At 52.1% G+C, this 72,089-nt stretch overlaps 2 protein-coding genes across 3 annotated transcripts in view; one reads left to right on the top strand and one right to left on the bottom strand.

Moving 5' to 3' along the window:
* Window positions 1-24,114: 24,114 nt before the first annotated feature.
* Window positions 24,115-41,428, bottom strand: LOC144732914 (protein Wnt-5b-like). Of its 2 annotated transcripts, XM_078614580.1 has the most exons (7): window positions 41,221-41,428; window positions 34,894-35,136; window positions 34,811-34,860; window positions 26,471-26,587; window positions 24,869-24,925; window positions 24,622-24,817; window positions 24,115-24,212 (listed from the first exon to the last, which is right to left on the bottom strand). In XM_078614580.1, exons 1-7 carry the CDS (start codon window positions 41,426-41,428, stop codon window positions 24,115-24,117), a joined length of 969 nt encoding a protein of 322 aa, XP_078470706.1. The 2 variants fall into 2 exon arrangements, with proteins under 2 accessions (XP_078470706.1, XP_078470705.1); XM_078614579.1 differs by having other exon boundaries at window positions 24,622-24,925.
* Window positions 41,429-69,118: 27,690 nt separating this feature from the next.
* The window catches only part of LOC144732913 (F-box/LRR-repeat protein 14-like), an 8,506-nt gene continuing 5,535 nt past the window's right edge, over window positions 69,119-72,089 (top strand). Inside the window, exon 1 of the mRNA XM_078614578.1 lies at window positions 69,119-69,759. Within this exon, the coding sequence (XP_078470704.1) occupies window positions 69,538-69,759 (222 nt within the window). The 5' untranslated portion in view covers window positions 69,119-69,537. The remainder of the gene's footprint in view (window positions 69,760-72,089) is intronic.

Here is a 72,089-nt window from a genome sequence, read left to right as displayed (position 1 = left end):
TTAAAGTATATCAACTTTTGCTCTAGCATTTTTAAAAAGTATATCAACTTTTGCTCTTGCATTTTTTAAAAGTATATCAACTTTTGCTCTAGCATTTTTTAAAAGTATATCAACTTTTGCTCTAGCATTTTTTAAAAGTATATCAACTTTTGCTCTAGCATTTTTTAAAAGTATATCAACTGTCTCTCATAATCCGCAGAATTCTGTAATCTGCTGCTGATCACACTGCGGCGTGGCGCACCTGTTAACAGACTTCCACCCGCAGGGGGAAAAAACAGATTCAGAGGCAAAAAATTACGGGGTCTTGAACAAAACAAAATGTTACGCCGTGAATGTATTAAATATAATTGGGCGCCTCCGGGGAGACGCAGGTACAGCGCGGTGGCTGACGGAAGCAGCAGACTCTGCCCTCAACTCGGGGCGAGTCGCTCGCTCGGCCGGGTGCGTTATCCCCTCGACACGGCGAACGCAAACCGCACGCAAAGCCACGGGCATGGGTCTCCCTGCCGCTGCTGCTGCTTCATCAGCGAACAGCGATTTAGTTTGAGCAGAAAATGCCTCGGCGAGCACGCCAAGGTGGATTATAGAAAGGGCCGACGACGCTCAAAGCTCGGCTTATTAAAAACGTTGCCTGCTGCTACAGCGGGTGACTCTTTTTATAGGATAGCGGCTAATATGCCCGGGTCAGAAGCAATAAAGTGAATTGCCAGAGCTCGCGGCGGGTTTATGCGTTCCGATTTTTTGTGGTTAATAATCGTTTCGAGTGGATTCTTATTTTTTTTTTGCCGTGCCCGTTTGAGCGCGACTCTCGTACGGCGGAAGTGGAGCGGATGACGTACACGGATGACGTACACCGAGCCGAGAGAGGCGTTTGACGGCGCGTCGATTCATATCGTATACCTGTGCGAGAATCAACTGTGTATTTGAGTTGTGTATGCTCTACGTAGTGGGTATACGCAGAGCCTTCCCTCGGGTACGCGGCGATTACGGGAGCGACTGCCCCGGGCCCCGCGCTTTTGGGGGGCCCCGTGCTTCGACGTCACGGTGTCAGATGTAGTTTGAAGGTGTCGGGGAGCCCACGCGGTGCGGGATGTCCAACGGGGCTCATTTGGCACGCTGCCACCGGGTCCTCCAGAACCGTCTGGGCAGCCACCCCTGTCTGGAGTACGACTTCATCACCTAGTCAACTCACAACTCCTCCGTGACTCGATGAATTATCATAATTCTCAGTGACGATTTGATTCCATAACCAATTAAGTTTTTGTTTTTGTGCTGCGTGTAAAACAACAAAAAGCGGCTACGGGTTTTTTTTTATTTCACCCGCATACAATACATCATCATGATCGGCCTCGATATATCCGCTGCTGGATGAAGGCCTCCCCCCAAGCCCTCGCCCACTCTCACCAGGCTCGCCACGCCAACGCCGGCGTCCGATCTCTCGCAGGGGCGCGCAAAATCGACGCGAGGTTTAATTTCCTCTCTGAGACACAGAGGGCCCATTAGTAATCAGGCGATCGCGTGCGTCTCCTACGCGTATAGGGTCTCATTGTACAACCCCAGCGCTGTTTCCCTGATGTTAATCACTTCACCTACACCTGCCCTGCTCCGAGAAGACCGTTCGAGCATCACTCTTGAATTCTGTGCGGTTTGCCACCGCCAAACATTGTATTTATTCCTCCCTCCCTCCCTCGGATTTGCGTTTTGCTTTGGCTTCTCGCGGAAAACAAAGCTGGAAAAAAAAATTAAAATGTTGGGGGCGAGGGGTGTGGGTGGTGTGGGTGGTGGGACGAGCTGCGAAGCGGAGGTTTGGTTTTTAACGTTCTGACCAATAATGAAATATTCAGCGTTTCAAACTTTTTTTTTGGAACTCGCAAAAGTCAGGGCACGGTACCCAAAAGGAGTCATTTCTAAACCCCTTAATAAGCACCGCACCGCAAGAATTTCTCGCTTACGGCAATGGGCGCTGAATTTCACCACACATTAAAAAACGAGCCGTTCTGCAGCCCCGAGAGCAGCCCCATATAACGTTGTAAACGTTCAGGCCGCGATCCTATCGAGAGCGAAATCCAGACGAACCGTCCCCACCACCCCCACCTGCCTGCTGTATGAGCTCAGCGGCCCCTCATTCTCCTTGTCCCCTAGTTGCGAAACGCCATGTGTTTGTGATAGAGCGAGTTAACGTCCTTAACTCTCTCGCTCTGGAATACGGCGACGTGAACGGAAGAGCAAACGCAGCGACCGCCGCCTTGCCGGGGCGTTCTAAGGGGCCGCGGAATATTTGAACAATCATCTCCGATGCCCTCCGCCGCCGCGGTCTACGTGCGCGCGCGTGCGTGCGCGTGAGTAAGCGCGCGTACATGCGCGTGAGTAAGCTCGCGCGTGCGCGTGCAAGACGCGAGTGCACTGAGCCATTGCCGCGTCTCGAATAGCGCCTCTGAATGCCGGCTCAGCACTCGTGAGCGTCCGTGTCGCGCACATTTAATAATCGGATGATTCATCCATACCCCCCCCCCCACCTCTCGACTCTCTTCAGTGTTTGTTGTTGTCGTCGTCGTCGTTCGCGTTCCATTGTATTCGAGGCTTCCGCAGCCGCGTGGTTGAACTTCAGAGACCGACTTCGTTTGACTTCGTTCGGGTCTTGACGCTTTTATGAACCGGTCATGCCAGAATACAGCGGCCATACTTCGACGAAACAAAATTAATAAGCAGAGAACATCCCTCCATCCTCTGCCTGCCCCTCCGCATGAAACAATAACACACACGTCCCATCAGTCGCACGGCCCTCTGGCGATGATCGTCCACGTGATGATTGTGTTGCTCGCGTTCTGTACAACAAAGCGCGTGCCTATTTTGGGTTGTTCCGGTACCGGTGATGTCATCAGGCGTGACAGACCGGACCAGGGACGCGCGTGGAATCTTCGATAAAATAAAATAAAAACATCTGTGCTAATTCTCACACAGAAATTATAATAACAACAATAATAATACTTATAATACGTGTGCTAATTTATTTATTTTACCCAGGAAAACCTTAAATGAGTCTCAAGACGCTTTTTCTCAAGAGGATCTTGCTGTATTTGGGATGTTTGGCGAATTCCATGACTGTTTGGTGGTGGAACACCAGAGTCATTTTATAGCCCGTTGTCAATCTACTGTTGGATGAAGGCAAAGCGGCCGTCATAGGGGTCGTTTGACCATACTTCACCACACGGGTCAGTGTGGATTTGGTGAAAGTGGGCGCCCTCAAACCAACTCGGATGTCCGTGGCGTTGAACTTCTTTCGCAACCAACTGTGGTCATTAATCGGAGGGTGCGGGAGAAGGACGACCCCAACACACGCAAACACGCGCAGCACTCAGCCGTTGGCTAGGGAATAAAATAAAATTCAGGGTCTGCGAGTTCACAGGGCAGTGTGCTAACCACTGCGCCACCGCTCCTCCTTTTGCCACCACAGCACCTGGAGAAACCCCAAACGCATTAAACGAGGGGGTGCCATCCGGGTACTACTAATAACAACAACAACAACAGCAGCAACAGCAGCAGCAGCAACACAATTATTAGCAGTTTTGTTTTTGGCGCTCTGACATTGCCAAGGATCGGTTTGGCCCCTGTTTGAGTGGAAGCGTCACTTTTGTTCGTGCTCTCAATAGCCCTGCGAAGCATTCCCGGTCGACTGTTGTAATATCTATCTCTATATTTATATTTTCCTCTTCTTCCAGTCGGCCCATTGCACGCAAGGGGTCGGCGTAACTTGTTATACCTTGTAGGATATCAGCGTGAGGGTCGTAAAGCCATCGCACGCGGCTCTGATGGCTGCACATCAACTGAATAGGCCCTCTCTAATGGTTTGCTAAATTTATTTCGCCGGCGTTCTTATATATTTATTTTCCCCCCTTTTTTAAAAAGAATTCCTACGATGGCCGATCTTCAAAAGCCATCGCCGCCGTGAAGCGGTATCGTTTTAAAAATTATTACGAGAACAAGATGAAGTACTGCATGGAATAAAAACACACTCCCATGATTCACCGCGTTAGGATTCACATAACCCTCCCGAGTCGTGCGCTCCACAAGCTCTGAAATGTGCGTTGTCGGGTCGTGCCGCGTGCTGCTTTTGGGTGTTATGTCCGACGTTTCGCTCCCACGTGCGAGGGAAGGTTAGGTCCCTGAACGACCTCCCAGCACCTGGAGCAAAAGCGTCAAACACAGGCCGAATCAGTCGGTCGCCTTCATGAATACTGCCGCTGGGGAGATTAACTACCCTGCACAAAAATACGACGCGTTGTGGACGTCAGAGATGCATTGTGACGTCACCGGCAAGGGGAGGCCATTGTGTGTCGACATCATGGTCCGCATTTGCGAACTATTCCTGCCAATGACTGAAATGCGATGACGCATGCGTAGCTGCTAATCTACATTGAGAGTAGGCCTTCACTCAATGCAGAGTGGCAAGATGTAGTGAGCAGGGGCGTACTACAAGGATTGAGGAATGAGTGACAGCGACAGAGGGATCACTAAAGAGTTACAGGGGAGGAACGGGAAGGAGTGGGAGGGGAGGGGGAAGAGAATGGGCGATGGAGAAGATGTGAGGCTTTAAGAGAGGAACGGAAGGAGGTAAAGGAGGGAGGACTTGGCAGGACCCTCAATCCTGAAAAAAACAGTCGTTAGATTCAGCGAGGGCTTTTCCTGGATAAACAATCCTATATATGTGTTGGTTAATACACCCGCAGTAATAACCAGGGCGGCCACTTGATTCGAACCGTGAAGCTCAGTGACGGGCGGCGGACAAGCTGTTGGTGACACTGGACGAGGATGTGAAGAGAGACTTCGGGGAAGATGTCTAAAAGAACGCCGAGGTGCTGGTGGAGAGCCACTGCGACATCGGGTGGGGACATTTGCGTAGCAGCGGAACGGACACCTCTTGAGGAAGAGGCAGGGCTCGTTTCATTCGCGTCACCACAACGCCACTGCGCTAAACTTTGAACGTCCTCTCAAATGAAATGCGCACGCTGGCCTCGGTGACTTGCCCTCGTACAGGGACTCATCTACTTACGAACGAGTTAGGTTCCAGGGGTCTGTTCGTAAGTCGATTTGTTCGCAAGTCCAACTTTACTGTTGTCGATTCTAAACGCGTTGTACGACGTGTACACTTAACATGGAGAATGGCTTTACAAGTTGTATAATAATAATCTCCTGTAGATGTAGATGCCACCACCACCACATCTACAACTACCACAAGTGCAACAACACCTCCACCGCTTGACCCGGCACCAGCACCACACTTATAGCCATCATCATCATCATTAACACCAAGCCCACCACCATCATCTCCACGAAGCCCTCCAGTAACACCACCAGCAACAACATTGTCATGAGCACCATCACCACCACCGCAATGTTGACCACAGCCACCACCATCGCCATCATATTCACTGTCATCGCCACAGCCACCACGCTCACCACCAGCAGCAACTCACCGCAACCACACTCAAACCACCACCATTAACCACATGATCATCAGCACCATCACCACCACCAATCAGCACCACCACCAACTACCACCACTACAACCACCACACACATCGTACCACCACCACCACCACCATCACAATCACTATCGCCACTCCCACCCGCGCCACCACCACCATGCCCATCCCAGCAATTCCTCCGACATTCTCTCCTCGGCGGCTCCTCGCATTCCACCAATACTTGAGGCAGCGACGCTCTCCCGCGATGGGGGGGGGGATCGCCGCTGCCCTGCCTCGTGGCGAGGAGGCCGCGGTTTGGTGGTGGCGCTGGGGGGGTGGTCGGGGCAGGGGTGGGGTGTGGTGGGGTGGGGTGGGTGGGTGAGAGAGAGAGAGAGAAAGCGAGCGGAAGGGGTGTTGGGGCTGGAGGGCGGGATGAGAGAGGTAAGCAGGAATGATTATGCCGTACCACGGTGTCCCATGTTTTCTCGTCTAGACAGCCGGACTAAACATGCAATTACGCCTTTGATAGCCGCGCTGGGAGAGGCGTCCCACGACGGTTGTGACGCGACAGCGGGGCTACACATCTGGCGACGGGGGCGCGCTAATCGAGAGCCTCTTGCACCGCTAGAGGACACGCCAGGTATGCAGGCTTCGGCATGAGATTCATTTACCGATTTTTTTTTTTTACAAAAAAAAGAAATGCGTTTCGCAATTATTATTATTGCAATTGCGGTGTTGGGGAAGACGTGTCACACGCCAGATGAGACGTCCATTGACGAGCTCCCGCCAGGACTCGGCGTAGCGTTGCCACCTGTCCCGTTTCTCCCCCCCCCCCGCCCAGAATTGTCCTCTTATCGGCATGCATCATGGGGAAGCTGTACGTCTTCCACGGGACATCAGTTGTGTCATAACAACGACAGCATCAACGACAACACACCACTCCTCTTGCGGCAGTGTGAGATAGTTTTGTTCCTTCTCTTTGATTTTATTATTGGCACAAAAAAAGGCAAAGTGAAAGACAAACAGTGCGAATAAAAAAACGAGATTAAACAAAGTGTGCAGGCGAGGTTGGAAACCAAAGTAGGGGCTTGAACAATGTATACAACAATGTCATTACAAAACACATGTTTTAGAGAGAGAATGGCCTCGGGTCCACGCGCAGAGGCGGGTGGACATTATTCCCAGCGACCACGCATCGATATCCAAATCAATCACTCGATCGTCAGTCACTTTCACCTGGTTCAATCAACCCCCCCCCCTTTTGCGCCCTTCGCCGACTCGGCCAGGGTCGCCCCACCTGTCCTGGTTTGACCCGTGCCGGTCCGCGAATGCGTTCGGGCGGCAGCAGCAGCAGCAGAAGGAGCAGGATTTGATGTGTTGCCGAGAGCCGGCGCCGCTATTGCGCTGAACTTTATTCCAATATTCTGCGAGGTATCGATCGACACGGTTTGGACTGAGACTGGCACTTTTGAGGTCCCCCCCCCAAAAAAAAAGTGGTACTTATTTTAGCGCATCCAGGTGAGGATGATGGGCTGAGTTTAAAACCTCAAGCCGAATATGAGGTCACGCAAGACATTGCCATTTGCCAGCGCCGAGCCACATGGCCAGCTAATCGGGTACTAGAGGGGGAACTATTCAACTTGACGTGACCCTCACAGTGACACGTGACGCTCACCGTGTCACGTGACTCTCTCACAGTGTCACGTGACTCTCTCACAGTGTCACGTGACTCTCTCACAGTGTCACGTGACTCTCTCACAGTGACACGTGACTCTCTCACAGTGACACGTGACTCTCTCACAGTGTCACGTGACCCTCACAGTGACACGTGACAGTCAGTGCACGTGACCCTCACAGTGACACGTGACCCTCACAGTCAGTGACACTTGACCCTCACAGTCATTGACACATGACTAAGGAGGCCACAACATACAGTACTCAGACGATGCCACCGCTGATGAGTGGACATCGTGCATCGTGATGACCTGGATGTGGTCACTGTCACGCGCAGTGACCCTGCCAGGCCGGCTGACCGCGAGGCCACGGCTCTGACCCTGACCCCCCCCCCCCCCCACCAATAATCTAGCGGAGGAAACCTCTCCCCTCCTCCTGCCGAGGCGTCTCGGCGTGGGGGCAGGGAGAGGAGAGGAGACGAGGTGTGAATCTCAGAATGTGGTGATTGCTGTGGAGCCGAGAGGCAATTCTTGGCTTAGCGATAATGAATGAAGGATTTGCTTTTGTCCGACTGCAAACATAAGGAGCGTAACGACCGACTGAGTGACACCGGGCAAGGCTGTCTGGTCTCAGCTGCAGACTCGACGACCCCTTGACCCCGCCGTTCCGCTATTGTATCCAAATCGCTCCGAGCCCAACAAATGATTAAAACCGAGAGGGAGAGACAGCGAGAGAGTGAGAGAGAGAGAGAGACAGCGAGAGAGGCAAAAATGCAGAGTTAAAATAGCGCCACGTAACCCCTCCCCAACAGGTGTCAAAGCCACGGTGGATGTTCTGCTGTGGGCCCTCGTGTGCATGTGCGCGCGTGTGTGTACACGTGTGTGCGTTGGTGTGTGTGTACACGCGTGTGTGTGTGTGTACACGCGTGTGTGTGTACACGTGTGTGCGTGTGTGTGTACACGTGTGTGCGGGGAGCGGTGCTGTAGCGGTTAGCGCGCTGCGCTGCAAACCTGGCGACCCGAGTTCGATTCCTGCTCACGGCAAACACCGGTGATTATCTGAACCGGTCCTGGGCCTCTCCTAGGTCGACTCAGACTCAAATGTGTACATGGTGCAATGTGTAAACATCGCCATGAGGGAGACAAAGGCGGCGTGGTGTTGGCCAGCCACCCCCTCGTGTGCCGTGCCGGCCTTCGCAGGTGCTGCTACTCGTTAACAGCACTTGGCCCAACAGCATGCTAAGGCTATACGGGGGATCTTTGTCCTTGTGTGTGTGTGGTGCTGGCCACCCCACCCCCTCGTGTGCCGTGCCGGCCTTCGTAGGTGCTGCTACTCGTTAACAGTACTTGCCCCTGAGTGTGCAGACGCCACTTCGACCTGGAGCCAGGTCACTTCACGATGTCTTTCCTCACCCAGGGGCAACACTCCCAGCTGTGTGGGCGTGCGCCACTATAACACACACACACAAAGAGGTCCCTTCCTGAAAGGTTTATTTTATTATTGTTTGTTGTTGGTGTTGTTATTCTCTAAGCCGTCCCAACCCCCACACAGTAAAGAGGTTGTCACGTCGAGACCGGGTGGTGGTTGTCGTGCTGATGGTGATGATGATTCTATCGTTGCGCGTGATGGTTATGTTCAGGGAGCTAAAGGCCGATGTCGAGGTCTGATATTGTCTCGGCCTCGCTGTGCACTGCGTTGCCCCACTATTCGAGTAGTTAACCTCGCATTCAATAAACCTTCAGAGCCAGGGTGAACATCCAACTCCAACGTATTTAATGAATAGAACGAGGTAAAACTGATGGAAAAACACAGCACAAAATACAGCATCTGTTTATACTTGCAATATCAATACAATTAATGAACACTGCAGCATCATAACATTGTCTTAGAGAACATGAATCTCAATAATTGGTCCTGGATGGACCAGGCACCTACATTAGCACTGAATAGCTATACAACAGGATAATAAGCTACTGTGTTAAATAAGGTCACTTTGTGTAATCACCACATTGCAGCCCAAATGTACAGCGCTGCACATAACACTGAACTGTGGATGAGATACTTTTTCATCCTTGCTCTCAAGAATGCATTGAAGTTACATGGGCACAAGTCTGGCTTGACTTATCCAACTACAAATAACATTCACAATAATGCAAGTGGCAGGCTTCGTTGTTAACTAGGCCTCATATTAATAATAAAAAATATAACAGCATTATAAAGGCATTTACAGCATTATAACGGCAATCCTAACATTATAACAGCATTCCCAGTAGTATAAGAACATAAATTAACTTACAGACAATGCTTTTTAAAGTCCCACAATGAACACATGCATCGTAACTTTCTGGTCACGTGACCAAACTCAACACCATCATATCAGGAAGTTTCTGTGTAAACACACCCCCATATCTGCCGTGGGGCAGAACAGATAGCCACGGCGAGAGGGCTTCAGGAGAGAGTTTGTGATGCCTCCTCTGTTGAAGGAGTGCAGAATGCAGTGGCGTGCTGTACGGTCCATAGTACGGGTTGCATGCCCACAATCGCAAACTCCTGTGCCTTGTCTTTAATGCATCTCTATGAGTCTCTACGTCTCTCTCTCTACATCTCTATGAGTCTCTACGTCTGTGTGTGAATGCATCTCTATGGGTCTCCTCGTCTCTGTGTGTATCTGTGTGTCTCTCTGTGGGTTTACTACAGTCCACAGTTTGAGTCACACGGCCACAATGGCACAATTCTGGGATTGTCTTGACATTTCCGTTCATGGAGGTGATGTGCGCGCATCGGATTGTTGAAGATGTTCTGATGCGGTCGATGGTTACACCACCGGCGTCTTCGAGGAATGATGATGGTGACGATGCGTACCTGTCATCTGCCGCTGAGATCACATCACACTCGTTGAGGTTGAACGCGTGTACTTGTGAGCTCTGTAGCGGCACCCTCTAACCCCCGTGTGGAAGAATCGATTTGAATGAAGCTGCCGTATGAGTCGGTGTTGCTATGAGGGACTTACCCGAGAGAAAAACCGGACGAATTTTTATCCAAGGATTGACCAAAACTTAAAGACACAAAGAACGCGATTACAAGCTCCAACGAGCATTGAGGGGACGGCCCTTATCTCCTGTTTACAGCCATGAGCCGGTGGTGGAAATTCCACATTTCCATAGTGAGGGCAAGCCTGTTGATCTTGTTTGGAGATACAAATGTGCGGCATGCGCTTTTTTTGCCCTGGCATCTGCTCGTCGGCCTCCGTGCTGCTGATTAAATACTTAAACACTGCTAATTAAATACAAATTAAATACTTCCTTCCAAACTCGCGATGGTTTACACGTTATTTCGTAGACCATGCGTACCTGTTAGAATTGTATGAACTTGTTTGAATTGAGATTATTTTACAGGTCGCTATTTTTTAAAGAATTTAATGACAACGCAATGCAGCGCCTCAATGATGACCGCATCTCAAGATGCGGCGCACAACCATTTGTATAATATTTGTATGTCATGTTTTATAGAGACAAAAGAGGGCAGTCAGTAATAGGCAGCCAAAGAGATAATGAGGAATTATTAATGGCATTTGTTTAGGAATTTTCGTTGACTCAGGCCACTGTTGCAGATGAGACTACCACCCTGACCTCTTGTGTGTTCTCATCTGGGCTCAGCAACAAATAGAAACTTTAAACTCGAGAGAGATCCACGTTTTTCCACGGTTTTTCTTGAGGCGCGGCAAAGGGGACGTTTCCACGGAACATTTCCACCACCACCATCATCATTATTATTGTTATTATTCCAAACACACAGAGAGGGGCCTTGCGGTTTCGACATAATCAGTGCGTATAATTGCGTGACACTGGAAGGTCCTGATTCCAGCGGTTGAATTCAACATAAGTAAAAGGGACACTGTACGTTATAGGAGGGGGTGGGAGTGGTGGCACAGTGGTTGGCGCACTGCGCTTTGAACTTCGCTCGATTCCTGGCCACGGCTGACATGAGTACGTTACTGAGAGGTATCTAGACGAATTCCCCCGCCCCCCTCCCCAAGATCCCTCTTCACCAACCCGCACTGACCAGCACGGTGAAGTATGGTCACGACCGACACGGCGTGAGGACGCTTTCATCCAGGAGTGGATTGACAAAAGTAGCTGTAGGTTTTATGCTATCTATCAATCAGTCGAAGCTTAATTTCCATAAAGTTTGTCTTTCTTAAACCAAGGCCCCTGTTAAAAAAAAAATTACCACTCTAAAAATAAAACGTTTAAACCATGCAATTAGAATCATAATTATGTCAATCAAAAACCGTGCATGTTGTGACACCATGTTAACCTTCATCTGTAAATGTCAGGCCGACCAGGAGATGTTTAAAATTTTGTCTGCAGCGTCGGACACTCAGCTAGCCACGCTGCAGCTCAGCATCGTCTGTCCCATTTCCCGTGAGTCGCAGCGTCTCAATCAGCTGCGGGAAGCACACGAACTACTCACCGAGTGCCCAAAAGTTGTATCTTGACCAATAAATGGAATCGCTTTTTTCTCTAGCTTGCCTTGCCAACGCCAACAATCGCCTACCCATCAACCAAGACCTCCACAATGTGCCTCGCCACCACCGACTCGAGTCCCGATGTTCGCATCCCTTCTGGGATGGCGCTGCTGCTGCTGCTGTCGCCATCCTAGAATCTCACCGCCGGGATCCGGAAGAACGCCGCTGCTGGCGAACAGAGTGGGACAACCGCGGACGTCCGGAACGAACCCCTCCTCGTCCGGGACCCAAACGTCATCGCTCCTCCAGGCTTTGACATTCCTCCTCGAAGACACAGATGGAACATCAACGGCATCAGAACGTCAACGGGGGAGGTCGATGCGCACTTATCCTCCGCGGGGGGACAATTTAAGGGCAAGCCAGAGGAGTGCGCCTGTGATCGTGCAACACACAGGCGATGGGCCACATTCAGGAGTTAATCATCTACCGTAGTCCGTGCTCCTTCAACAGAGGAGGGAGAGCAAAACGACACTAACTCTCTATCAGCCCTCTTGTGGTCAGCAGACCTTTACAATTGCCACTGAGCTCCTGAACATATTTTCCGCCATGTAATTCAACACACAAACACATTAATTTCCAGACGTTTTTCACTAGATCCATAATTTAAGCCTGAAAGCCCAAGAGGGGGTTTTGACTATACAAAACGGTAATGTGTTGATGTGGAGAAGCAGGGAAAAGCGTGCCAATTGGTTAAACATCCAGAGCAGAACCCTCTTGCAAGCGAGTCTTGAGATTCCATGATCCTTGGAGGTTTTCTCAGGCCAAACAAAATAAGGTTGATTTTTTTGCGTCGGCGCTGCTTTGCGTGGCAAACGTAACCTTGCTGACGTGTTTTTTTGTTGTTGCTTTACTTTGATTTCACACACACACACGTACATACACACGTACATACACACGTACACACACACACGTACATACACACGTACTGCCACATCACAGGACAAAACAAGACCCATCGTGTAGCCTGATCAAACTGTAGGGGCAAGTGCTGCTAGCGAGCACCTATGCAGGCACACGAGGGGGTGGGTGGTCAGCACCACGCCCGGCCGCCTTTGTTTCCCTTGTGGCGATGTTTACACACCTCACCGGGTACTCATTTGAGGCTGAGTCGACTGCACATCACACACACGCACACACATACTGCACATCCTATCCTGTTGTGCCATCCCGTTCGGCCGTGGCTTTGTGAGACCTTTTGCGAGCCCAGGAGGCTACCAAATATCCCCCGACAATTCCCCACTGACTCCACCTCCCCGTGTGTCGTTAAAGGAATAAGAGAGACTCTGGCTGATTCACACACAACCCCCCCCCCCTTCCATCCCGTCCGGTGCCCTTTAAAAATAAAATAAATATCATCCCTTATAAACTCGGACCACAGAAGCAGGCTTAAAGTTCAAGTGCAATCGGATGCTTTTGAAACGATTCGCTGGGCCGTTGTTGCAACGAGACAATTATCATCTTCAAAGCTCCGTCGTGGCCGGCTGCGTGCGCCAAATTGTACAACAACAAATTGTTGTACAATTTGACGCCAGTTAAAATTTGTTAACTTAACTGCGTGTGTGTGTGGGTGCACTTGGCCTGGCACAAGCGTCGTGGTGACGTCACCGCCACTTAGTGGCGAATGGCGGTTGTTGTTGTTGTTGTGTGGGCCACAGGTGTATGTGTGTGTGTGGCCCACATGTGTGTGTGTGTGACCCACAGGTGAGTGTGTGTGTGTGTGGCCCACAGGTGTCTGTGTGTGTGTGTGTGTGACCCACAGGTGTCTGTGTGTGTGTGACCCACAGGTGTCTGTGTGTGTGTGTGTGGGTCACAGGTGTCTGTGTGTGTGTGGCCCACAGGTGTCTGTGTGTGTGTGTGTGGCCCACAGCTGTCTGGGTGTGTGTGTGTGACCCACAGGTGTCTGTGTGTGTGTGACCCACAGGTGTCTGTGTGTGTGTGTGTGACCCACAGGTGTCTGTGTGTATGTGTGTGTGTGTGACCCACATGTGTGTGTGTGTGACCCACAGGTGAGTGTGTGTGTGTGTGGCCCACAGGTGTCTGTGTGTGTGTGTGTGACCCACAGGTGTCTGTGTGTGTGTGTGTGGCCCACAGGTGTCTGTGTGTGTGTGTGGCCCACAACTGTCTGTGTGTGTGTGTGGCCCACAGGTGTCTGTGTGTGTGTGTGACCCACAGGTGTCTGTGTGTGTGTGTGTGTGTGACCCACAGGTGTCTGTGTGTGTGTGTGTGACCCACAGGTGTCTGTGTGTGTGACCCACAGGTGTCTGTGTGTGTGTGTGTGTGGCCCACAGGTGTCTGTGTGTGTGTGTGTGTGGCCCACAACTGTCTGTGTGTGTGTGTGGCCCACAGGTGTCTGTGTGTGTGTGTGACCCACAGGTGTCTGTGTGTGTGTGTGTGTGACCCACAGGTGTCTGTGTGTGTGTGACCCACAGGTGTCTGTGTGTGTGACCCACAGGTGTCTGTGTGTGTGTGACCCACAGGTGTCTGTGTGTGTGTGTGGCCCACAGGTGTCTGTGTGTGTGTGTGGCCCACAGGTGTCTGTGTGTGTGTGTGACCCACAGGTTTCTGTGTGTGTGTGTGTGTGACCCACAGGTTTCTGTGTGTGTGTGTGTGTGACCCACAGGTGTCTGTGTGTGTGACCCACAGGTGTCTGTGTGTGTGGCCGACAGGTTTCTGTGTGTGTGTGTGTGTGGGCCACAGGTGTCTGTGTGTGTGTGTGGCCCACAGGTGTCTGTGTGTGTGTGTGTGACCCACAGGTTTCTGTGTGTGTGTGTGGGCCACAGGTGTCTGTGTGTGTGTGTGTGTGGCCCACAGGTGTCTGTGTGTGTGTGGGCCACAGGTGTCTGTGTGTGTGTGTGTGGGCCACAGGTGTGTGTGAGTGTGTGTGGCCGTGTCGAGGGGCCCACAGGTGTGTGTGTCGAGAGCAAGAGCGAGGTCTGTGTGTGGGGGAGCAGTGTGGGTAACACACACACAAAACGGTGGCGTGTTTCGCAAAAGTCGGAGCGGGTGGGGGGCGGTGGTGGTGGCGGTGGTTTACTGGCGACACCTGGTTTTGGGGAATGTGACCAAAAAAAAGAAACCTGACCTAGATTTTAACAGCGCGCGGTAAAAAGAAAGCGAGCCGCGTCGTTCGAATCCACATCCACCAATAAAACGCGCAGGGCTCTGGCGCTGCGGTAGCGCCTATTTAGTTTCGCCGTACGTCGCAAACATTTCTCTCTGTGTTCCACCACCACCACCACCCCCTCCCCATCCCACGGCTCCCTACCCCCATTACATTTGACCGGATTCTTCGGATTATAAGACGCCACGCAACGTAAGACAGACGACGCACGCCCCCAAAACCCGTGCCGGTGTCCAGAACGTTGCACAGAGGTGGTCACGCACACTCGCACACGCCTCCCGGATTACAATACGCAGGCCCCCAATGTTTGCTTTATGAATGTTTGTATTGCCCGGTAAGGCCCACTGAGCTACGTAGGTTTTTTTCAGGAGCGATCTGGCCTTAATTCTTTGTAGCTCAACGAAGTGGCTTATTGTCACCGTGTGGACATTTATGGCAGCCAAATAGTCCAAACGCGTGACGTTGATTCTAAATGTGGAGGGCGAAAACCCGGAGAACCGGGAGACAAACTCACGCGACCACGGGGAGAGAGAGAGACACCGCAAACTCCAAATATACAGCAGCAGGCGTCAGGGTTGGGATCGAGCCCACGACCTCCTATAGACCAGGCGAGATAGTAAACATCTCCTAGCCACCGTGATGATGATGAGAGAGAGAGAGAGACACGCAACCTCCAAATATAGAGCAGGCGTCAGGGTCGGGCTCGAGCCCACAACCTCCTGCACTCCAGGCGAGGTAGTTAACATCTCGACAAACGTTCCGAAACTCCCTTCTCGTGAGCGTGGGGGGAGGTGCCCCACCCTGGGGCACCTCCCACCACGCCCAAATCGAGAATGCGGTAACGGCAACGAGTTGGCTAATCTCCATCTGTCCCTTCTGTATATGATGGGATCAAGTGCTGCCCCCTCGCACAGAGTCTTGGTCCTCCGTGCAGCAACAGCGTCGAGGCCCCTAAGCAGCCCCTTCCGAGCCTCTTCGCCGCAGACACATATGCAAAAAGAGCTTCATAGCTCATCGGATTTTTCGAGTATAAACACAGATTCTGATTCTGAAAAAACCATTGGACTCCCGTTTCTCCGCTCCTTCTCCATCCGTTTCCTCTCATTCCCCACTCTCTCCCTCATTCCCCACTCTCTCTCTCATTCCCCACTCTCTCTCTTTCATTCCTCACTCTCTCTCATTCCCCACTCTCTCTCTCATTCCCCACTCTCTCTCATTCCCCACTCTCTCTCTCTCATTCCCCACTCTCTCTCTCTCCCTCCTCTCGTCCCCCTCCCATCCATTTCTCTTTTTCCCCCACGAATTGTAACCTTACCCCGAACTCCGCTCTCCGTGGAGTGGTTTGCCTCTTAGCGAGTCGCTCGTCGTTTATGATTCGTTTCACTTGTAGATTGAATCCAGTCGAGAATTGTACAAAAAGCGTTGCTTTTAGGGCTACACCATCCCCAAACCTTCCATTAAAATAAAACCCAACACATCGTCTACGTATATATAATATAAACTTTTAATCCATCGCGATATCACAGCGATAAAATAGAAACTTTGACCTTCTTTGAGATAATATGCGAACACTTTAATTGACATATACAAAACCCTTGCATATATTAAACGTATAGAAAAGAAAGAATAAATCAAGGCAGGTAGTACTGTCTGCCTCGCGCAATATAAACAGTATGGTCTGCGAAAGGGGGCCGATAATACTCACAGATGCTGTAAGTGAATGCTAGTGATTATCTGTAAACGCGGCGTAAAGAAAACAACAAAAAAACCGGAGTAAATAAATACCTGCTTTTACTAAACCGTACAATGTTGATACTAACAAAAAACACCCGCAAAGTACTTCTGCATTGTGAAAATGGAACCACGCGGACGGATGGCTCCACCACAAATAGTCAGACGTGAGGATGTCGCCGGCCAAACGGGAGACGGCGCAAAGCGTCGCACATCCGACCCGACGCCGATGAAGCGTCCACGCGCAACCTCGATCTGACGCCCGGTGCGGCGCTTTGCTCGCCGCTGCTGCGCTGTCGACGCGCAGCAGCGATGGTCGCGCACGCGGCAAAGCGCCCCTCGCCTCGAGAGCGTCCGCTCGCCTCGGTAGCACGGCCGCGTGCTCGACGCAATGCATTGTTGTACAGGCGTTCACTTATGTAACCTTTTCACATTCCCACATGTGCCGAATACCTCTAACCCAGTACCTAATAGCAGTACCTATACCCAGTAACAAAACCCAGTACCTATAAACAGTACCTATACCCATTACCTATACCCCATCACCTATACCCCAGCACCTATACCCATTACCTATGCCCCAGTACCTATACCCCAGTATGTATAGCCAGTATCTGTACCTTCTTCTTCCACGCGCTTGCCTCACGCATGCCGGGTGTTCCGCTGTCCTTGCCAACCTTCTCCACGCTGCCCTGCCCTGCGCCATCTCTCCTTCCGCTCCTCGGGCGACCATGTCCGATCGGAACCACATCGCCCCACCTCTTCTTCTGACTTCCTCTTGATCTCTTTCCTTCCACTTGCATCACTTGCACCTTCTGACCCACATAATTGTCCCGTTGTCGCTCCATATGACCGAAACACGCCCACAGCCTTTCCTCTTTCATCTTCTCTGTGATTTCTACCACCTTGAGTCTTCCTCTCACTTCTTCATTTCTCACCCTGTCCTTGTTAAACCCAACATCCACCGCAACATCCTCATCTCTCTTTCTTGTGCCCGAGCACTCGGCCCCACCACCGTGGGGCCCTCTTATCGCACACCACACCGGTCATCTCTCACCATGTCAGCTATCCAGCCCTTGCTCTTGTTCTCATCTCTCACCATGTCAGCCATCCCGCCCTTGTTGTCGTTCTCATCTCTCGCCATCTCAGCTACCCAGCCCTTGCTGCTGTTCTCATCTCTCACCATGTCAGCTACCCAGCCCTTGCTGCTGTTCTCATCTCTCGCCATCTCAGCTACCCAGCCCTTGCTGCTGTTCTCATCTCTCACCATGTCAGCTACCCAGCCCTTGTTGTCGTTCTCATCTCTCGCCATCTCAGCTACCCAGCCCTTGCTGCTGTTCTCATCTCTCACCATGTCAGCTACCCAGCCCTTGCTGTTGTTCTCATCTCTCGCCATGTCAGCTACCCAGCCCTTGCTGTTGTTCTCATCTCTCGCCATGTCAGCTACCCAGCCCTTGCTGTTGTTCTCATCTCTCGCCATCTCAGCTACCCAGCCCTTGCTGTTGTTCTCATCTCTCGCCATGTCAGCTACCCAGCCCTTGCTGTTGTTCTCATCTCTCACCATGTCAGCCATCCAGCCCTTGCTGTTGTTCTCATCTCTCACCATGTCAGCTACCCAGCCCTTGCTGTTGTTCTCATCTCTCCTCCTTCTAGTGATCCTTCAGCACCCACATCGTTCTACCCAGCTACTTAAACTCGTTCGTCTTCATTCACTGGTCACTTCCAATTTGCAATACCCCTCCTGCATTATTTCCACTGACATTTGCCACCATGTACTCCGTCTTTGTCCGACTGATCCTCAACCCATTCACTTCAATCTTTTGCACCCAGATCTTCAATTCATCTTTCACTACCCTCCCTCTGAATATCTCTCATTAGTGTGTCCAGCACCAGGATGAACAGGAAGAGGCTCAGGGCGGAACCTCGCTTCACTCCCGTTGTGACTTGAAAGCTCTCCGACACCCCACTGCTGCTTCCCACGTGCACTTTCCCTCCTTCATACACACCCTGGATCAACTGGACATATACCTCCAGGAATACCTCTTCTCATACACCACCAGATGAGCTCTCTAGCCACCCTGTCGTACGCTTTCTCTAGATCAATAAACACCACGTGCAAGTCCCGTTTCTTCTCTCTGCACTTCTCCATCAACACTCTCAGAGCAAAGACTGCATCCATTGTTGACCTTCCCTGTCTGAATCCAAACCGACTCTCGTCAATATCCACCGCTTCCTCAGTCTCCTTTCTATCATCCTTTCCCAGTACCTAAACCCCAGTATCTATATCCAGCATCTATTCCCAGTACCTATACCCGGCATCTATACCCAGTATCTATACCCAGTATCTATAACTCAGTACCTAAACCCCAGTACCTATACCCAGTACCTTTACCCAGAATCTATACCCAGTACCTATACCCAGTACATATACCCTAGAATATATATATATCCAGGACTGATACCCAGTACCTGTACCCATTACCTATACCCAGTACCTGTACCCAGTACCTATACCCAGTACCTGTACCCAGTACCTATACCCAGTACCTATACCCAGTACATATACCCTAGAATATATATCCAGTACTGATACCCAGTACCTATACCCAGTATCTATACCCAGTACCTATACCCCTTTACCTGTACCCAGTACCTATACCCCATTACCTGTACCCAGTACCTATACCCAGTACCTATACCCAGTACCTATACCCAGTACCTATACACCATTACCTGTACCCAGTACCTGTACCCAGTACCTATACCCCATTACCTGTACCCAGTACCTATACCCAGTACCTATACCCAGCATCTATACCCAGTACCAATACCCCATTACCTGTACCCAGTACCTATACCCCATTACCTATACCCAGCATCTATACCCAGTACCTATACCCCATTACCTGTACCCAGTACCTATACCCAGTACCTATACCCAGTACCTAAACCCCAGTACTTATACCCAGTACCTATACCCCATTACCTGTACCCAGTACAAAGGGAGTCGGATATGCGACCTTATACTCCACGGGGGGTTTGTATTTTCATTTCCAGGTAGGCGGAGTGCCCTCAATTAGCCCCCCGGCTGTGACAAAACCTCACGTGGACCAATCACAAGGCGGCGACACGACGGAGAACTTCACGTGGTGGCCGAGGGGCGAGTTTGGCACACGAACAAAAAACAATTGCCGAATCGACGCCTTTTTACTTAAAAACCAAAGTTTCAAGTTTAGATTTTTTTTGCTTAGCCAGCTGGTGAGACAACTCCAGGATGAGCCTCATGCCTGCAGTGACCTGGGGCCGTGAATCTGCGAGTAGGGGGCGATGATCGCCGCCGCCGTTGCTGCTGCTGCTGTGTATTATTACCAAGTTACACTACACTGTGTTTAAGTGCGTGCCTATACAGGTCCCCATACGTCGATGGTGATTAACTGTGAGCAGCCAATAGCACGTATTGCGATTGTTGGACCCAAAGACGGCAGGATGTACATACATCATACACAATGTACATTATGTGTGTGGGTTAAATGTGAATAACCCAACCAATAATAGATATCCGTAGTAATTTATATGAATACTTTAACCCCCCCCCCACCCCGCTCTTCGCACCTGATTGGCTCACAAGTGACGTCATCACACCCCCTGTCTATTTAAGACCAAAACAGAAGGAGGATTTCTCCACAACTCTGGCTGTCGCCTGATGATGTTGCCCGTTGTTGTCATTACCGGCGAAACGTCACGGCACTCAAATGGCAAATGTTGTAGTGGGTTTACTCTCCAACACACCGGTGTGCCGAGCTAGTAATTAATTGGCACGTTTTGTTTACATGGCACACCTTACTGATTGGCTGTGTAGGGTGGTGGTGGGTTTACCGTCACATTTATATTTACGCGATTGAACCCAAAAAAGAACCTCTCATGGATAATATTGGTCGTGAAAGCCTGCTACTACGTGTTAAACTTTATAATCCCCAATTTAGTAACTTGCGGCGTCACTTGTCGAATTGGGACCCTGGGTAGTAGGTGCAACATACTCGGCCATGATGATTTCTGCCAAACGCACGAATCAGGCCTCACAATCCCCAATGCCGTATCGAGCGATGTGAAGTGAACGCACGGGGAGAGAGTCGTGTTCGCTGAAACTAGGCCGCTTCATTTCGCAAGCTTCACCTGTTTCAGGGTTACTCGAGTAGTGTGGATTTTTATACACAGGAGGTCGTGGGTTCGATCCCGACCCTGACGCCTGCTGCATAGTTGTAGTTTGCACGTCTCTCTCCCCGTGGTCACGTGGGTTTGTTCTCCCGGTCCTCCGGTTTTCTCTCCACGTTTAGAATCAACATCACGCGTTTAGAGTATTTGGTTGCGATGCATTCCCACGTGATGATGATGATGATGAGCCACTTCGTTGAGCTCTCGTTTGTGTTGACCAGGTCGCTTCTGAAAAAGAGCTACACAGCTCAGTGGAGCCTGACCTGGTACAATGAAATACAAATTATAAGTTTTTATACACAGTAGCGGTTACACGGCGCGTACGAGAGACCATCCATGCAAACAAGACGTCCAAAACGGGGGTGACTGTGGGTGAGTCTGTGTGCCTGAGGGGGTGACTGTGGGTACGTTTGCCTAAGAGGGTGACTGCGTGCGTGCGTGCGTCCGTGCGTAGGAGTCCAATATCCACAATGCGTGTGTGCCAAGTTGATGTTTTATACAGGATACGTCATAATAATAATGAAGATGATAATGATGAAGATAATGTTCAGCGCTTTGGGATGAATGGCTTCCGCACACCCGAGTCGGTCATAGGGGTCGTTTGTCCGCGTTTCACCACTTCTGGTCAGTGCGGTATTGGCGAGTTGAAGTCGGTCAATTCGCCTTGACCCCGGGCATCAATCTCAGGTTGCTGGATTCATAGCACGGTGTGCCAACCACTGTGCCACCGCTCCACGCCCCCATCCCTCGGCAGGATATGAATGTATTTAAACAAGAGGCAGTCAATAAGTTGTGAGAACAGGTCGTGACTTGACGCACGTACAGACCCCACGGTTAACTGTGTACAGCATGGTAACGCAATCGCGCACGTCACCGTTGTGTTTGGGACATAAATAGAGGGGGTCTTGAGAATGAAGCTTACAAATACCGTGCTTCTCACTCTCCATATTCTTGACTGCCCCTTGTACAGAGTAAGGGGTGGCAAAGTATTTTTTCTATTTTTGCTATTTACATATTTATTTGATTTTACAATGTAAGGCCCACTCAGTTGTTTATCCCTTTTTCAGAAGCGACCTGGCCACAAATGATAGCTCAACGAAGTGACCTATCAGGTGGAAATTTATAAAAGCCAAATACTCTGTACTCGTGATGTTCATTCTCAACGTGGAGGGAAAAAACGCGAGGACCCGGATCAAAATCCACGTGGCCATTGGTGGAGAGACGCGCAAACTCCAAATATACAGCAGCAGGTGTCAGGGTCGGGATCGAACACACGACCTCCTGCACACCAGGCGATGGAGATAACATCTCGCCACCGTGGCGCCCAAGGCGCTACCCTGAAATTGCCTGCTCAGACCACTGCTGGTGGAAGGGTCTCTCCGCTACTGGGAGTTCCAGAGAAACGCCTCTCAAGGGTCCTGCTCCCACGCTACCACAGCGGCCAGATGATTTGAAAGAGGTGGGGGAGTTACCCACACTGTACCCCACCGCCTACTGCTGGGTGGGGTGGGCGAGGAAGGGATTTAAGAAACCTGTCGTACACAGTATATACCGTCTCCTACATACTGTTAGTTAGCATGCATACAATTACATGTAGACACATTGTGTATTTGAAACGGCTGTTGCCATGCAGGAATTTTTTACTTTTCAAGATTAAATTCGGCTAGATAAGTTAAGAATGTGAGCGACAAAAAATGTTTGTACAACGATCCCTTCCATATTGCAATCCGCAGCTCACCGATAACTCAGTCACAACGTGCCCACGACGGATCCCGATTGAGCCCCGTGACGATGGTTTTCCCGTTTGTTCTCGAAAAGACAAAAATACTTGTAAACGTCTCCCTGCTCGAGCAGACGAGCAAGATGGCGGGGCCCGTCACCTCAATTGGTGGCCCTGAGCCAGTGGACTAAATTCAACATTTCCATGCCAGGAGGAGGTGGGGGGGGGGGGTCGCATCAGTCTCTCCACGGGACTACCCGTTTGTTGACTTCCCACAAAGCGGTACTCATTTTAATAACCCTGGAAGGATGATGATGATGATGATGATGATGTTGGGCTTCTGACGACCCCCGACCTCGGTGTTTGACCTCGCGAGTCAGTCGCTCTCCACCCGCCGCAGCGCCGTGCAAGTCCAACCGCGTTTCTCAGTCTGACGGACGAAAAAAAATATCGACAGCGGGTGACGCCTCTCCCTTGTACACAGCGGTGACTGGAACAACGTCGACCGACCGCTTGCGGCCGACCGGCTCGGCGCTCTCCCCCATGGGCGACGTCGCCAACAGCAGCTCGCAACAGAACGGCCGTCCACCACCCGCCAACGGTCGTCAGAGCAAAGCTGTCGCGTGTGTCCCCGGGCACCTGGCGAAAGCGGCGGCGTCGTCGCAAACGCCTCACCGCAAGTGAACGCCGTTCGCGCTGCCTCACAACGGGCAACGTGTTTGTCGCAACCGGGTTCCTCGATTGCGCGCCGAATATTTGCCGGCGGGTCGCTGGTAGACCGGAGCAGTAGGTGGGTAGCCACAGCCGTAGCGAGAGATATATATATACTGGATGTGGTGTGCCGGGTGGGGAAATATTTATGGGTCGCCAATCCCCGGACAGATCCGGGCTGAAATTAAGCCCCCAATGGCAGTTTCAAGTTTTTGGAATGGAGGCCCTCTCCGGAGCAGAGAGAGAGAGGGGGCGGGGGGGCGCCAGGTCATGACTGAACGACTCACAGTTGGAGAAGGCATTTCACAACGTGGTGCCTTCAGAACGCCGGGGGGCAGCCGGAGGCAGCCGACGGCTGGTGGTGGTTGATATCCTGGCCCCTTCAGATGTCGGCTTTTGGCGACACCAAAGAAGGCAAGGCAGTAGCTGCTGCCAGTTTATAGACCAATCCACTTTCTCAGTCGAGTTGCAACAACAACAAAAAACAGTGCGACAAATAATAGCGACGATAATTACAATAATAATACAGGCGACGGTAACCTGAGCTTTGCTGTTGTTCCGATAACACCCGGGGCTTCAGTTTCTTGCTGAATATCTTCGGGGTCACTAGTAGACTGGAGTAGCAGGTGGCACGTGGCTGTTAGCGGATGGATGTGGTGTGCCGGGTGTAGAAATCTTGTCCGAGTCGCTGCTAGCCCGGAGCTGTAGGTGGCACGCGATGAGTAGCAGCCAGGCTGCGGCTGAAGCCACGCGCCGGGCTCGTGGCTGACGCCGAGTGGGGGTTTGCGTGCGGGCCGGCGGCATTATTGGCGTCCGGCCCGTCGAGAGAGAAGGCGTTGGGGTTCTGGCGACGTGGAGACGCTGGGGCGGGAGGGCGCTGGGGCCACGGCGTCGCTCGGCCAAAGGGGCCGTGGGGCCGTGGGGGCCGTGAGAGCCGTGGGCGCCGTGCCGGCTACTTGCAGACGAATCGGTCGACGATCTCTGTGCACATCCTGCACTTGACGTAGCAGCACCAGTGGAACTTGCAGTGGCATCGCTCCACCACCGTGGCTGGGGAGGAGGGGAATGCAGCGGGCGTGAGTCGAAACGTCAGACATCGTGCCGGGCGAACGTGTGGTACCGACCCCCGAACGCGCGCCGGAGAGATAATTTGTTGTTGCTGTTGTCGTTATTTGTCCCCAATTTTTATCCCAATTCATGCGATCACCGTTACGTCACCAGATGAAGAATCCGTATGGGAGCGAGATAAGTTTAAGCTTCTGCAGCTAGCCGAGTGGCTTGGCTGAATCGTAGTGGCTGTGTCAGGGTCAATGAGCCAGCACCTTTTGGATCGTGGGCTCGAAGTCGAGTTTCAGCCGCACCATATTTGAACCAAAAATTCACTTTCCCTTATTCCAGAAATGTGCTTACACTCAAATGCGACAGAGTCAGCGAAGGGAAGCTGCAAGGATTTTGTCACCTTTGTAGTGGTCGTATCCTCTGCCGCAGCACATGAGCTCGCAGCCGTCGGTGCCCTCGGACGTGCGGTTGCACTGGCGCGCCACCGTGCCGGCGATGCCGCGCGTCTCGTCGTACGTGCAGTAGTCGGGGCTCGCGTCCAGGTAGACGAGGTCGTCCTGCGTGGGCGGCGTGAAGCGCCCGTTCACGGGCTCCAGCTGCGGAGACGACCGCCCGCCGCCGCCACCGGCGCCACCAGCGGCACCAGCGCCACCGCTCCCTTTGCGGCTCACCAGCCTCATGGCAGCACCTCCGTCGTACTTTTCCTGCAGGCGCCACCGCGGTCGTCGTCGTCGTTATCGTCGTCGTCATCATCGTCGTCATAGCGCGTGACAGGGGAGGAGGAGCCGAGTGGTTATTGAGTTCATCCTGGGGCCCCCGAGCTGCTTGGGACCCTGGCGTGTGTTTGCTCGGTTTGCTTGGGCCTAGCGCCACCACTAGGCTATGGTTTCAGGGGCCCTCCCGGCGAATGCGTTCCGGTGGCGATCGGCTCCATCACAGACGTGACAGTGGGCCATTGTTTTCTATTGGAAGGTGCGTGGCCAGTGTGTAGAGCGAGGCCTACTGCAGGCTGTGCACAAGCGGTGTTCAGCGACGTCATCTCCCTGGGATTATTCCTTTGACACAGATTGATGCACTGCTAGCTGCAGCGTTCCGAATGGCAATTTCTCACAACCAAGGCAAGATGCCTCGTAAAATCCTGGTGATAAGTGTCATGTGCAGCTGATGTGTCATCATTGCTCATGATGTCTCGTTCGTTAGCTACATCCAAAATGCATTCATTAAAGAATAGAAGTGCAGTTCACAAGGGGCATTAATAACTTTCATCCGGGTAATGAGTAGCACGCAATCCCTATAGATTCGTGGGTGGCTCACTATCTCTATAGATTTGTATCTATCCTATAGATAATTATCCAAGTGTAGTGTAATAGCGCCGGCTGGTGGACAGCAGCGGCAACTGTGGTGGACAGACAGCGCACACGCCGGTGAGGGCGTGCACGGGGTGTTGACAGGGCAGAGAAACTAGGGCAAGGGTCACGGAGGACCACATTCGGAGGCCCCTGGAACCTGCTAGCGAGTTCGAGAAGGGAGGCGCGGTCAGGGCGGAGCCAGGCCACGCTGGGGAGCATAAAAGGAGCTGAGAGCGGGGGGGGGGGGGGCGCTCGTGGCTGCCGGATCTAGGAGTGGACTCGTCTCGTCGTGGCTCTCGTCTCGTCGCCGTCGTCGCTGCCGTCTTCGCTAGATGTTGCGCTGCGAAGGAGAGTAGTTGGCTATCTCAGTCAGTGCCGTCAGTGTTTGACGGCTAGGGTTGTGTACAGGCGAGGCTGAGCTACAGTGGAGAGTGTGTGGACGAGACCCTGAAGTTGTTAATGAAGAAATCGTTGACACTACACAAGCAAAAAAAAACTGTGTAAAATTTGCACGATATGGAAAAAAATATCTTGTCAGACGAAGGAAGCGCATGAGGAAACTCATGGCTGTGAACCGAACCGACGGTGGATCGCTCCATCCTCGCCACCCACGACCAATCGCCCATTGTGCACCCGGCAATGTGGCCACTGGTCCAACTGCAGTCCCAAACCCAGTGAGGATGGGTCTCAGTCAGCTCGGGTTTGATTCTATTATTATAAACACACGTCCACACAGTCCGCGTAAAATCGCACGGAGTGACGAGGTTGGCGCGACAGACACTGTGGCGCATGGAATTAACCGAGGCCCCGTGGCCTCACTTCGCCTCTCACCCTCTGCAGTGTCACCGCCTGCACGCTCCCCCCCCACCCTCCCCACCCCCTCTGGGCGGCTGCGCTCACCTTGAGGCGGTCCCCGACTCGACGGAAGTCGGCGAGCTGCAGCCAGCAGGTCTTGAGCGAGCAGGAGCCCGACACGCCGTGGCACTTGCACGCGACGTCCGCTAGACTGTACACCGCCTGCAGCGCCACGCCGTGATCACCACAGCCGTCACCACCAACATCATCACCACCACCACCACCATCATTACCATCATCACCACCAAGATCATTATCACTACCACCGCCATCATCACCACTATCAGCACCAACATCACCATAATTACCACGAACACCACCATCACCACCACCATTGCTATCCCAAAGACCATTATCACTACCACTACCAACATCACCACCATCATCATCACAATCACCACCACCATCATCACTACCGCCATCATCACCACCACCATCATCATCACCACCACCATCATCACCACTTTAATTATCACCACCACCAACAGCATCATCACCATTCCCACCACAATTACCACCACCATCTTCACCACCATAATTACCACCACCATCTTCACCACCATAATTACCACCACCACCACCATCATCACTACCATCACCACCGCCAGCCCCGTTTTTCGCAGTCCTGATCCAGTGGTGGAAATTCCGCATTCCCCGTTGAGATGTTAGGAATTGTCGCCTCTACTGGCAGCAAATGTGAGCTCGTTTACATGTGTAATGCGGGCGTAAACGGCCTCGCGGATATGACGTAACGGGGGGAGGAGTTAGGTCACGTGGGGGAGAAGGGAAAGCTCTTAAGGGCGGGAACCGGAAGAGACGGGGGGAGGGTGTAAGAATGAAGACGGGAGGAGGCCACGCAGGGCAGAGAGTGGAGAGTGGCGTGATCGCCACAGGACGGGACTCGGCACCGTTGGCCAGCGGTGTCCGGGCACGGGGGAGACGGAGAGCAGCGGTGGGGCTGCAGAGAGAGCAGCCGAGAGACTGCATAAGGGCGGAGAGGCTGAGAGGAAAGCCAGCAGCGGAGCTGCATCGGGAGCCAGGAGAAAAGGCTACGTGAGCGTCGGCAGCAGAAGGGCTGCCAAGCGGAAGGTGGAGAAGGCTCTGAGCGAGGGCCGTGTGGGGCATAGTTGTAAGAACCCAAATAAAGGACAACGGAGACAGACACAGTGAAAGAGTCTTTTATTACACTGGTGTCAGAAGTGAAACGGCATGTCAAAACAGCTCAGAATAAAGAATATTCCCGCACCATCGTCTGCTACATCATCCGACGACGACGACCTTCCTCAGGCAGTGGGCCTGCCTGCGATGGAGGAGGAAATCCGAGCGGGAACGAGTACGGGTCCGGGAGTTCAGGATGTCGCCGCGTCGGTGGACCCGTCCGCGCCGGAGGACGCTGACTTACGATGGAGGCAGATGGCGGCGCAGCTGGAGACCTTGAAGACCGTACTGGCGCAACTGTGCGACCTCGTCACGCCAGCGACGGCGTCGGGGAGGCCCGGGGGTGATCGGCAGGCCGCGGCCTTGCCTGCACTGCCAGCGCCATCTGCCACGCGGCACGAAGCCGCCATCTTGCGCCCTCCGCGGCGGGGGGCCGCCATCTTTGACACGTTGCGGTGCGACGCCATCTTGAATATGCCACGCGACGAGTTGCCTGCGGAGGACGGCGCAGCAAGGAGTCGCAGCCGTCACTTCACAACTGTTAAAGAATTCTCCATCGGTGGCAACTGGAGTGATTTCGCCTGCAGATTTTTGGCGGCGGTGCGCTCCGCCAGGTGGACTGACGCAGAGGCCCTGGAAGTTCTGCCAACTCTTCTCGACGACGAGTCGGTGCGATTCTTCCGTTCCATCAAGGCCGAGAAAAAGAAGACACTGAGAGGAGTTTTTGACAAGATGGCGATTGCGTACGAGCCGCCGGATGATGTTCATCGCCGGTTCGTACAATGCCAGCGGGCACCCGAAGAGTCGCCGGTGGCATACAGGGGTGCTGTCTTGGAGTTAGCCATGGCCGCATACCCGGAGACGGAGCCTGACCTACTCGAACCCCTGATTTTGGGCAAGATGCTCGAGCTGTCCAGGGATTTGGGGATCCCTATGCCGGTGTGTTGCCATGAGAAGCTGACATCCCGGGCGGCCGCAAAGTGTCTGGATGCCCAGTTCAATCTACGCCGCTGGAAGCAAGTCACAGCGTGGACAGGGGGGCCCATCGTCGAAGGAGGTGCCGTGGGTTGGGATCCCAAGAAGGCGGTGTACGTTCCTGATGGGGGGGGCCCGCAGGAGCTGACAGCCGCCTCTGCGCAGTGGTCGGCCTGCGGTGGACCGGGGCCGCGATCTGCGCCGCCGACGCGGGAGCGTCGGGATGGGGGGACTGCGGTGCGGCGTAACGACATCGAGTGCTTCCGCTGCGGTCGTAAGGGCCATTACGCCAGGGACTGCTGGGCCCGTATCCCAGGACCGCCCCAGCAGGAGGCCTCGACAGCAGACATGCCGTGGAAGGACCCTCCTGGACAAGTCGGTGCGCACCAGACACCCGGCAAGGCTTGACACCTCATTCATCACCATTGCTGCGCGATCCGGGTGTTATTAATAACGGGAGGCCATCGACTGGGCCATGTCGCTCGGTAACGCAGTGGCGTAAATTGGCACGGCGGGTTGTCGCGGCCGCTACTGGTTCGTCCACTGTACCGGGTTCTATACAGGGGGTTGACGTGCGCATTTTAGTGGACTCCGGGGCGTCCGCGACCATTATATCTGATGTAATTTTCCATCTGTTGGGCATCCCACCAGAGGCCGTGCGTCCGGTTTACGATTCCTGCGTTGCGGCGAAAGGGGGAAGTATGGGCATTGTGGGTCAGGTGGACGCCAATATATCTATCGGGGGAGTGTCGGCCTCGGGAATTGTGTTAATCTCGAGGTCCCTTGCGGTCCCGTGTTTGTTGGGAACTGATTTTATGGCCAAAATGCCCATTCTAATTAGAGTTAATCAAAACTGTATCGAATTACCGGGGGGTCGAAAAATTACATTTCTGCCATCGCCCTGGGGGCGACCTGCTCTGGTCTGCCAGGTGCAGGTGCTGTCCGAGGTATCTGTTGACATTCCACCTGGCTCACAGATGCTTATCCCCTTGCGATATCGGAAACCTGTGCCTGGTCGGGAGGGAGCAACTGGGGTTTTGTTATCGCCGTCCGCTACCATAATGGGCGGATCGGCGCTCGTCGGGGCACAGACTATTATCCGGCCGGACCAGCAGCCATTTTTGTAGGTGCTTAATGGGAGTATGGAAAATGTGTGTGTGCCGGCTGGAACGGTTGTGGCACATGCTACTACGGCGTTTACGGCCCAGGACCATCTGGGCCGCCGGGAGATGGTTGCCGGTGTTTCGGGCCCTGCGGCCCCAGATAATCGCTGGATCGCCGAATTGTGCGGGGAAAATTCTTCCCTTTCCGGGGAACAACGTTCCACGCTTCGCGCGCTATTGTTAAGTTATTCCGATGTGTTTAGCTCCGACGATCTGGACTTGGGACGCACCTCCCTGCTTTCCCATCATATTGACACAGGGGACGCTGCTCCCATTCGGTTGAACTCGCATCGGATGAGCCCGGCGGAGCGAGATCATGTTCGAGGAGCAGTGGATGACATGTTGGCTGCGGACATAATATCTCCATCTAACAGCCCATGGGGCGCGCCTGTAGTCTTGGTTAAAAAGAAAGACGGGATATTGCGATTTTGCGTTGATTTTCAGAAATTAAATAAAGTGTCCGTGGTAGATGCGTACCCCCTGCCACGTATGGACGATTCCCTCGATGCCTTGTCGGGGGTGAAGTTCTTTTCCACGCTGGATCTCTCTTCGGGATTCTGGCAGCTTCCCCTCGATGAGTCCTCGTGGGAAAAGACTGATTTCCGTATGCCGCAGGGGTTATTTCAATTTAATTGTCTTCCGATGGGCTTGAATGCTGCCCCCGCCACATTTCAGAGGTTGATGGAACTGGTATTAACGGGGTTGCAGTGGGAGACATGTCTGATATATTTAGACGATATTATCGTCTTCAGCCGCACATTTGACCAATATTTACTGAGGTTGGAGGCGGTGTTCGCCAGGATGCGCTCCGCCAATCTGAAATTTAAACCTAAGAAATGTCACCTACTGCAACGGTCCATGCGCTATTTGGGACATATAGTCAGTGCGGACGGGGTTGCCACGGATCCGGACAAGACGGCGTGCGTCCGTGACTGGCCAACCCCGGCTACGGTGGGGGATGTGCGTCGTTTTTTGGGGTTTGCCTCATATTATCGTAGGTTTGTTCCCAATTTCGCAACGATCGCGAGGCCTCTGCACCTCCTTACGGGTAAAGGACGGAAATTTGATTGGGGACCACCGGAGGAGGCGGCGTTTAAAGGCCTGCGCGATCGGTTGGCTACGGCGCCGACGTTGGACAAACCAGATTTTGATCACCCCTTCATTCTGGATACGGACGCGAGTGACACGGGCATTGGGGCCGTGTTGTCACAGTCCAAAGGCGGTGTGGAGCGCGTGGTGGCGTACGGTAGTCGGGTTCTGTCCCCCGCCAAAACCCGCTACTGCGTCACTCGCCGGGAACTTTTGGCTATTGTCTATTTTCTCCGCCAATTTCGACCGTATCTCTACGGCCATTCGTTTATTGTGCGCACGGATCATGCGGCTTTGCAATATGCCCTGAAGGTGGACCAACCATCCGGCCAGTTGGCGCGATGGTTGGACACGCTGCAGGAGTTTTCCTTCCAAATTCAACATCGGAAGGGGGTGCGTCACGCGAATGCGGACGCGCTCTCTAGGTTGCCGCAGCGATCCCCTTGCGCGTGCGCGTCGGGGACACATAGGTGTACGCCGATCCAGCAGCCCCCTCGGCCTGTTGCGTTGGCGGTCGAGGTGCCTGAGGCTCCAGTGTGGCCGGGACCGGCCGATGGGATTTTGAACCTTCCACGGGCTGTATGGATTCGTGAACAAATGCTGGACGACTCATTGGGGACCCTGCGGAGTCGGGCTGCGAAGGGGAATGGGGGACCGGGTTCCGGAGGGATGCCGGGAACCGCTCTCCGCGACGGACTGCTGATGTGGAGGGAAGGGTTACAGGAACGCTGGCGTCTTGTTGTACCGGCGTCCTTGCGGTACGAATTGATTAGGACTCTGCATTGCGACACACTGTTACATCTGGGGGTGCAGAAGACCCTATTGACGTTGCAGCGAGATTACTTTTGGCACGGCATGACGACGGATGTCGTCGGGCACGTTCGTGCGTGTCCCGAATGTGCCCGGCAGAAGCCGCCTAAACACCCATATGTGCCGCCAATACAGTCTATTTAGGTGTCTCGGGTTAACGAGTTGGTGGCGTTGGATATTTTGGGACCCTTCCCGCCATCCGCTAAGGGGAATAAATACTTGCTAGTTGGGGTGGAGTACCTCTCCCGCTGGCCGATGGCCTGGCCCTTGCCCGACCAGTCGGCAGCGTCCATTACGGACGCCTTTCTATCCAGGTACGTTATGGACAAGGGGGCACCAGAGAGGCTCCTCACGGATCAGGGCCGAAATTTTTCTTCAAAGTTGTTGGGGGAGGTGTGCACAGCTCTGGGAACTAAAAAGATCCGGACATCTCCCTACCACCCGCAGACGGATGGCATGGTTGAACGGCTGAATCGGACTCTGTCCACCATGCTGTGTCACACGGTTAATGAAAAACAAGCGGATTGGGATTTGCATATCGCTGGGGTACTCTCGGCATACCAGATGACGCCTCATGCGTCTACAGGATATTCGCCGTTTTTTCTTTTGTCCGGTCGTGAAAACGTGCCGCCGATGGATGTGCAGTTGGGAACAGGAGTGAGGGAACCTAATAAGCCTCTTCTTGATTACATTCAGGACACCGTTCGCCACGTCACTGAGGTGCGGGAAGGGGCCCGCATGGCTACGGCCAAAGCCCAGGCCCGGAACGAACGGTGCGCTCGACGCTCAAAGGGGAAGTGCCCCTGGAAGGTGGGGGACATGGCCTGGCTGCATTGCCCACAGGTGCGGCCAGGGACCTCCCCTAAATTACATAAACCATGGCAGGGGCCTGTTCGGCTCATCGAGGTTCCCAACCTGCAGTCCGCACGCGTTCGGTTCGGATCTCGGCGCTGGTACGTCCATACGTCTCGCTTGAAACCATACGTGGCCCCTCGAATGGATGCGTCATCTCCTCATGTTGCCTTGCCGGTGTCTGTTGCTGCCGACGCACCCTTGCCTGTGCCTGTTGACCCTGCAAGAGCGCCTGTCGTGCCTTTTACAGACAAACCGGCCGTGACACCGCAGGAGACAGGGGACTCTGCTCGGGGTGGGCCTACCACGGCTGCGGGGACACCGAGCCCCGCCGCCCTTCCGACCCCGCCACAGACACGATTGCGGGACACCCCGGACTCTGGTCCTTCGGGGAAACGGGACCGTGGCGTTGGCGGGCCTCCAATAGCGACAGGCAGTTTTGAATCTGTCACTCCTAAAACCCCGTCGCGTTCTCGGTCTGCAGGGGGGCCGCCGCTCGTCCGGGACGGGCCGGCGACCCGCACGCGGTCGAAGTCCCTTACTTTTCGTTGATTAATGTTGTCCTTGTTCTTGTTAATATTGTTATATTTATTGTATGCTCCGTTGTCCGTTCATGTCTGATGGTTGGTGGTCGCTCGCATTACTTGTTGTTGTTCAGCCGAGGACGGCTGGAATTTTCTCCACGGGGGAGGGTGGTGTAATGCGGGCGTAAATGGCCTCGTGGATATGACGTAATGGGGGGAGGAGTTAGGTCACGTGGGGGAGAAGGGAAAGCTCTTAAGGGCGGGAACCGGAAGAGACGGGGGGAGGGTGTAAGAATAAAGACGGGAGGAGGCCACGCAGGGCAGAGAGTGGAGAGTGGCGTGATCGCCACAGGACGGGACTCGGCACCGTTGGCCAGCGGTGTCCGGGCACGGGGGAGACGGAGAGCAGCGGTGGGGCTGCAGAGAGAGCAGCCGAGAGACTGCATAAGGGCGGAGAGGCTGAGAGGAAAGCCAGCAGCGGAGCTGCATCGGGAGCCAGGAGAAAGGCTACGTGAGCGTCGGCAGCAGAAGGGCTGCCAAGCGGAAGGTGGAGAAGGCTCTGAGCGAGGGCCGTGTGGGGCAAAGTTATAAGAACCCAAATAAAGGACAACGGAGACAGACACAGTGAAAGAGTCCTTTATTACACATGCAACACGAGCTAAACAAATGTGTGCATATGAGTCGATACATTCGATGCATCGTTAAACCCCCTCCAAAAAGGGCCGGGGGTCTGCGTGTCGGCAGCGAGCCATGCCGCGGTTTGCGTGGCAGGGCGGGGGGTGGGGCATTGTCCCATTGCACCTCCCCAGCCCCACAAGTCGTCACAGCCCTCGCGACCCCCCAGTCAACGTGGAACATTGGGCTAACGCTGGGCTAACGACGTTGGGCCGACGTTTCTAACCACGTGCCAGCGTTGGCCCAACGTTTGCATGTTACTGGGGTTTGGAAGCCGCGGAGCAATTGCACCGCCTGCGCACCTCAACAGCCACGTCACTCATAATCCTGCCACTCACCCACCCACTCACCCACCCACACACTCACCTACCTACACACTCACCCACCCACTCACTCACCTACCTACACCCACCCATTCAGCCACTCATTCATCCAGCTGTAGTGGTGGTGTTGACGCGCGCCGACAGTGATAGATCACGGGGCGGCGCGGGGTGCGTGGTTGTGCGCGCTGACACAAGGTGGGAAATAGGATCGTGGGCAGCGCGCAGTGATTGGTCAACTGGGGTGGGTGCTCTCAGCGACGTCCGCATGAAGGACTATAAAGGGTGACGCGCGGGAGCACTCGGGGAGTTGATAACCAGTTGAAGATCGAAGACGGAGTTGAAGAGGTAGGGCCCTCAGACCCCTAGTCCCGCTGTCCTTGTAAGGGCCGGGACCCTGTGTGGCTCGGAGGCGAGACTGTGGGACCCGTGGTCTGACGTCCATGTGGGACGAGGCTGTGGGACCCAGAGTCGAGACGGACACCCCAGCCGGGTGGGTTCCGAGAAGCTACGGGGCGTAAGAGCCCGTGTGGGTGTAGCCAGGGGAACCCCGTGGGTTAAGGCTGCAGTTAGCCACCCGTGTAATATAAGTTGGTGTTAATAAAGAGTGTGCTACCCGTAAGGTCGTCTCCCGCCAAGTTACTACATTACACAGCCACCAACCCATTCATCCACCCACCCATTCAACCACACACTCACCTACCTACACACACACCCACCCACTCACCCACCCACACACTCACCCACCTACTCACCGACCCACCCACCCATTCACTCACCCACCCACCCACACACTCACCCACTCACCCACCTACTCACCCGCCGGCCGGCTTCGTTGTTGTGCAGATTCATGACGGCGCGCGCGTACTCTGGAGACGATCGTCCGCCACCACCGCCGCCACCGGCTCCTCCTCCACCTCCTCCCCGCTCGCGTTCGCGCGCGTCCACGAACTCCCTGGCGAAGCGGTAGCCGTACTCGGCGTTGTCGCCGCAGCCGCCCCACAGCCAGTCGCGGGGCAGCGCTGCGGGTCGCGCCGCGCGGCTGCAGCCGCACGTGGCCAGGTCGCCCTCGCGGCACGCGCGCGACACAGCGTGCGCAACGCCCGCCGACGACACCGCGAACGCGAAGGCGGCCTCACGCGAACCTGCACCGCCACCACATCAACAACAACAACAACAGCCGGTGACGTCGCCAAGGCGCCTGTGCCAGGCTAAGTGCACTTTGAGGCTCTCGCTGCTGGCAGGTCACAGGACAGACCCAGCAGGTGCCACGGGTTGACGGAGATGACTGGCAGACGCACCACCTGTGCTCCCTACTGTGCCAACTTGCTGCGTCCAATACCACCACCACCACCAAAGAACACCCCTACAGACGTTAACAGACCGGTGGGGGCCCAAGTGGGCATGGTGGGTGACCAGCACCACGGCTGGCAGCCTTTGTCTCCACAGCTGATGTTTTACACACCAGGTACTCATTTGAGGCTGAGTCGACCTAGGGGAGGCCCGGAACCGGTTGAGATGATCGTCACCGGTGATGGCTGTGAGCAAAAATCGAAGTCGTGCCGCTGGGTTCGTAGCAAAGTGTGCTCACTACCACTACACTACCACTACACTACCACTATACTACCACTAACTACCACTACACTACCACTATACTACCGCTAACTACCGCTAACTATCACTACACTACCGCTAACTACCACTACACTACCGCTAACTACCGCTAACTACCACTACACTACCGCTAACTACCACTACACTACCACTACACTACCGCTAACTACCACTACACTACCACTAACTACCACTACACTACCACTAACTACCACTACACTACCACTACACTACCGCTAACTACCACTACACTACCACTACACTACCACTAACTACCACTACACTACCACTAGCTACCACTACACTACCACTACACTACCGCTAACTACCACTACACTACCACTAACTACCACTACACTACCACTAACTACCACTACACTACCACTACACTACCGCTAACTACCACTAACTACCACTAACTATCGCTAACTACCACTAACTACCGCTCTACGCACGCACGTGCCAAGCACACATCGCGAAGCGAGCCTCTTACACACCAAAAAAAAGAGAGAGTTGTAATTGTTTATCGAAGTCAGGTAACCCAAGAGGTTAACACAAATGCAGATTATCCGATACATGCCCTCGCAAACGGCGTGCCTTGGAAATTGTTACCATGTCGCGCAGCACGTGGGAATGGTTTGGCGAGGGAGGGCAGGGAGGGGGTGATCGCTGGCTCCTGCTTCCGAAAGAGGTCCTGCATGTCCCCAGCCAGTGCCGGATTATCCCAGGAGCAAAAGTAGCTGCATATGTAGCTACGGGCCCCGCACTTTCAGGCTATTAATTCCGGTTCAGTGATTCTGCACTTGCTCTATTACTATAGCACTATATTACCTTCGACTTTCATGAACGACTGGGTGTTTAAGGTTAGCAATTTGTATTATTATCTGGCTGCATAGCAAATGAAAAAAAACCACAATTACTTTACTATGCAAGTAAAAAAAATTCTGCTGCAGGTACGTTGTGTTTACGTGACAGGCCTTACTAATTGACCGTTTTCGGGTGGTGGCAGGTTTAACGACACACTCATATTGACGCCATCTAACCCCCCCGCCCCCCGAAAAAAGACCCCCTCCATTACGGTTCCTTAGACCTCCGCTGCGAAAATTTCCCGCAGTGGGGGAAACGGCAGTGATCATGGGACGCCGGACTACAGAAGTTTCATACCGGGACATCCACATTGTCATTGAACCCATTGGGTATATGCATGTGATGTGTGTGTGTGTTCTGTAATTCCCGCTCGCGGCCAACACCGGTGACGATTATCTGAACCGGTCATCGGCCTCCCCTCGGTCGATCTAACCTTCAATGGGTACCTGGTGCGATTGTAAACATCGCCACTGGGGAGACAAAGGCGGCCGGGCGTGGTGCTGGCCACCCACCCCCTCGTGTGCCGTGCCGGCCTTCATAGGTACTCGCTAACAGCACTTGCCCCGACAGTCTGTACAGGCTATACGGGGGATCTTTGTCTTTGTGTATTCTGTATATCCAATATCCCATATGGCTAAATGCTCTCTCTGCGGCACGCAATGTACTCGCTACGGCGGCACCTTTGACGGCGTCCCTCTGACGATCGCAGCCCTGGCAGTGGCTGTCATCTGTTTGCTGTAAAGGGTTGGATGGATGATGAATGGGCTGCAATGCCCAGCTTTCTCCCTTGACCTTGTCCGAACGCGCAAATGTTACGCACTCTCTCTGGTATTCGCTCAATGTCGATTGCTCTGCGGATTCGCAGATGGCAGTGAGGTGGTGGTGTGGGGAGCGGTGGCGCAATGGTCAGCGCGCTGCGCTACGAACCCGGCGAACCGAGTTTGGTTCCCGCTCATTACCAATAACCGTGGCGAATATTTGAAACGGTCCTAAGCCTTCCCTAGGTCGACTTGGTCTGAAATCTGTAGCTGGTGCGGTATTTAGTAAACATTGCCACTGGGGAGACAAAGGCGGACGGGCGTAGTGCCGGCCGGCCACCCCCTCGTGTGCCGTGCCAGGCTTCATAGGTTGCTCGCTAACAGCACTTGCCCCAACAGTCGGCTAAGGCTGTACGGGGGATCTTTGTCTTTAGTGGTGGTAGCCAAGCCATCAGCTCTCTCCGTGACACGTTTCGTTTTTCTCTGCCCTCCAGGTCAGGTCACGCACTCTCAGAAAGTGTGGACATTTGTGTTTGTTTATAAGAGGTTGAGGGTATATTGCTCATGGTTATACCGACTACTTTGGGGTTCTGGACTTGTACGCAGAATAACAAAAACATTTTACAATACAGTACTGTTCTGTATTTCCAATAGATGGAGTGAGTTGGGGTTTACTTAAGGACTTCCATATTTCCATTTTGACCTCTGGGTGTATACATGTGTCTATGGATATAGGTGCGTGTGCTGTACAATATGGCTCAGAGATTGATACTGCCACCACTTCTAGGATGTGGAAGAGTAGACCAAAATACCCTTGATGGGGTCTCTCCACAGCTGCCTCGAGCGGAGGCCGTTCCGCCGGCAGTGGCGTGAAAAGGCCATTGCAGGGCCGCGCCTTTAGTATCGATCGCAACCGGGTGGTGGCGCGGTCGATGTAGCGCTGGGCTGTGCACACCGAGGTGCAATGCCTGGCCATGGCTGACGTGAGTGGTGGGCCATATCCGAGCTCATCCTGGGCACCCCCCCCCCTGCCACCCGACTTTCGCCAACCCTACGCTGACCGGTATGGTGAAGTAGGGTCAAACAATCAAACAACCCCCACAACCGATACGGCGCGGGAGGGAATCATCCAGCAGTGGATTTATAAAGCTGTAAATTAATATGTTTTTATCACCGTGTGTCCTTAAAGTGGTATGGTCATGCGTAACTTATGTTGCGGCAAGGTGCTGTGACGTATAATAATCATGTGATGGTTTAGCCGTAACGTTTAATATTCTATACTCGTTGGTTCTTTCGGTAAAGTCACGTAGGTAGAAAGAAAAAAATATATACATCACAATTATTGTGATGTATATACCTACCTGACTTTACCGAAAGAACCAAAGAGTATAGATTCCTGCAGTCACGAAAGCTTCAAATTAAGGTTTAATATTCTGATCGTGCGTGATGTTTACTTTTTTCACATTGACTTCTTGTATCGTCCTTGTGGTCCGGGTCTCTCTTCAAAAGGGGACTCAAAAATGAATTTGCATCATCGTCACCATCAGCCGCGATCAATCCACTGCCTGGACTCGAACCGATTCCATCGTCGGCTCCATCTCCCCCCCCCCCCGGCGGTCATCCCCTCCGTCACGTTCCGTCCTTGGGCTGCCGTGCCGTCTGTATTCCTCACCATCGTCCCTTCCGCCCAAGCCACTCAATCTTTGTTTTCCCTTTGAAGCAGCAGTCCCAACGACGTCTTTAAACGAGCGTGTGCTCTCTAAATCGCGTCTATCCCCTTTCTGCCTCCCAATGTAATCCCGTGCGTGTGCCTCTCTCCACGCTTCAGCTGTTGCTCCACCTTCTTGCCCGTGTTTCCTGATCCATCGGGGAATACAAGGGAGTGCATGGAGGTGTAATTGTTCCTCCTCGAACTAATTGCAATGTCACCTCCCAAAATCTCTCCCACCTTCATTATATATCTACACACCCAGGTTTGAATCCTGACCATGATACAACCTCAAGTTCACTGGCATATGATAACATTAACTGGGAGTGGGCCTTCCCTAGATCACCTCAGCCTTAAATTAATGGCCTTGTATCACAGTGTGATCGTGAACATAAGCAGTGGGTTGAGCAGACACGTGCGTGTGTGTGTGAGAGTGTGTCTGTGTGTGTGTGCGTGTGTATGGTGTGTCTGTGTGTGTGAGTGTGTGCGTGTGTGTGTGTGCATGTGAGTGTGTGTGGTGTGTGTGTGGTGTGTGTGTGTGAGTGTGTGTGTGCGTGTGAGTGTGTGTGGTGTGTGTGGTGTGTGTGTGTGGTGTGTGTGTGAGTGTGTGTGTGCGTGTGAGTGTGTGTGGTGTGTGTGGTGTGTGTGGTGTGTGTGGGGTGTGTGTGTCTGTGTGTGTGTGAGTGTGTGTCTGTGTGTGTGTGGTGAGTGTGTGTCTGGTGTGTGTGTGCATGCGAGTGTGAGTGTGTGTGGTGTGTGTAGTGTGTGTGTCTGTGTGTGTGAGTGTGTGTGGTGTGTGCGTGTGCATAATGCCAGTCACTGGCCACTCCCACCGCAACTTTAATAGGTGCTCGCTAACAGCAGCATTGTCTCCCCTCCTATTTAAAGATCTGGATTTTGTTTAACTGTAACAGTTCGTACAAAACAGAGTTTGTAATATAGTCCATTAATTGTTATGTGGTAGTTAATGCAACATGTGCGATTAACTACGCAATTATCTCTGTCAATCCCAATCAGACTTGCGAGAACTTCCGGAAATGTTTTGATATTTTTTGGGGGGTTGTTATTTTTTTTTAAATGTACATTACACACAGCGTGCTCGTGTTTAATGCCTTCCACGTGCGCGCCGCATTCGCCAAGAAGCAGAAGCGGCGGCGGGCACGGTATGACTTTCGAAACAAGGTGGAAAAACACGAATATGCATGGAATATTGTAACGCTTTGAAAAAGTAGCGTGGTGCTTGGCACTTTATATACATATATTTTTTTTATGAATGCAGGTTATTACCTGCCGCGACATATGGATCAGAGACACGGGCATTAACGCATGAGAACGGACATCTGTAAAAAAAGGAGCTTTATAGCTCATCGGATTCTTCCAGTATAAATATTCTGATTCTGCAAAGTTATTGGGGTTTTTTTGGACTGTTTGCACTGCTTTGAAGAAAATGAAAAAAACTGAACAACAACAACAAAATGCACAAAGAAGAAAGCACAAAGAGAGGGACACTTGCGATTATACTGAGACCCAGCAAGACAACGCACATGCATTAGAGAGCATACACAGGCGAAGGACATGCATTTGACTGTCAAGAAAAGTGTCTCTCTCTCCGAGACAACACACCCAGAGCCTGGCCTCGGTGTTTCCGACACGGCCACGATGGCCCACCTGGCCACCCACCTCCCCACAGCCCCGTCCCTGACTGACCGCCCTGGGGCCCACCTGGCCACCCACCTCCCCACGGCCCCCCCCCCCACCCCGCCTGACTGACCGCCCTGGGGCCCACTTAGCCAGCTGGCTGCTGGGTGGAGCGAGCGGATCGCAATGGCAAGGTTGTGAGTTCAAATCCGGGTTTTGGAGGGTGGAGGTGACTCAGCCAATCATGCTTCGGGGGTCGATACAATGAGCAACCCCTTTGTAAGGAAGGCAAAAGTAGTTATCCTGTGGATCGACGATTCCCTGCCTAAGGAATGTGGAATTTCAACCACTCGCTAGGGGCTAGGGTTGCCACCTCATCCCCCAGACCCCACCAGGACGCGTTTCTCAGTCCACAGACTGACATAACGTCCCACACGAGACTGTCCGGTGCCCACATCTCGATACGCATCAATTCCTGCCACCCGAACACATTCGACGCCCAACACCCGGAGCGTCCGGGTCAAACCAGGTCAGCTGACAGCCCTACCCGGGAGCGGTCAACACGAGGTGATCCCCCCTCCCTCCCTCCCTCCGCCTCACTGCGTGCATGAGCATGAGACGCTCCGTGTGACTGGGACGCGTACCTGACTGAGCCACGGGTCCAAAGACCGAGTCGGCGCCGAGAGCGGTGCAGTTCCATCGCCGAGATCGGAACTGGTGCTGGCATTCTCTGAGGGCGAGGCGGGCACCCTCGCCGATGTGCGCCACGTGGTCCTGGTACAGGTGGCAGAGCTTGCGCTGCCCGGGGGACAGGCCGGGCGCCGAGGCGCACAGCGGCTGCGCACCGATCATCGGAGACTCGGAGCGGTCAGGGGCCCTCAGGGCCAGCGACCTGCGGCACGAGGAGACGGGGGGGGGGGGGTTAACGAGGTGAGGGAGGAGGAGGGAGGGGGAGTTTGAGGGTGGGTGTAGCCGTTGTTGTGATGGTGATCAGCAACATCATAAGCGGCAGTATCAGCAGCATCACCAGCGTGGCCATCATTATCGACATCGACAGCAGTAGCAACTGACTTAATGATCATCATGATTGCCGTCGTCATCATCGTCAACAGCAGCATCAGCAGCATACAATACTGCAACTACGTCTGCTTCACAATTGGACGTTCCGGGTCCGTGACGCCGCTCGATATGCCACCGCGTGCCGCAGTCGGCGTCCGAATTGGCCAAAGTTGGAAAAATCAAATTGTGCCCGAAAATGATTCGATTGGGGGATTTTCAGCAGCAGGAGCGGCAATCATCGCCCCCCTCCCCCCCTGCTGCAACAAACCTGACAGCACCCTCCTGCGAAAGAGTCACACGAGTCGGCGAGGCTCACCCGGGTTAAACAAAGCACAACAACAACACCAACAATAACGAGCGTAAGCGATGGCGACGGCTTTGGTGGGATGCCTTCGTCTAGCAGTGGAGTGAACATGGCTGCAACAAGGACACAGGTTTTGTGTGTTGCTTTGTTGCGTTTCTCCCCGCGTCGAATTGTTTTCCCCAGAAATTACGTTCGGCGTCAAGCGGAAAGCGGCCGCGCATTGTAGGCCCCCGTTCTGACAATTAAATCTGAGTCTCGGGTTACTAATCACGACGACGGGTGACGTCGACGACAGGGCTTAATGGGATCTTGGGTGCGCAGTCAAACATTACAGAGCGCTGAACGCCCGTAGCTGTACGGCGGAATGCACTTGTGATTGCTACAGCGAACGTAATCATCACCAGCATCATCAGCGGCAGACGTCGTAGTCGTATCAAGAAGCATTCAGCATCAGTAAACATCATTGCCATCATGAACTACAGCAGCGGCAGCAGCGGCTGATCCATCATCAGCATCAGTATCGGGAATTGTCATCATCAGCACATAGATCCACACCCGTATGTCGATACACTATATACCAAAGGGCTTTATATTCATCGCTGCCATCATCAGCTACATGAGCAGATAATCCACCATCAGCATCATAATCAGCATCAGTATCGGAGATGATCATCATCAGCACATAGGTCCACACCCGTATGTTGATACCAAAAGGCTTTATTTCAGCCGGAGCTGTCCGGGGCTGAACTCCGGAAAAATGTTGTATTCGTCCGTCCCGCCCCCTCGACTGCCGAGGTTGGAAGGGGTTGAGGAAGGGGTGGGGGGTTTGGGGGGGGGAGTCCGAGGGGTTTGGGCTTGAGGGACCCCGGATAATATTCCACGCATAATTAAGCCCTGATACGCATTCAAAGGCACAAAGGCATAGGTCCCCCGTATAGCCTCAACAGAATATCGGGGCAAGTGCTGTTAGAGAGTAGCACCTATCAAGGACGCGGCACCGTACACGAGGGGATGGGTGGCCAGCACCACGCCCGGCCGCCTTTGTCTCCCCAAGGCCGATCGTTCACACACCGCATCAGGTATACAGTACTCATTTAAGACCGAGTCGACCTAGGGAATTCCCATGAGGCTTTGCGTTCTTGATAAATCTCCCGTATCACAGTTGTACACATGTTCCACACTATACACACACACAGTACATTTACACAGTCCCATTGGCGGGCAGCGGTGGTGCATTGCGCCATGAACACGAGCGGACGGACCGAGCCGCGTTCGATTCCCGACCAACGTTAGCAACGAACGATGTCAGCTGCTGCCGCCCGCGTGGTGAAGTATGGTCAAAGCCATCCAGCAGTGGACCGTAAATGATGATTATCACGACGCTCATTTCTCAAACCGAGATCGAGTGCCCCCCCCCCCCCACCCCTCGGGCCGCTTGAAAACGAACGCGCTCCCGTGTGCCGCTGTGAAACACAATCAAGACGGACGCGGGCGTACATCACAATGCCGTGATGTACAAACACAATCGCGTTCTCCTGAGACGCGTGCTGCCGATGTATTTCGCCGTGTAAACGAGACGGCATCTGCTAGTGCAATAATCGTTCAGAAAGTCTGACCGGAGTTTTAGCGATCTATATATGTGTGTGCATGCCTACCGGCGCCGCGGGGATTTAGTCAGACTTTCCTGATACATTCCCCCTACTCAGTATTCATCGCGGCTACGACATGGATAGGAAACGTGAACACTGACAAAGAAAATGTGGACGTGGGGGCGGGTGTTGGCCACATATTCCCAATTCTTTTGCCTCAAAACGAATAAAATGCGCCACACAATTCAGCTCTTTTGAGTTGGTGGTCTGGTCAAGGCTGAGCGATTTTCGAACGCGCACTTTTTTGCGCATCTTGTGCGCTGATGAATATAAAAAACACGGAATAAAAACTGAAAAGTGCGCAATGTAAATGTGTCATCGTCCACACTCTTCGACTACCATTCTGCAGACCACAACAGCTCACCCACTCGCTTACTCATCCACTCGCTCGCCCGTCTACTCGCTCGCTCATCCACTCGCTCACTCAGTTGCTCGCTCATCCACTCGCTCACTCACTTGCTCACTCATCCACTCGCTCGCCCGTCCACTCGCTCTCCCGTCCACTCGCTCCCTCATCCACTCGCTCACTCACTCGCTCGCTCATCCACTCGCTCGCTCATCCACTCGCTCGCTCATCCACTCGCTTACTCGTCCACTCGCTCGCCCGTCCACTCGCTCGCCCGTCCACTCGCTCGCTCATCCACTCGCTCACTCACTCGCTCACTCATCCACTCGCTCATTCATCCACTCGCTCGCCCATCATCCGGAACGCGTCCAACTAGCGTTTCACACCCGGCAAGCTAAGCAGGGATTTGTTGGGCCAGGGAAGCGCTCGGAACGGTGATCACCGTGCGTGTAACGTACAGATCCCGTCGGGCAGAAACCTGCACTGTTGGTCGGTACCCCACCCGCCTTCGCCAACCCGCACTGACCAGCGTCGTGAAGTATAGTCATATATCCCACACGGCCTATGAGGAGGAGGCCTTCATCCAGCAGCAGACTGATCATGGCTGCTGCTGCTGACGATGATTGTTTTATACATTTGCTCCTGTACCGCTGTGGAAGCGAAACCGGTCAACCTGTGCTGAGTGGGAGGTCGCTTCTTCTCCTCTGCTGCCCCCACAGTCTGGAGCTCTCTCCACCCAGACCTCCCTGCGCCTGTTCAAGTCCAGGCTCAAGGACTTTCCTCGTCCCCTCTGCCTGTGACTGCCTCCCTGGCCAGACAATAAATGCCCGCTGCGCCTTGGGATGCGGTTGCCTATCAACGTTAGACACGTCCAGGCTGTAGTGCCACGTTAATTGTAGATCATATTTGAGTTAAAACAGCTTCCATTTAAATTAACGTGAACTAAAATTGTAACTATAGAATTTTTTCTGTAAAATATTGCTCATCATATTTCTATAGTTACAAACACAAGACTAAATGTATACATGTCTTGCCCTATACCACATGTGTTATGCGTAATATGAACGCGTGTTTGTGTGAGTATCGTGGGGAGCGGTGGCGCAGTGGTTAGTTCACTGCGCTCCAAACCTGGTCACGCCCAGCTCCATTCGCACTCACGATCAATATCCGTGGCGAATACTCGAACCGGTGCTGGGCCTCCAGCCTTGAAATTGAGTACCTGGTGCGGTTGGTAAATATCAGCACGGGGAAAACAAAGGCGGCCGGGCATGATAAATCCACTGCTGGATGAAGGCCTCCGCAATCATTCACTGTGGAGCCTTGATAGACTTAGTGTTGCTACTGAATCATGTGTCAGTCAGCATTATATTTGTTTATCACAAATGCATACGTACAAATAACATATTTAATACTCTGTATCATAAATTATGTATGTTTTGTATAATATATAATCGCGTATCGGCAATATTAAGCATGGATAAAACACACATATAAATAGGTTATTTTAGAGACGGTGCTGTGTATATGTATATGTTTCGTTGTACATACTCGTAGGTGATGAATTCATATCGCATTCACAATCACATGCGCGTGCATGAGCACATCTTGATTGCAGCCGTGCCATTTCCCTGCACAAGTTATCGCCGAGTCTCAAGTTGTTCGTATCCAAGAGGGTCCTGCCCCAATTTTTGGGGGGGACGTTTGAACCGATTAATTGTTCAACGAATATTTAAGGCGGGAGAGAAACCCCAAACGGGGGAGAAACGCGCGCGCCTACGACGTGTCCATCGCAACAAGCCGACAGCGCCGCGCTATGCCACTGTTGGATGAATACGCCAACGTCGTTTGACGGACACATCATCGCGACAGCAGCCTGCAGTGTGGGTTGGGCGATGTGGTGCTGCTGTTGCTGCTGTTGTTGTTGCTGGCACCAATGATCCGTTCAAATATCACTCACCACTGATGTTAGCCGTGCGCGGGCCAAAAAGAAAAAACTCGATTCTCCGGTCACGGCGAACATCAGTGGTGAGTTATGTATGTGGACTTCTACGGGGAGTTTTTAGTATTATAATATTATTGTACCATGTACATAGTTGTTATTACTCTCTGAAATTATACATGCGCAGAATAAGGCTACCGCTCCCCGCGTACAAATTGATATTACATACGTATATATATACACGCGAAGATGTGACACAGACAATGATCTCCCCGTGTAGCCTTCAGCAGACTGTTGGGGCAAGCGCTGTTAGCGAGCACCTATTAAAGCCGGCAGGGAATAACACGAGGGGGGCGAGAGGGCACACAACCGCACCCGGCCGCCTTTGTCTCCCGAATGGCGATGCTTAAATCACCGCACCAGTTACTCATTCAAGACCGAGTCGACCCAGCGGATGCCCAGGACAGATTAGAATATTCCGCCACTGCTATTGGACGTGAGCGGGGAAATCGAAATGGGGTTCGTGGCCACGTCGCGTAGCGCGCTTACCACTTGCGTCCCACAGCTCCCAGGACACTCGGGAAACACCCGCGCGGGCAGAGTGTGCGAGAGGGATTATGTAATAGTAATCATGTTCTCATCCCGGATTAGATGCTCTAAGCACGGCTATTGCGATACGGGCCCGTGGGGATTGCGCTTTGTGCTGGTGGTGGGGAGCGGTGGTGTAGCGGTTAGCGCACTGCGCTGCGCAACTTGGCGATCCGAGTTAAATTGCCGCTCACGGCCAACACCAAGTGGCGATAATATCTGAACCGGTCCTGGGTCTCCCCTAGGTCGACTCAACCTCAAATGAGTAGCTGGTGCGGTGTGTAAATATCGCCACTGGAGAGACAAAGGCGGCCAGGCGTGGTGCTGGCCACCCACCCCCTCGTATACCGTGGCGGCCTTCATAGGTGCTCGCTAACAGCACTTGCCCCAACAGTCTGTTAAGGCTATACGGGGGACCTTTGTCTTTGTGGTGGTGACAGGAGTGTAGCAGTGAACGGTGGCGCAGTGGTTAGCCCACTCAGTTTCCGAATAACCCAGGCAAACTGAGTTTGCTATTCCCGGCCGCGGCTTCCATCATTTGATATCTGAACCGGTCCTGAGCCTTTCCCTGCTGGATGAAGGCCTCCCCCAAGCCGTCACCATCGCTCACAAATCCTGCCACGTAACAAAGACAAATATCCCCCGTATAGCCTTTAGCAGACTGTGGGGGGCAAGTGCTGTTAGCGATTAGCAACCTATGAAGGTCCGGTAACGGCACACGAGGAAGTGGGTGGGCAAAGCCACGGCCGCCTTTGTCTCCCCAGGGGCGATGTGTAACGATCACGAACCCTGATCTCATCGCTCCAACTCGGCGGCGATCGTCCGAGTTTCTCTCCTTTGACTGCCGCTCCGTTGCCAGTCTCGGCCGCTTCTCTCCATCACGTGTGCTGTCCAAGCCCATTTGCCTTTCTTAATGCAACATGTGGTATATGTTTAGGTGTGCATATGTTTAAGGTTTTCTGTAATGTTATATAACGGCAAAAACCTATAACATTATTACAAAGAGTGTGTCAGTCGCGAAGTTCCTTAAATCCTCAAAGCCAATGGACGCGACTTCACGTGTCAACCTACTTGCTACGCTGCCTACTACCAACTACAGGCACCCTGCTTACCGCGCTTGTCAATGACATACTCCACGATGCCAACCCTGTCCCCACGAGTGCACCGCACCAACACGACCCGCGCGTTCATGATAACGTGGACTGTCGTGGACATGTCTTGGTGAAACGAGGAGCCGGTGCGAGGCAGTACAGCAAGTAGGTTGCTGGCAGCACATCCATAACGGAGAGTCTCCGGTCACTCCGGTTTATTCCCACGAGTAAAATGTTTTTTTTATTACATCAAATAAAATCAACGAGGCAATTGGTCAAACATCCAAACCGAGATCTTCTCGAACTGACCAGCGTGGTGAAGTATGGTCAAATATGCCAGACGACCGTAGACGCGGAAGGGTCACCATCGAGCAGTGGATTGACAAAAGAGCTGTGCGCGCGAGTCCAGTGACAGCAGACGGCTCCGTTTCGAAGTAAAAACCCGACGCGTGAAGAAATGCAGAAACAGACTTCCACCCAGATGCGTGGAATGAGGTCGACTTGCAGAGAGACGCCCGCGAGACGAACATTGCTGACATTTACGTGAGACCTGTTAGCAAAGAGTCCGCTAACCTGCACCGACCAGCGTGGTGAAGTATGGTCAACCCACAGTGAGCGGCACGGCGCACAGAGGTCCTCATCCAGCAGTGGATCAAGACGAGGGCGGCGCGTGAAGACATCCGCTGAGAGAATCCAAGGTTTACACAAATCAAGATAGAAGAGAAAGTTTAAAACTCCAGAGTATAATAATGATGATGATAATAACAATATTGCACAGAGACGGATGGGTGGCGCAGTGGTTAGCGCACTGCGAGTGGAGTCTGAGCCGGTCCTTAACCCCCCCCCCTCATTCCTCCCTTTCAACCAACCCGCAGTGACCAGCGTGGTGAAGTATGGTCACAACAACCCCCGCGACCGACGCGACGAGGCGAGGCCCTCATGCAGCAGTGGCTTTACAAAGGAGCTGTAAGTAATATTTACGAGTAATAATACATTACATATTGGCAATAATAACAATAACGCACATCGCTTTGTTATTGCTTTATACTTATAAATCGTGTGTATCATACCATATGTAGATGACAAGTTCGATGTTTGCTCGTGTGTGTATACCCTGACCAACGTTATCATGTAACTCAACATCATGATAAGATATCGTCGCTGCATGTACCGAATGTTGCGAACGAACAAGACGCGCAGACAACACTTCCATTGACCCCGTCTCTCCACGTCGAAATAAAGCCGTGAACGCATCCCATCTGCACCACGGCCTTCCTGCGACTGAATACCTTGCAGCTGCATTGACTCAAGGCAAGCAATGATCGGGAACTGGGCCTCATGTAGTAAGTGGCACGCCTTGTACCACATGCAACGCGATACACGGGGGGTGATTATTGTGTTTTAAAATATGCGTGCGTGCTATTCGAGACACGTGCATTGCGCATGAACGTGAGTATCCTAAGCGTTCGCACATGGTTACGGAGCTACACGCATGCACGTCCGTGTGCTACTTATTCCGTGACATGCCCTTTGTCAATCCACTGCTGGATGATGGTCCATCCCCACGTTGGTGTCAGCCACGGAGGGTGGGTTGTTGGCTGGGCCATACTTCACCTCGGTGGTCAGAGCAGAGAGGTGGTGAGAGACAAAACGAGCGGTTCAAGAAGTTATCACTCGCCGCTGATGATAGCCGTGGCGGTGCCATTGTTGCTGGCACGTCGTTTGTTGGTGAGATGCACACGTGAACCTGCACAAATATGCGCGTGCACCTCTGTATTGGCCCAATAGTATAACTACAACCATGGTAATTCATAGTTTAGCGTATAGTACTTTGTCAATACGAAGGGCTGCTGGATCCATGGCTCACCACGTCGGTGAGCTGCGTCGGTCACGGGGGTGGTTTTGACCATACTTCACCACTCTGAGTCAGTGCGGGTTGACGGGGCTGGTGGTGTCCAGAACCGATCTGGATAGAACTCGCCACTGACATCCGAGGCGCGGCGGGGGATCGAACTCAGCTCAGTGAGTTCGGAGCGACAATTTCGCTGACCACTGCGTCCACATCTCCGCAAAGTGCCATCGTGTTCTACAAGTGGGGCCTGAAGGCTGGCGCACTGGCACACGAGTAGTGGCGAGTAGTTGCTCACAACTAGCACATTCTGGAAACTATAATGATCGACTTTGAGCCGCCCCCCCCCCCCGTCAAATAATCTAAGCAGCGGATGTTGATCGCTTTCACTTCTACGCGATAGCCTAAAGAGGTCTGCAGTGCGTCAAGCAGCGCGCGGAACGCTCACACGAACAGCCGTAATTATATAATCGTCGCCGTTGTCAGTGAAGCGAGTAATTCGCCGTGCGTGCAGTGTGACGGTCAAGACGATAGAAAGCGGGCGAAGCCTTCTCCCACGCGACAACCCCCGATACAGAAGGCCGACTGACCCACCACACGCAATCCCACCGTGCCTGTGTGTACACGTACGGGGAGCTGGTGGCGTAGTAGCGGTCAGTGCTGCGCTACGAACCCGGCGACCCGAGTTCGATTCCCGCTCACGGCCACCAACACGCAAGTGACGAATGTCTGAACCGGTCCTGGGCATCCCTTAGGTCGACTCAGCCTCAAATGAGTGCCTGGTGCAGTGTGTAAACATCGCCACTGGGTAGACAAAGGCGGCCCGGCGTGGTGCTGGCGACCCACCCCCTCGTGTGCCGTGCCGGCCTTCATAGGTGCTACTCGCTAACAGCACTTGCCCCTACAGTCTGTTAAGGCTATCCAGGGGATCATTGTCTTCGTAGACCTCATGGTAATAACCCATTTATTAACCGCCTCTTGTCAATCGCATCACCGCGCCGATCATTGGGGGTTGGCGAAAAAGAACCCAGGAATGGTGCGGATACCACGCGCCACTGATGTTAGCCGCGACCGGGACGCGAACTCGGCTGGCCGGGATTGGTAGCGGAGAGCGCTAACGACTGCACCACTGTTCAACCCACGTCACACACGCGCAGATACAAATATAAACAAGGCCAATGCAAAGATCACCCGTATGACGTTAACAGACGTTTGGGCCAAGTGCTGTTAGCGAGCACCTATGCAGGTCGGCACGGCACACGAGGGGGTGGGTGGCCAACACCACGCCTGGCCGCCTTTGTCTCCCCAGTGGTGATGTTTACACACCGCACCGGGTACTCATTTAAGGCTGAGCTGACTTCAGAGAGGCCCATGACCGGTCAGATATTCGCCACTGGCCGTGAATCGAACTCATGTGGCCGGACTCGTAGCGTAGTGTACTATCACTGCCCCACCGCCCCCCAGATTAAACGCAGAAAGACACAAGCACACAAGCCCACGTCGACACAACCACGCATTCGCGTAGACGCAGACACAAGCCCACAGTGACATGCAGACACAAAGCCACGAAGACATCGTCACCACACAGACACGTATCAGACACAAGACACGTGAAGACACCAGCCCATAATACAGGACAGGACACGTGCACAAACCCGAGCAGACGCAGCGGACACGCATTCACATCGGCACATATAGACATACATATAGACACACATGTAGACACGCATGTAGACACACATATATACACACATATAGACATATATAGACATATATAGACACGAAACTAACACGTGCACACACACAGATACGGACACAAGCTTACACGACACAGGGGCGCAACGCGGTTATGGGATCGCACACATAACACCGAATGCCGTGTGCAGGAAAAGAAAACCGTCGTCCGATACTAACCAGGAGACACAATCACATTGAACCGCACGGCGCGCGGACAAATTCGCATGCTCGTAGCGACTCTGAATCGATGCTGCTGACATGACGCACTCCCAGAGACGGCCGTGGGGCCGATGGGTTGTGTAGGAAGACAACTTGATTCGTTTCGTTTTCATTCGGAGAGAGAATACACACGAAGGAGACGTATCGAGACCAACGTTCTGTTTATACGCAGACTATTGGGGGCGTGCGGTGTCAGCGAGCGGCACCCATCTGATATGAATGCCGTGGCCATGCCGCACCAGGGGGTGGTGTGGCCAGCACCACGCTCGCCCGGCCCTGCTGATGCTGATACCCGGCGGGCCAGCCAGTCGCGTAAGGCTGAGCGAACCTCGAGACCCGCGGCAGTGTACGCACAGAGACGCGTGGAGCAGTGATGAAGGAGGTGGGGGGGGGGGAGCAAGTCCTTACCACCACGAAGTCGCCCCGACTGTCCACAGTTGAACGAGCACAAGTCCCCAACAGGCGAGTCTCAGATGGGGCCCACTCGGAGGCCGACTCATCTTGAATGCCAGCGCTGTGCGGAGAAGCGAAGGCATGGGTAGCCAACCCGGTGGTGGTGGTGAGTGAGTAGCGGTTGTAGTGATCGCTCCGGTCAGGGCACTCTGGTAAAGGGTGAATGCAATTGCACGAGCGGTGTGAGCCGGTGCACGGATGAGTGGCGAAAGTGGTGGAAGAACTATTGTTTTGAAGGGTAGAAGGGTGAATTGTAATGTTTGTTAAAAGATGCGATGGTTGAAATGGTAAGTTTAATAATGAGGACGGTGGTGATGATGAAATATAACACAGAGGAAAATGTATAAGTACGAAGGGATTAACTAAGTTGAACAACGAGATTACGGCGAGATGATAGAATAAGTACTCCTTGCATAAACATACATAAACCTTAGAGTTTAAATAACATAACGATATGCTTTTAACGCACACGAAAAATAATAAGTAAATCTTGCTCAACGGCAGTTGCCAGCTAATTATGAAAACGCACACATGCAGTTACTCTTCCCGCACCATACTAAACACCACATTTCACATTACGGCGCACTACAAGAACACGCATTACCTACAAACGACTTTTGCAACAACGTTGCCACTGTAATAATGTCCCACTGCGTTCAGGCTGGAGTCACAGACTTACACGCGAACCACTCTAAACTGTACAAGAGCCTTCACAAACAAACAACGCACAGACGCATCTCGTTAAATATGAGCAGCGTAAGAACCCTAAACAATGCTCGCTGCGTAGTAGACGAAGTGGTCGTATTCCCGAATCGTCTCGTGCCTCGACTCCTACTTCCAAACGAACTTCTTTTTAAAAAATGCTGATTGGCGTCACAAACTCATCACACTCCCTCTCTCTCTCTCTGTCCAGGGAGTGAGCGAGAGAGATGACGGCTGGTGGAGAGAAAAGAGAGAGCGTGCATGAAGGGAGCGAGAGAAGAGAGAGAGAGATAAGTGAATGAGTGAGTGACCCGTGGCCTGGATAACACGCGCGTGTGCTCATGGCTGTCCAGTAGCGCGGTTATAAGTAGTCCCACGGGCGGCACGCTATTGGTTGGGTCGCCAAGGCTCAGAAGTTTATTTAATTTTTTAAGGCAACTTTTTCGTGTCGTACGTACACCGCGTAATTGCACAGCGGGTCTATGAGCATCACATGCGAGTCATCAGCGGTGTGCGGTGTCCGCGGGCTACGGAGCGCGCCTTGCAAGGGGTGGGGGTGGGGGCGGGGTGCCCGGGTTGGTGGATCGCGCAGAGACGGGTGACGAGTGGCTGTGTGTTTGTTGCAGGTGACTTCACCCGCGAACCGTGCCTACGTCCCGAGCGCTTTGTTTGACCAGGCGGCACCACACTGGTTAGTGTGGGTTCGGTGAAGGAGGTTTCAAGGATGAGTTTGACATACAGTCTATATATATATACTGTATATGTACTGCACGGGGCGTCTACAGCGCGACGTGCCAATCGCTGCGTCACCGCTCCTTGCCTATCACAGTCGCCCAGTGCAAATTTGACAGTCAATCGAATCTTCACACAGCCGAAGACGAGTGAATTCTATTCCCCGTGGGGGTGGACCAACTTGGCTGCAGGAAATGTCTCGCGGATTGAATGGTTCCCGCCGTAGTAACGTGGAATTTTAACACCCACTGGCCCAAGGACAAACAAGGGACAAGCGATGGACCCGGCATAACTCGGTTCGTTTGACCCGCGGGTCAGCCTCGACTGAACACTGACCACACCTATGACGCTCCTACGCATTATCTGCCAAGCCTTCAAGCTCAAAGTCAATGTCAAGAAGGCATTACTGCCAGCGCCGTGAATACCACTGCACCTCGCCATCGCTTCCTTCCGTCTGCTAGATCCCATCGCTTTTGCAACGTCGACACCCGATCTCCGAGGTCTGTTCTTCCTGTCTCATCATCATCATCATCACCAGCACCACCACCACCGCCACCACCACCGTCTGCCTGTAAGTCGACCTCTGGGTGCCACTCCACTGTCCGTCCCGGTAACCTGGCGTCCTCCACCCGGCACATTACAACCTCCTCTCACCAACTGCAGCTGCACATTCCTGTTCACAACCTACAATGCCTTCACTTTCTCACCGATAATTTTCGTCCGGGGCCACTAGAGTGGTAGGTGATACGTGGGCCAGCCACAGCCGTAGCGAGAGGTAGACTTGACATGGTGTGCCGGGTGGGGGGAACACTGTCCGGGTTTGCCGCACCGGGTGATGATCACGCCCCGTCTGTAGACACACAGCGAGCGATTATACGCAGGGAGTGCAGCACCTCCGATAAGCACCGTCGGCTATGTACGGTGTGAAAGAAGTTAGACACATGCATGCAACATCCATGTTGTTATTCTGCACTGAGCTGGAACATCTATGCGTGGTGAATTATTGGTGAACAGCACGGCCGTGGGGAAGCCGTGTGCGATACGGGTTCAATGTTGTTTAGCAATGCGTACAGAGCAAATGCAAATTTGTTTAAATGCACAGTGAAGATTTAATCTTAATCGGCGACTAATTTAAAGTCATACGTCAATTCACCCTATCGGTCATGACGATTGTTTCGACCATACTTCACCGCGTTGGTCAGTGTGGGCTGGTGAAAGGGCGAGAGGAGACACGGGGGCCTGTTCATGCATCACGTGCTGCTAATGAGAGGCGTGGCAGGGGATCAATAGCAGAGGGCCAGGTTCAGAGTGCAATGCGCTAACCGTTGCGCCACCGCTCCCCCCGCACTCCGCGAGAGCTCATTGCTACGCAACAATAACAAATTGTATGATTTCAAGGAAAAATAAATACCCTAATACAAATATACGTGTATGTAATATTCATCTTGGCTTTGAACTGCGAGTGATAGTACAGCTCATTAAATTAGAGCGTAGAGCATAGTGAAGACGAATTAACTAAATCATAAATGTTTTGTTATGGGGGTCACCCTGAACGCGCCCGATCCTGTGAGATTTCTGAAGCTCAGCAGGCATGTGAGCTTGGTTTGAACTTGGATGGACTACCGACGTATCCCGGAGACTCGCCGAGTCCCGGCCCTGCCCAAAGATGGTCGTGCGGCAATGGATTCTCGAATCTATCTGTGTGGAACTGTGAGTGTGTTTCCCCTCCCATAGAATGCGTAGTAGCCCCCCCCCCACCCCGGGCACTCGATCTGTTTTCCTGCCACGTGCAACCCGCTCACGAATGACCAAACATCCCGACGATGACCGTGGCAAGAAACACAAGTGGGACCATGGCCAATGGTCGAGACTGACCAACGGAATGGCAGTCGAAGGAGGGAGCACGCCCGACTGATGTACAGCCCCCACGCAGATGGGATGACACCAGATCAGCTCATGCGCAGGAGCTCGACGAACGCCGGTTCGATTCAATGTCCCGGCGCTTCTGTCCACCAATGTGTCCACCCAAGTCGATCGCGTGCGGTCGTGTAAAAGTGTGAGTTCTCTCACCTCTTCGTATACGTCTGGCCAGCGTAAAAGAGTAGGCCAATTACCCTCTAGAGGTGCTTTCTAGAGCTCAACCCTACCCCACCACCACCACCGCGTTTCGTGTGGAGGCACCGACCGCCGGCAGTGGTGTGAGCGAGCCATTGCAGGGCTGCCCCTTTGCCTCTTGCACGTCGCGCGTGTCAGAGGCAAGGGCAACCGATGCCCTCTTGTGGAGGAAATGCGAAAGCGCAGCGATGCTTTGACGCGCACGTTTTTTTTTTAAAGCCAATAATGATTTGGGGCTCACGACAATTGGCCAACTCCGTGTGCCTATTGAGCCACGTGCTGCGTTTGACACCGTGGCTAATTTAACCTGCGGTGACTCCCTTGGCGAGGCCGATGGGGTTTTTGTTTTCTTCATCAGACACAGCCACTAAAGTGTGACGGAGTGTGGTGGGAGGCGTTGGTGGCTACGCTGCTGCTGCACGTGGCTGCTGCTGCTGCACGTGGCTGCTGCTGCTGCACGTGGCTGCCTGCAGTAGCCCAGCGCCGTGGGGGCAGCGGCGAGGGTTGGTGGATCGCACCACTCCCCGTGGGGGTCGAGCTGCTGCTGCAGCTGCTGCAGCTGCTGCTGCTGCAGCTGCTGCTGCTGCAGCTGCTGCTGCAGCTGCTGCTGCTATACCCTGGCTGGCCAAGGGAATGCGGTACAGAAAAAAAATGTGGATCCCACCTGTTTCATTTGTACGGAATAGAGTGTTGCCCCCTCGCGCGCGTGGAGTTTCTCCTCGGTGCTCCGGTTTCCTTCCACCACATGCATGCACAAAGCTCATTAATTATCCGAAAACACCTCGCGTGGGAACCATACGCGAGGGAGACGTAGATGTACAGGACAACAATGGATCTTGTCGCACTGTTCTGCCGGTGTGCCCACCGCCACCACCACCGTGCCCGTGTCTGTGAGTCCCCCTGGAGGGTGGCAGTGTCGCGGTTAGCGAGCCGCACTACGAGCCCGGTGACCCGAGTTCGATTCCCGCTCACGGCCAACACCCGGGGAGGTTATCTAGACCGGTCCCGGGCCTCCCCTAGGTCGGCTCAGCACCAAATTAGTACGTAGTGCGGTGCGTAAACATCGCCACTTGGGAGACAAAGTCGGCAGTGCGAGGTACTGGTCACCTACCCCCTCGTGTGCCGTGCAGGCCCTCATAAGTGCCCGCTAACAGCACTTTCCCCAACAGTTTGTTAAGGCTATACGGGGGACCTTTGTTGTATGCCTGTATATGTGGCTATGTGGTGTTCCGTGTACGTGCCTGTGTGTAATTGTTAGCAGCACACTGGCCTTGCAATCCAGAGGTCGCCAGCTCGATATGATCTCCTGGCGCGGCAGTTGAACCGATTGGCAACATCCCTTTAATCCCCACGTGCCACCGGTCCACCCAGCTGTATAATTGGGCTGACCACGGTTAAGTCGTGTGGTGGGGTAGAGCGTGGGTCCGCCTACCCCCGTCCAAGACGTCTGGCCATCGTGGAAGAGTGCGGGAAATGCCACCGACAAGGGTCTCTCTCACAGTGGCCTCTAGCGGCGTGACCTTCGAGAATACGCAGCACGTTGGGAGGAGATACCACACCGACTGAAGCCAAATGAGTGTGATGATTGGCCAGAAGACATCTGAGGTTGACTGGTCGGTTGATGATCGGCGGTACGAGACGAAAAAAATCGGACAGCGCGAGCCGAGAGAGTGGTTCTACCACCGCGGAGACGGTGGTCGTGCAACGGATGGCTGACGTCGAAGAGGACCGTGATGTCGGCGACTTGTAGTGCGCCTTCATTCAGCGGTGGATAGATCCTGGCTGACGTGGATTGCCCAAATGCGTCTCCGCTGGGCACAATGATCCAGGGGGTGACAGTGCAGCGGCGTTGTTCGTCTCACATTCGTGGCTCACATAAACAGTGCTCGTGTAAGCCAACATCATTGGCGTGCTGCACCCATAATGTCCCCTCAAGGGCCATAAGATCTGTGGATGCAGATCTTCTTTCTCTATTCCCAAGTCGAGGTTTCGGTCTGTGGGTGACCGAGATTTTTTTCCCGTGTAGCCCCCAGGCTATGGAACGCTCTTCCACGAGGTATCAGATGGATCTCTGAGTCAGTGAACATTTTAAAAATGCGCATACGCTTATTCAATGTTTAGTACATTTAGTAAATTATATTTAAAATGTATTTACAATATTATGTTTATGCTGAGTGTCTGCTGCTGCTGTGTCCTGTCCAGCGCTTCGTCAATGTCATTATTATCATCATATTGAACGGTGAAGGTTCGTGCGAGTGGGTGGTTCGCGCCCTACCGCTACGGAGGCCCGGCTCACATCAGTGGCGAGAGACACGTGCGAGCCGCTCTTGCGCCCACCCCTTACCTGCCCCGAGCTCCTCCACACTTCACCAAGCCGCACTGACGAAAGTGAACCAAGCATGGGTCAAACAAACCCACGTGATCCACACGGCGTGTGTCGGCAGGGGGGAGTGGGGGCGGCTCCATCCCAGTGCTGGATTAAGCTAGTGCGGGACCTGTAGCATATGTTATTAAGGGGCCCTAAATTAAAAAAGAACATAAATATTAAAACACATACATTTTTAACTTGCACAGTAAAGTAATTGTGTTTTTTTCATTTGCTATACAGGCAGATAATACAAATTGCTAACCTTAAACACCCAGTCGTTCATAAAAGTTGAAGGCAGTATAGTACTATAGTAATAGAGCAAGTGCAGAATCACTGAACCGGAATTGATAGCTTGAAAGCATTTAGCGCGGTGCCTTTGAAAGTGCGGGGCCCGTAGCAAATGTAGCTACTTGTGCTACGAGGATAATCCGGCACTGCTCCATCCAGCAGTGGATTGACAACGGTCTGGGGGAAACCGCACGCGGACCGTCATCACAGCATTTCGTAAGATTCACCGATAGGCGGCGCAGACGTAACGTGTTCATATAGACAGTGGCACGTGTATAGCGTGGCGTTTAATCACTCTTAATGACAAGACAATTGGGCTTTAGACAGATGGAAGGACCCTCGTTTAAAACCACGTGTGAGCCCATTGAGACGAAGCCTCTCTCTGTCTTTTTAATGGGAGACTTGGGCCAGGGAACAGCACAGCATAGGGACGTGATACCGGCTCAAGACAGAGTATTACAGAGTATTCAAGACAGAGTATTCAAGACAGAATATTCAAGACAGACTATTCAAGACAGAGTATTCAAGACATACTATTCAAGACAGAGTATTCAAGACAGAGTATTCAAGACATAGTATTCAAGACAGAGTATTCAAGACAGACTATTCAAGACAGAGTATTCAAGACATAGTATTCAAGACAGAGTATTCAAGACAGAGTATTCAAGACATAGTATTCAAGACAGAGTATTCAAGACAGACTATTCAAGACAGAGTATTCAAGACATAGTATTCAAGACAGAGTATTCAAGACAGACTATTCAAGACAGACTATTCAAGACAGAGTATTCAAGACATACTATTCAAGACAGAATATTCAAGACAGAGTATTCAAGACATACTATTCAAGACAGAGTATTCAAGACAGACTATTCAAGACAGACTATTCAAGACAGACTATTCAAGACATACTATTCAAGACAGAATATTCAAGACAGAGTATTCAACAAAATAAAGGAGCAGCCCTTGTATTGTTATCTCACGCAACTGCTGATGGAAGGGCCTCTACTGGAGGAAGAGAACCCCCTTCTAGATGGTATTTGGTCTCCTCTTCCAAATTTTGCCAGACACCTTGGAAGAAGTGGAAGTATCCACACTTTACCCCACCAAATGCCACCTCACGATCGACTAACCGTGGTGGATCCATTTATACTCCTGGCTCGACAGAGCACAGAGGCGATTGAATTATTTGGTAATGCTGCTGCGTTGGCAGTTGTGCACAAAGCACAAACAACAAAAGCAAAATGCGAAACATTCTTCAACAACACAAATAAAAAACATATAAGGCAACGTTTCGGGCAATAACCCTTCTTCACACCACATGTTGGCTAGTTGTGTGGCAGGAAACCAGAGTGGACGGAGAACCCCCATACCGATGAGAAAATGATGCTACAATTCCAAAAACCTACTTAAATAGATAAGCAGACAATACGTCTTCTTTACGTGTTTGTCTCTCTACGTAAAAAAAAGTATCTTTCCACAACCCATGAATCCCACAGCCTTATTGGAGTGCATAATTTCAGCAGCATTGCATTAAAAAGAAGCAAACTCTGGACCGCTTTCTACGCACAGGGTCTCATCAACTCAGGCTTGCTTGAATGCATGCCCGGTGAATTACCAAATGTGATGGGCAAAGATCCCCCTCCCTTTTAAGTTGTGGGTCCCACTTACCTACTCGTTGCCCTGTTTCGTTCAGACACCGCTGCATTGCCCTGCAGGTGAATGTCCCTCCTTCCCCAGCGCGGAGACGGAGTTTATGAAGGCATGGACTAGGGGCCATTCACAAGTTACATCATATTGATTGTTCATGGAAGTGGGCTTGGGCAGGGCACGGACGATGGCCAGTGGTGAAGACGAGGAACAGGAGAATAATGGCCAACATTTGCTCTACCGTCAAGATCGAGGGGACGCAATCAGCTCGCGAGCAGGAGCTCGATGGATGGTTGCATCGCGAGACTGTGAAGAGATGGCTATGGCTTGAGGAGGCCTTCATTCAGCAGTGGATAGACCATAACCGATGATGATGACGACGATGCTATGAAAATCGAAAGCAGGCTCCAACTCCGTGTGATTCATCAAGCCCATCTCGAAGCTTGGCATGGTCGAGGAATGTGGATGCAAGGGTTGGTAGATCACACAGAAATTGTGAATTTCGTGAACGCTAAGGGCTGGGAGGTGGTTATGAGATGGGGGTGCAGCGAGTTGAATTGCTAACCACCGGTGTGTGTGGAAATTTGAGTGTTATATTCTTGCATGCATCGGGTTTTCTGCGGATACTCTGATTTCCTCCAATATAAAAAAACGCTCATTAAAATGCGATTTGGGCAAACAACCACCCAACGCGGAACCCTCCTGAGAAAAAATTGTACGATGTTTAACATCTTTCGCACCGTGAGTAGCCAACCGTGCTAATCGGAGATGCGGGGGAAGGACAAACGAGACCCAGTGAAGCTGTTACTAACCAGATAAAGCGTCGACGGACCATCCCCCTCAAACACTCGCTGTATAAAATGTACACGTTGCTTGGAATGGTCTGCGTGGGAGCGGTAGCCCAACGAACCCGTTGATCCGAGTTCGATTCCCAGCAACAGCTAAGAGTGGTCAGCTACAGGCCATGGACGTGGGTGGGTGGCCCCAGTGACGGGCACTCTCTGCAAGCTGCTGATGGAGCGGCTGCCATAGCAGCGAGTCAAATCTAAACTGGTGGCTGTTCCCCACAAACCCATTCACCGATAGCACACTGACCAGCGTGGTGAAGTATGATCGCACGATAAATGCTGAAAATTGGATCCCAAGTCAAGAGAGAGAGGGGGAGTCATTGATGTGATGTGGTTGTGCAGTGCGGGGCACGTTTTGCATCCTTTTTCGAAAATCGGCTTTGCAGTGATTGTGTCGCTGGTGGGGAGTTGTGTTCAGCAGCGTGCGTGGCGGAGAGGCTTGCGAGTACAATTATTGAGACACGCTTGTTTGGGATGCAGCCAGGGGTGAAACATGGAAATGTGGAGTCGGAGGGGACCGCGGGTGGTCACGTTTTTGTGGATAATCTGTTTTGAACACGGCCCTTAATGTGCACCAAACTTGTCGGCTAACTCGAAGCAGACTGCCTTGGATCAGCACACAATGGGTTAGAAATCTGTGCGATTTGTTAAACAGTTGCTTGACTGAAGAGTCAACCTTTTGAGTTAAGAGCCCATTGAGTTCACACTTTTCTTTCTGCACTGGAATATAAAAAGCCTGATCGTTCTTTGCTTCTTTTCCCAATAAGTTAAGTTATTTTTCAAATGTGTTGGGGAGACCATCAACCAGAGTTGGATTCACATCATAGCTGCTGTACTTGTGGATGCTGTACACCCAGCTACGAGTCCCCAAATTGAAACCAGCTTTAAAAGAACTGTAAAAGTTTTATTTTTTTACAGCCATTAGTAAATCCACTGCTGGATGAAGGTATCCCCGCAAACCATGTCAATCGTGTGAATTGTTTGACCGTATCATGGGACATTTTTTGCCAGTATAAAAGTATGAAAGATAGGAATATGGTTTCCTTTCCTGGAAATAAAACAGATGTTAAGATGTTCAAACAAATATGCATTCTCTTTGAAACTGACGATGCGTATATTATCAGAGCATATTTAGTTTCCATGTTTGCCACAAGTACATGTGGTTAATGCAGACTTTGATTTCTTGCAAAAGGAATCTATTTGGTGTTTGAACATCTTAAGATCTGTTTTATTGGCAGAAAGGGTAAAACCTCCTCTAATGTTTCACGTTTCGCCAAGCTGCTCACTGGGGGTTGGGTGGAGGGGGTGGAGGGGAGGGTCCCAGGACCCGTTAAGATACAACTCACCAATTCACCTTCTTTTGCGTATTGCCATTTAAAAGCAACGGGTGAACTGCAGTTCTACGTTGAGGTGAGACAGCCGATGGCTTCTGTGGTAGCAAGGTGGGATCACTGCTGCTGACGACCCTCTGGGAACACGGCTCGTCACTAACGGGAGTCCCTCGCCACTGATTTTACCCGTGGCCAAGAAATGAACTCGGGTTCATAGCCCAACAAGCGAACCATTGCGCCACCTCTCCCGCAAAATATACCTTGAAGAGGAATCCAGTTGTTTGACTTGGCCCTGTTCCAATTGAGCAGTCGTGAGAACTGGCGAACGCCATCCAGGCGCGCTCATAATTCCACGGGACAGCCAACGGAATGAGATCATTCCCATTGGGTGGCGGCGGGAAGTGGGTGGAGTGCGCGAATGGATGCCATCGGGCACGTGGGTGGCAGTATTGTCGCGGCCGCATGGAAGGCTCATTTGAAGTGTCCGGTCACACAAAGGAGGCAGCGATTCATGCAGGCGCGACACCAATTGTGCATCTAGCAATCATTAAACAGGCAGGCCCACACCAGGACGAAAAAAAGTCGACTGAGATCAGAGGAGGTGAGGGGGTAGGTGGGTGGGTGGGAGAGAGGCATTAATTGTGAAACTGACAGCATGTCTCTTTTACGTTTGTGTTGCGATGAATCTACGGCTCTCAATGGACGAGAGCTGCCGAACACCGTGCGGCACTTAGAGCACTTGCCAACACCCGACCGGTGTGTGGGCTTCATTGGATTCAGCTGCTCAGCTGGTGGTGTTCACAGTCCACGGGATATTATTGTCTCCTAATAAACGGTGCGTATTGCCCTCAAATGACGAACGGATCAGAAACGCGGACATTAATGAAATAAAATTGAACGTAAACTGAAAAGTAGACTGTGAAGTGCGGAGATGTGGGCTCGCGTGATCACATTGAGAGAGAAAGAGGAACACGTGGATTAGAGAACATTCGCGAAGTTAACGACAATTCAAATTGTTAAAAATAAAACTGCAAGTGGGTTTGGACAGGACAGGCACATCGCTTAAAGGAATGACGGCGAGTGAAGAATACGAACGAAAGTGGCAGTCAAGGCATGGAACACTGGAACACATCTGCCAGGTTGTCTACTGTGGAGATGGAGTTTGAAGGAGCTGGGTGGATTGTTACATTGCAGGATCGTGAGCAGTGGATTGACTATAGCTTGTGATTAAATTGACGTTATAGATCCTGTGACATACCTTAATTTGTGAGATTGTCAACGGGCGTCAATAACTCACATCCTACACTAAAAAAATATCTGAAGATGAAAAGGAGAAATACTCTATAACCAACAATATGAATAAAATATAAATGCATATCATTGGACACCCGTGTCTGATAAACATTATATCTTTAAAACGCATTGAGATTTGCATTTTTTGTAGTTATTTTAAATGGTTTAAGGAAAATGTGTCTCTGGCAGGACACTTTGCTCGAAGGGGAAATGGCAAATGATCAAGTACTGTATGTCGAGTGACAGCCAAGCAGCGAGCAGAGAGGGCCTCCGAGGAGATGGAGCGAGTGAAATCCACTCGTGTGGATTGCTGCATTGGAGGCTTGCGAGATTCGGTGGCTGGGGGAAACCTTCACTCGGAAGTGGACTGAGCAAGACCGATGACGACTTTAATCAACAGACGTGAGTGAGGGGGTGAAACTACATTGTGAGTGGCGTGAGATGGCAGTGAGGGTGCAGTGTCTCCATTGGTACTGAAATGCATTTAAATCGTCAGGATTTCATGTCTGGTACGAGGATGACCAGAGCTGCAATGTGGTTTTCCAAAGTGAACTGCAGATGGTGTGTGCGCAGTACAGCATTCGCTGTCATAGTTTATATGGAATGCTGATGACAATAACATCTGGCAATCCAGCAGGACTTCATTGTAGAAGGCTGGCTCGACTTGTACGAGCCGCAGTGTTTAAACTCCAGTCCAGTGCAGTGTGCTTGCTTAAACAAATGCTGCTTGATATTGGTTGACAAAGCATTAAAAAAAGGCTGATGGACGAAACATTTATTCTGTTTGTGGAGGCAGACAGCAACGAGTCCTGCTTTATATTTTGCAGATGTAAGACGGCCCCTTCATTCCCCGAGGTGTTCTCGTTGTTTATCCGGGAAAGTCTTCCCGAGTCTCAATCCTCTTTGTCAGGAGGAACTTGCCAAACCCTTTGCAGAGGCGGGCAACGTTAACCACCCCCCCCACCCGTCATGCCAATTGAGTTATTTCGCAGGGCATGTTCCAGCGTTGGGATGCTGTTTAGCCAGTTTCAATTAATGTTTTTTTTAGTTCATAAGTTTATTTTCTCAAAAATGTTAAACATTGAAGGTGTGAATTGAATTCGACATTCTAAACATTCGGACAATTGCAAAAAATATTACATGAGACCACACTTTAAGTACAGATAAGAACAATACGTACTATGTTAGCTTTGTTCTAACAGTAAACATGTAAATCTGCACGTTCTACTCAAGCAGTGGAGCAGTAACATGATGTACTGTGTGTGTTGGCTACCCATTAGTTGCCTGGCACAGTTGAACGTTTCACTTCCCAGAAAGGCTTAATTGCTTAATCACTCTCTGAAAAGACAAAATATAAAGCAGTCCATAAAAAAGGTAAAATAATGGTAATGTCCAAACACATTCAATGTATTTATTAATGGTTACACTTTTGTCTCAAATAGGATCATGTGAATGCACTGCACTATATTTTACTGTGTCAGTGTGGGTCAGTGCTGGCCCTTCAACAAAGCAACTCGAAACGCTTTCTGGACCTATAACGGCAGAGAGGATGATGATAGGTAATGCATGTTGTTGTGGTGGTTTTTGTTTAAAGCTATGCGAGGAAAGCCGGAGAAGCCGGATGATTCTGAACATCGGGGGGAGGACAAACTCCGGAGGGAGAGAACGAACCCCCCAGAGAGACGTCCCGAGCCAGGGAATCGAACCGAGGTCCACTTTGCCGAGAGGCGCTGCGTCGACAGCTACATCGGGCACCTGGAGATCCTGCACACACATTTGCCACCGCATTCGCAAGGAATAGAAGTGCCGAACATAGCGGAACGCTTCGCTACATGACCGCAATGTGCACATGGGGCAAACGCGGCGATCTCAGACGCCAGTCACTTCCCGCACTATTACACAAATTGTAAATGTAAGCCTCCAACGACGAGGCTGGCTCTGGGAGGAGGGGCTGACGATTCTCTGTGTGGGGCTTTATAACAATCGCGATGGTTGCGGTTTAAAAAAGGGACGAGAAGAGGCGGAGACGGCCGCCGCCGTCGCAGCGGCTGGGAGATTTTTGAGTTTTTTTTGTAAGAAACTCCTCCACGCAGAGTCAGGAAATGGCGTCACCAACGGATCCACGAAGTTGTTTTTTAAAAACCGTGGCGGCGTTTGTGGTGCGGGAGGGGGAAGGGGGTGGGAAGGGAAGGGGGATGGGATGGGGGATGAGAAGGGAATGGGATGGGAAGGGGGATGGGAAGGGAAGGGGGTGGGAAGGGGGGTGGGATGGGAATGGGATGGGAAGGGGATGAGAAGGGAATGGGATGGGAAGGGGATGGGATGGGAAGGGGATGGGATGGGAAGGGGATGGGAAGGGAATGGGATGGGAAGGGGGATGGGATGGGAAGGGGATGGGATGGGAAGGGGATGGGAAGGGGGATGGGATGGGAAGGGGATGGGAAGGGGGGTGGGATGGGAATGGGATGGGAAGGGGATGAGAAGGGAATGGGATGGGAAGGGGATGGGAAGGGGATGGGAAGGGGGATGGGATGGGAAGGGGATGGGGATGAAAAGAGAATGGGAAGGGGATGGGAAGGGGATGGGAAGGGGGATGGGATGGGAAGGGGGTGGGAAGGGGGTGGGATGAGAAGGGGATGGGATGGGAAGAGAATGGGATGGGAAGGGGGTGGGAAGGGGATGGGATGAGAAGGGAAGGGGGTGGGATGGGAAGGGGATGGGATGGGGGTGGACAGAAAAGCAAAACGTGGCACCGGATTAGCAGAAACGTTGAACTGCAAAGAGGAGGTTGTTGTTGTTGTAGAGAAATAAAAGTAGCGGCAATGCCGCCGCCACCACCACCACTCTGAGCTCAAAAATAAAAGTCCCTTATCGTCATTACAATTAGCACCGCCTTTGTTAAATAGATGAATGTATGCACCCATTTGAAAGGCAATGGTTTTCGAGATTCTAGGGTTAAACAGATTCCAAGATTGTCTGGCAAGAGGGCACACACGGCGTGATTGAATCTACGTTGCTCTGAACATGCACTGCAGCTACGTATTGTTATGAATTTAAATATGCCCTAAAGTTTGTGACCCAAAGGCCACGTAACCGTAACAGTTCCGTACAAAGCGATGTATGTGCCCCCCCCCCCGCCTCAAACAATGGCATTAATAACGCCGAGTTTTACAAGGTTTGTAAAGTTTACGTGACGTCCCACGTCAACCTGCGTCCTGGCGTTACACACACACACAAATACTGGACGTGTTGTTGTGCACTGCGGCTTCAATGCAGCTGGTACGCAAATTCCATTCAACCACAAGTCGGAGAAAAGAGGTTCTATATCGGTACAAATGTAAACTGGGAATAGCAAAAGACGGCAATCCTGTGACTTACGATAGGATGATAATAATAATCTAAACGCGTGCCTAACGAAGACGACGCAGATCGTGCACGCAGGCTGCCGCTTCGCTGTCACCACGACGACAATTACCAACGAGTAGAATGTGAAAGGGTTTATTGGGGCGTTAGATCGCGTACACATGAATGTGTCGTCAAACCCGCCACCACCCGGCACAGCCAACTAGCACGGTTTGTCACGTAAACAGAACGTGGCAATTCGTTACTAGTGCAGCACTAGTGTGTAGTGTATAGTGTAGAGTAATGTACAATGTAGTGTATAGTGCAGTGTATAGTAGTGTATAGTTTAGTGTACTAGTACAGCACTAGTGTATAGTGTAGAGTAGTGTATAGTGTATAATGTAGTGTATAGTGTAGAGTACAGTGTAGTGTATAGTGCAGTGTATAGTAGTGTATAGTTTAGTGTACTAGTACAGCACTAGTGTGTAGTGTATAGTAGTGTATAGTGTAGTGTACTAGTACAGCACTAGTGCGTAGTGTATAGTGTAGAGTAGTTTATAGTGTAGTGTATAGTAGTGTAGTGTACTAGTACAGCACTAGTGTGTAGTGTATAGTGTAGTGTATAGTAGTGTAGTGTACTAGTACAGCACTAGTGTAGAGTAGTGTATAGTGTAGTGTACTAGTACAGCACTAGTGTATAGTGTAGTGTACTAGTACAGCACTAGTGTGTAGTGTATAGTGTAGTGTATAGTGTACTAGTACAGCACTAGTGTGTAGTGTATAGTGTAGTGTATAGTGTAGAGTAGTGTGTAGTGTACTAGTACAGCACTAGTGTATAGTGTAGAGTAGTGTACAGTGTAGTGTATAGTGTAGTGTACTAGTACAGCACTAGCGTGTAGTGTATAGTGTAGTGTACGAGTACAGCACTAGTTTGTATAGTGTAGTGTATAGTGTAGTGTATAGTGTAGTGTATAGTGTAGTGTACTAGGACAGCACACCGGTGTGTTGGAGAGCCAATCCACGTTTACAAAGTGGATTTACTCATCAACACACCGATGTCATGTACTCTTAACGAATTGCCACCTTCTGGTTGCGTCACAAACCTTACTTGGGTGGAGGGTTACGACACATTTATACTTACGCGATCTAACCCCACTTTTATTTTAGTGAACAATATTTGGTCGCGAGAGCCTACGCGTTGCAAAAAAACCCTAAAAAGCACACAAATTACTCTTCGGTAAAGAAAAAATAAAAGAAATAATAGATCACAATTTGTTATTTCTACGTGACTTTACCGAAAGAACCACGAAAGCTTCTAATTAAGATAAAGAGCACAAATTGTTTGCTCTTAAAAACACTTCGTGAAAATCCATTCCAGGGCGTCCGTGCGACCGCGCGCGGCTCGTGCCTCCACCCGCCACGTGCGCCGCCACTCCACACCGCCTCTTCCCTCGCGCCGACGCCGGGCGGGGCAGACGTCATCACAGCGCGCGCGCGCCCCCACACGCCGCGCTCGCGACCACCGCCGTGTGGGGGAGGGGCGGGCGAGGGTAAGGGGGAGGATAGGGGCGGGGCTGATTGGGGGAGGGGGGGTTGTAACTCGGCAGCGGCTGAAGTTTTACCCCCCCCCACAAACCCACACTCTGTGCCGCCCCCACCCCTCACCACCGGAAGCGACGTCATCCGTCATCCATCCGCGTGCTCCCACGATTTCCCGTCCCCGCCAAAAACCCCCCCACACGAGTGGGGAGAGGAAACCCACGTGGTCCGCGCGTTAGCCAATGGGGCGGCGAGAATGTGGCTGTGGGGGGAGGGGGGTTTCACTCGAGAGGGTTGGCGGGGGGGCTGTGACCAAGCTGGGAGATGTTGGGGGGGAGTGAGGGGCGGGGCAGCGGAGGATAAAAGGCGGGGCCCGTGGGGGGGCGTGGTCAGAGTGAAGTAGGGGCGGGGCTGCGGGGGGGAGGGGTTTCGTTTCCGCCTGCGCGAGACTCCGCGGTGTCTGGCCGCGCGGGGCGGTGCGCAGCGGCTTCAGAGGCGGCGTTTAAACAAACTTTTATTTTATAAATGTTTCACAGTCTTTATTGTTTTTTGCTTAAGTTGTTTTCTCGTTGATGTTCGCGGTGCGGAGCGGGTTTTTTTATTCAAATCGGCGTAAAAAAAATTGGAAGAAAATGTTTCGCCTCGCGATCGACCGACCCCCTCCTCCTCGCAAGCCATCAAGAAGAGAATAATTTAATTGATTTAACACAAGAACGTGGAACGGGGGTGGGGGGTTAAAGTAAGATTCGCGACCGGTGCGGTACTTATCGCGACAAGGCAATTAAGAAAGAAAGAGAGACAGAAGGAGAGAGAGAGGAGAGAGGGCACCCAAAGACGGTGAAGACGACGCGCGGCTCGTGACTGGGATCCAAGTCTTGTTGTTGCGTTCGGCAGCAGACGGCCGTCAAGAGTAGGAGCCGCACAACGCCACCAATCAGCAACAACACCACCACCTGCAACACCGCCACTACAACGTCTGCAGGAGAAGCTACGCGACTCGCAACTGTAACACGAGCAGCGACAGCAGCCATAGCGCTACCACCACCAGCCAGCAGCAGTAGCCACGGACATCGCCACCACCACCACTCGTAGCAGCAACGGATCACTACGCCAACATCGACACGAATACCAATAATAGTCACACTGATCGTAGCACAACCCCCAACACTATCGATCGCCACCAACAAAGATCATAGCGGCACCACCAACAACCACCACCAACAACCACCACTACTAACCAAGAGAATCGTCACCAACACCAAAAGCCACAAACGCCGCCGCCAGCAGCATCATCAGTAACACGACCACCCGCAGCGGTCTTCACCGGTGACCCTGTAACAGTCGGGGTAACAGTCGTGGTAACAGTAGTAGTGTGGAGGAGGGGTAACAGTAGAGGTAACAGTCGGGGTAACAGTAGTAGTGTGGAGGAGGAAGGGGGTGCAGAGAGGAGAGACCGAGTGGCGTAGAGGTGGGTGTGTGTGTGACACGACGACGAGGAGGAGGCGCTCCGCACCCGGCCATGGAGACGCACGTGTCGTGCCTCTTCCCCGAGATCCTGGCGCTCATCTTCAGCTACCTGGACGTGCGCGACAAGGGCCGCGCCGCCCAGACCTGCTCGGCCTGGCGCGACGCCGCCTACCACCGCTCCGTGTGGCGCGGCGTGGAGGCGAAGCTGCACCTGCGGCGCGCCAACCCGTCACTCTTCCCCTCGCTGCAGACACGCGGCATCGCACGAGTGCAGGTCTCGGACACCACCCACACACACCACCCCCAACACCACCCCAATGGTTCATCGCCGCTGTGGCCGTCTTCTCCCCCCCTCTTCCCGTCGTTCTCGATCTCTCTGACGCTGTAGCGCGTGTACACACTCACTCACGTGTACACACGTGCACACACACACTCACGTGCACACACACACTCACGTGTACACGCACTCACGCGTACACACACACACTCACGCACACACACGCGTGTACGCACACACACGCGATGGGAAGAGGGGTGGGAGAGATGGGCCCCTTCTGTGTGGAGCAGCACCGCTCGCTTGTGTACCTGCTGCCCGCGCGCGTGTACAACGTGGATAGTTTGGTGATGTGTGTGTGTGTGACTGTTAGTAGTTGCCTGTGTGTCTTCTGTGTCTGGTGTGGCGAGTGGTTGCTTTGTGTGGCGATGGTGTGTGCGGTCATTTGTACACGTGGTGTGTTATTTTTGTGTTCGCCTATGGTGTGGTGTGTTATGTGGTTTAGTGTCTTGTGAGGGTGTGCGAGTACATCTGTGAGTGCGGTATGGCATCGTCTACTATGGTAATGTGTGCATGTACAGTACATACAGGCGTACTGTACACGCGTACTGTACACACATGCAGCTTCAATTTGTGTTGCGAGTTTACACTCGCGCACTGTACACTACTGTACTCGACTGTACCGGCACTTGCTCTGTGAACTATGCATGCAACCATGTACTTTACACTGTACACGCGTACTGTGAACTAAACACAACCTCGTCCATGTCTACACATTGACACGTGTCACATAATTGAGTCGCGAGCACACGCTTGCTACACACACATCATTCGCTTTTCCTGCACACAAACTCTACGTATACACTTGCATATGCACACATGTTCCTGCGCTGCATACTTGGTCAACCGGACTTCTACAATCACGTCTGTATACTCGCAATACTATTCGTGTTTAGAATTTTCGTTCTATACGCGAGATTTTGTGAAGCGTGTGGCGTCTTAACTAGTTTCTTACACTGTGTGCATTGCGCAGAGGTGCTGGGTATTAATTCAACTTCATCCATGCAGGCACCTTGCATATGCTGTGCTTTTTTCCCCCATTATTCAGTTTTCCCGAAAGTACTCAAACCTCTATCGCCGTCCGCCCTCGACAATTAAGTGGTACAGAGTAATTCCATCGGGTTCTGTCGAGGTCCCAACAAATGTCCTTCTTGCTCGACAAACTTATTATACGGTACCAGACTTTCGGTTTTGTTCATTTTATCTTTTAGCCCAACTCTTTTTTTTGTAGCTTTTGATGTTAAATGTGGCATCGTTTTCAAGAGTTTCCACTCTTGTAGTTTTATAAAGATTCGTGGTCGGGGCAATTTAATGCGTCCCTAATATTGATGCATTTATTTTCTCCAGCACTATCTTTGGAGAATATCTTTTACAAAATGTTGCTTGCTCTGAGCCTTGATGAGAAGTTTGACCCCCTCTGATTTTAGTATTCTGTTACGTTTTTCAATCGGCGCATAGGTGCTCTGCGTTATATACAGTAAATAGTTGTATTATTGCCTTTAAATGTAACGCCTTGATTCGCGGGATCTTGGACAAATGCATAATTTCCAGTTTATTTTCGCATTCTCATATAGCCTGGCATAATGGTGTTTGATTTCCGTATTTTTCTAGGATCTTTATTGTCATTTGTAGAAAACCTTTTTTTTCTAAATCCCAATTGCCTTGCCTCCGTTGTACATTTATTTAGTTCTCTGGTCTTGGTGAACAGTTTCCGGTAGGTGTACTAAGAGACTAATGGGCTTCTAGTTATTAGTCGGTTTTGTCTCCACGCGTGAGAAAAACATCACGACGCAATTAAATTGTGTAAACATTCAGTAAATGGGTCTCCTTTAATCCATCCACTACGCATTACGGTACTGTATAGTGCCATGTTGCTTGGTTAGGGTTACTATTTGGGGATGTTTCGGTCTTTTACTTGTAGTGTGCCTGAAAGCGATGAAGGTTTGCAATCAATGCATATGCCTGGTTTGGAATGTAGATCGGAAACGTGGTTTCTGACACGTACAATGGGAGAGGCAGTAGATTATGCATGCTGGGAATTGGTGCTGCAATGGTTTTGTCCATCGGAAGGACTTTGATGAATATTATTCTATGTACATCTCATTTTAGGACTCTATTAATCGGCAGCCATGATAATATGGCGAGGCCCAGACATCCGGCCTCGCATGTTGATGCGGTGACTGTCCTCAATCCTTGCCCAAATTAGACTTTGCTATGGGTATTTACTGGTATAGGACGATTATACTTTAAGTGTTAGTCTTATAGTTTTT

Source organism: Lampetra planeri, chromosome 44 (genome assembly GCF_965212315.1).
Source record: "Lampetra planeri chromosome 44, kcLamPlan1.2.h2, whole genome shotgun sequence".
NCBI classification, from domain to species: domain Eukaryota; kingdom Metazoa; phylum Chordata; class Hyperoartia; order Petromyzontiformes; family Petromyzontidae; genus Lampetra; species Lampetra planeri.
This window is presented reverse-complemented; position numbering and strand designations above follow the sequence as displayed.

What these genes read in the sequence shown, in the direction of transcription:
- LOC144732914 (XM_078614579.1), bottom strand. Translation starts at nt 41,428, where the DNA reads ATGATCGGTGCGCAGCCGCTGTGCGCCTCGGCGCCCGGCCTGTCCCCC. An exon ending in ACAACGAAGCCGGCCGGCGG is followed by an intron (nt 26,588 to 34,810) that starts GTGAGTAGGTGG and finishes GTGGCGCTGCAG; the next exon opens with GCGGTGTACAGTCTAGCGGA. An exon ending in AGGATACGACCACTACAAAG is followed by an intron (nt 24,213 to 24,621) that starts GTGACAAAATCC and finishes CCTCCTCCCCAG; the next exon opens with CCACGGTGGTGGAGCGATGC.